The 51,122-nt window shown below is 34.7% G+C and overlaps 2 protein-coding genes across 4 annotated transcripts; one reads left to right on the forward strand and one right to left on the reverse strand.

The window, feature by feature from the left end:
- The first annotated feature begins 360 nt into the window (after positions 1 to 360).
- Positions 361 to 43,098, forward strand: oys (lysophospholipid acyltransferase 6). Of its 3 annotated transcripts, none has more exons than XM_077432183.1 (11): positions 361 to 733; positions 37,889 to 38,034; positions 38,120 to 38,197; positions 38,271 to 38,362; positions 38,433 to 38,543; positions 38,790 to 38,929; positions 39,007 to 39,121; positions 41,775 to 41,962; positions 42,056 to 42,253; positions 42,327 to 42,469; positions 42,703 to 43,098. In XM_077432183.1, the coding sequence occupies exons 1-11, from the start codon at positions 650 to 652 to the stop codon at positions 42,833 to 42,835; spliced, it is 1,428 nt and encodes a 475-aa protein (XP_077288309.1). In that variant the 5' UTR covers positions 361 to 649; the 3' UTR covers positions 42,836 to 43,098. The 3 variants fall into 3 exon arrangements, with proteins under 3 accessions (XP_077288309.1, XP_077288310.1, XP_077288311.1); XM_077432184.1 differs by lacking the exon at positions 361 to 733 and adding an exon at positions 35,332 to 35,435; XM_077432185.1 differs by lacking the exon at positions 361 to 733 and adding an exon at positions 35,377 to 35,499.
- Positions 43,099 to 47,176: 4,078 nt separating this feature from the next.
- On the reverse strand, positions 47,177 to 49,731 carry LOC143912556 (uncharacterized). Its single transcript, XM_077431842.1, has 8 exons — positions 49,703 to 49,731; positions 49,471 to 49,615; positions 49,277 to 49,400; positions 49,071 to 49,212; positions 47,817 to 47,893; positions 47,602 to 47,743; positions 47,359 to 47,540; positions 47,177 to 47,289 (listed from the first exon to the last, which is right to left on the reverse strand). Exons 1-8 carry the CDS (start codon positions 49,729 to 49,731, stop codon positions 47,177 to 47,179), a joined length of 954 nt encoding a protein of 317 aa, XP_077287968.1.
- Between the last annotated feature and the right edge of the window lie 1,391 nt (positions 49,732 to 51,122).

Below are 51,122 nucleotides of genomic sequence, written 5' to 3' on the forward strand. Positions count from 1 at the left end.
TCTTTTGTCCCGACTGCAATTTTTTCTTCACTCGGCCCTGCGTGAAACTAATAAAACGTATGCATTTGGCGTAACGGATTTTCCTAATATCAAACCGACTCCAACTACGGCCAAAGATCCACGATTTCACAGCCCTGATATAATTAGTCAAATTGCAAAACGATTTCCTGTTCCTAACGTGTGAGTTGGGTTTAATTTTGAAATCGGAACATGGTCGCGCAAAAGTCAACTAGGACCTGCGGCAGCGAAAAATTCAAAATTCAAATCACAGCAGTCGAGCTCGAGAAAGGAGAGAGCTGGAGTAGGGAAGGGTAGAAATAACGAGCGGGTAGGGTAGGGGGGAGGGGTTGAGCTAACGAGAGCGCACAGACTCCGTTTGTCGTGTGTCGTGTGTCGTGTGTCGTGTCTCGTCGGCAGTCAGTCGGCGGCGCGCTTTCGAAGCCGACGGGCGTCTGTCCGCTGGGCGCTCGTCGTCGCCCTCGCTCTCGCCCTCGCACTCGCACTCGCACTCGCCCTCGCCCTTGCTCTGGCTCTGGCTCTAGCTCTAGCTCTCGCCGTGTCGCCGTGTCGCCTCGCTCGCCCGCCTTCGCTCTTCGCCAATTCGCTGATTCGCCGATTCTCCACCGAACGCATCGGCCATCGCATCGAAATGTCCTACGCCAGCTACGACACGTACGACGGCAGCAAAGCCTTCAAATGGCTCGCCAACGCCACCGGCTTCCCCATAGACCTGGTGAGTCCCGTTCACCTCTACTCTACCCCACTCCACCCTTCTCCTCTCCCAATATCCTTGCCACATCTCCACTCTCCACTCGTCTCATCTCGGGAGATCCCGCCCCACCCCGTCCACCCCCACCCCACCTGTCTTTGTTTTGTACGAACGTCCGCGCCTGGACGGGTCCATTCCCGTGACGTCATTCCTTTCATTCATTCACCTTGCGACCGAATCGACGCACGCTCCACACATCCACTCCACGTTTACATGTGCAATTCAAATTTGAACCGAAAAAGAAAAAACAATTGATGTATTTTTATTATGTACGTGTTTGAATGGCGCGTGCGGCCGAACCCGGAAAGCAACAGTTTGTTCATTCACCCAAATGGATCGTCGCTCGTTTGTTTATTTACACTTGTGTGTGTATAGCGCGAAACGTTCCGGCCATAACTGTATTTATTTTTACCATGTAAGAAGATGTGCGACTCGATTTGTTTACATTTTACGTTGGCTTCCGTGTGTGTGTATTTTTGTTCGTAATTGTTTCGTACGAATTGCTCTAGGTGTTTATACACGTTTGAAACTTCCAAATCATACGCTGTTGATTCTTATGCGATCTACTAAAAAGGAAACTGGCCTAGTTGTGTCGTGGACCATATTAGCGTGTGTTTCGTATCGACATTGAAAATGCATAGTCTTTTTATTTATTCTCTTTGAAAAGTTCATGTTGATATGAAATTCACTTTGTGTATTTTGGCCTACTTTTTTATATTACAGCTCCGATCTGTGTAACTATTTCGGTTATTTTTAGACTCCGATTATACAATTGTCGGAATTTTAATGTTCAAAAACAAAACATATAGGGCGAAAACACACTGAGTGGTATGGGACGTCATGTGTCCTTGGCTTCCCACTGTGACCGTAAACAGTGGATGCTCGTTGAGGACGACCAGACCAATGCATGCAGGTAGATGGGACATGCCACACTCGTCAACTTGTTTGTCGCACACATTTCCATACATTTTTTCGTGTCGCGCAACAAGTCGGCCGACAAAGTTGCACGATGCGGCCCGGCCCAAACCGAATTCGGGTGTACTTGCACCTGCAGAATGCATATCCATATGCAATCGACTAGTTTCTTCTACATTTCTTCAAATATGGGATTCACCGTTATCGATCACTGTCAAGCAAGGATAAAATATCACCGAAAACACTCCAGGGGGTGATTTTTGGGACTGTATACCATGTTTAGAGGTGCTGCTTTTTTTCGCATGTTTAAAGGAGTCTAACAAAAACACATACCGCCTGTGTGTTTTGGCCCATATTCATATGTACATGGATCTATGAACATTCAAGGAAAAAACAGTAATTGACTTGGTCTATGATCGTATACAATTGGGTACCCTAAATGTTACTCTCGTTAATTGTCTTGTAATTTAAGCCGTACAGCAGGAATTTTTATTATTGCATGGTTTTAAGTTGGCAACACTCGTTACTCACACAACACTAAACTCGGTCGCTAAATCCTTAGTGTACCACTTTATATTTTAAGTCTGTGGTATTAATAAATAAAAGCTTTTAAAAGATAAAGCCAACCATTTTACTTTGTCACATTATTGGCCTTTAATTGTCATTTGCACATATACACATATTTATGATTAAAAAAATCTCAATGCAAAACATAAGGTTCAAGAATTCTAAAAATGCATCTTTATTTGCAAACAAAAAAAATGAACATTTATTCAAATCCAATTATTAAATTGTCAATACATTGAACAATGTTTTGATTTTTTTCCCCTTTGTCTATGAAATCAAATTAACGCTATTTTTATATGAAGATTCGACAGTACAAAAATATAGCATATAAAATTCAATCGAATTATTCAAAAAAGTGGTTCAAAATAATAATTAAAAAAAAATGGTCGTTGGTTTTTTATCGAATCTAATTATGTCACATTAATTTTTATGTGTTCAAAAAGATTTTTATCAAAATATCTTTCTACCACTTTTACATAACAATGCTATTTACATACCTCCTTTATTTTAAAATCCGTTTCTACGAATACTTATTTACAAATTATTTTAAGACGTTTTCTTAAATGTGTTTCAACACGACCTGATTTTATTTTTTATAATACAACCATTAATTGTATTAACAATTGAAGTGCATAGTGCAATTAACATACAATATTTACTCGCTTTATCATAGTTTTTGTATTATCAGATTATATGTATGCATGATTGTTTCAAAACTACAATAAATTCAAACAACAAAAATATCTATACGTTATGAAAATCTGCGCAAAAATTAATTTCATACTTAACATATTAAAAATACTTATACACATATGTATTAACTGATTTAAATCCTATGTCTAACGTTGGATTGTACGATCGTTATCCGAATCAAGATAGCTTTTTTATGTCGAAAAATGATATAATAATAATAATATTTTTTGTATTTTATTCATGATAATAATCGGCATTATTATTATGCTTTGGCGTGTATCATGTTTATTTTTGTTATTGTGATCATCGCTTTTCATTCATGGTTTTTCTTGGAAATTTTTTTCCCCACTCACCGGTACAGTACATCCGAATGGAATTTCTGACGCGCAAATTGTGCATTCGACCGTAAGCTATTTTTAATTGCGTGTGTGTGTGTGTAATTTTTATTCCGATTTAGGTTAGACGAAATGTGTGTTTATGTGTGCATACTGACTAAGTCAATCGTGAAAATATGTTCATATTGCGATAAGTGGGTATACTTAACGCTTATCAGGTATATTACTACCGTTGCTTAAAAAATACGCATTTGGCGCGTTTTTGTAATACTCGAAAGCGAGTTATTTATTGCCTGTTTTCCTATTGCGTTTTAATGTGTTTTGAGTAATTGCTGATAATCTGTTTTGTAATAATGTTTAAAAGTATGGATGATGAATGTTTTATATATGAATATGTATATAAACTGATGAATTGATGCTTTTGATTTCTTACTTCAATATTTGGGTCATATATGTAGCTCAATATAAACTTGAACGTAATTTGACTTCGCTTTGATGCGTTTTACGTATTTGTTAAGAATCGGCTTTGTTTTAAAATTTTAACAGTATAGAAGATTAATCTTTTCTACGTATAAGTTGAAATTGTTGCTTGTGTTTCTGGCTTAAATATTTGGATCATATACATACATTGCTCAATATAACTTTTGACGTAATTTAACTTCGCTTTAATATGTTTTACGTATTTGTTAAGAATCGGTTTTGTATTAAATTCTGTATTGTATTAAATTGTATTACTTTCACCTACAAAACCATTTAAATAAAATTTTAAGCCACAGAACATCGAAAGCTGAAGCTGAAAGCTTTCGACAAACATGCATACATACATATGTATGTATGTATGTCCATTTCGTATAAAAATTTCGCACATTCACCGTTTGCGTATAGCTACATTGACATTGGCTAACAACACAATTTTTTATTTAAAATTACATTTCTTATCGTAACGTTTCGTTATGTAAACTCAATTGAGCGTATCACTGTTGTGACTTTAGCGCTAATTATTAAACAATTATAATAATAATATGCTATTATCATCTATAATATTATTAATAATGAAATGGGATCATCTTCAACACGTGACATGAGTACATATATTATATATGTACACAAATGTCATGTTTACCCATGATTCATCAGGCGATGATCGGCTTCGAATCTAAAATGACGGTCAGGTCCATAAAATTTGATTATTTTCGTGCGTGGAAACGATGCGTTTCTCGATCTCGAGATAGATCACAACAAAAAGCGGTAACGGGTGGTTAGTTCACTTCTTTCGAACGACTAGATGTATCGTCTATGCAAAAACTGGTCACGTATTCGTGACACTAAAATGAGTTCTCGTTCAATATTGTAATCACTATAACGGTTCTTACATTTAAATTAATAATATTTTTAATAATGTGGTATGGGATGATGATGCATTTACATCTATTTACAACCGGTGCCAGTGGAAAGGATTCGTTTAAAATCTTGACGGTATGTTAAACGTATTCGCGTTGATTACATTTCATTCATACTTATGTAGTAACCGGTAGTAGCACGTATTCGTGCACTCGATAAAAAGTCGGTCGACAGACTGCGCATGCGCATCGAACGATCAATCTGATAAAATAAACATTTTATATATTACTTCTGTTGTGTCCTTGTGTGGTTTTGGAAAGGAATTGACATTGATGAACCACACAAGAGGATATTGTCGCTAACAACCTTGCGGTCAATTATATTTAGTAGTTTTATGCTCTTTATTCAATGTGTTATTTATCGCTGTTCTTGTCCATTGCCCCCTTATCCAACCCTCTGCGCTTCCCCTTCATTCTATCCCCGCGCGCTCCCCCGGCCACCGGTGTACAAATGAGTCTTCTGCATTCTTATGTACATATATCCGTCCACGTACAGATGAGCTATGCTCTAATTCTGCTACTGGTATTGTTTCGGAAAATTTCAGGTCTACTAAAAACCGGTTATTCGGTGTCATTTAAAATTACCGGTAGTTTTACGCTTTCTATCCTTCTATACTAGATCCTTTTTTTAGCCAATACTTGAACAATGGTTTAATTACGTTTTCTGTCTTTTTCTTCTTTGAAATGAAACAAATGCGGAATCTCCAATAAATTTGCATTCAATATTTTCATGAAAGATCCACGTTTTACGTATATTTTTGTGTTATTGTGTCTCTTTTATGTTATAAAACACATTTTGATAATTATTTGGGACGCATCTTGTGAGGTTTATTTTCATATTTCGATTATCCGTGTGCGTCGGCTTATCCGTGTATTTTTACTTTTTTTTTTTACTGTTTTCGACAACTTTTTATTTTTAATTTGTTTCGTATTTAGAACGAATTATAATTATAAGTGGCTTTTAATATTCAACTATTTTTTATGAAAATATTTTACAATGTTATCGCAAAATTAATCTCAAAGGTCGTTTATTTTATGATAGTAATAAATGTGCCTTCTGTTTAATTGATTAGCGGAATACATTTTGTGTACGTACATATATTGTGAAATTAGGGTGACCATCTGCAATTTTTGCGGTAGCAGAGCTACGCGTATGTATGTATAGTTGGGTTTTGAAAGTCGTTTACTCTCCAAAGGTCGCCAGTCAAACAATAATTAGAAGCATTAAGAATGTTTGCCAAATATAAATATTTTTTTTTAAATATATGTAATAATTTGTATTAAATATATAAATTTGTTACAAAGACGTTTTATGAATCAAATAAATAAGTTGGAATTTAACACTAATCGGAAGTTCAGTTACTAGTTAGCAATTCTAAATATGTATACATTTTTATTATTTTTATTTTTGTACAAATATGGTAACTCAACAGATGTTGACTCAACTCGAAAAACGCAAATCGTTAATTTCCGTCAATATTTAACGAAGTGAATGTACTAGAATCGTGAACGAAATCAATCCTCGGAAATTGCAGATTTAAATCTGCAAAAAATAAGATATTCATGTATAAGCTGTCGAATACCAGTGGTTGGCCACTTGCTCCGATAATTGTATATGAATATGTACTAATAATTAGGTGCACGCATTCGTGCACTCGATAAAAATTGAGTTGTCAGACTGCGCATGGGCATTGTAGGTGTGACCATCATCAGTGTGACAAAATAAGCATTTTAAATTTTAATAAACAAATAGTCGTCGCTGTAAACGCCCCTTTGCATTGTGCAACTTCTTTATCATCCGTTGCACGCAACAATTAGCAACAACAATGTCACATATTGTTGTAGTTCATGGTCATATGACAATGTACACGTCGAGTACATAAATATGTATGTAAACATAAATTTACGCGTGTATGATTCATAGGCGCTTCCGTATGCGCATGCGCTTATTTATAGTAATATAATACATATTTATGGATTTATTTTTCTTGTGTCTCCTGTATGACATGTCTCACAAATGTGTATGTAAATTTTCGTTGTAGCAGGAAGTTTCCATGCAAATAGCGCTATCGTCCGCTGGATTAAGTTTGATTGTGATGCGTTTGTTTATTTCTCTAATTTTGAAGCTCGGGAGGATGTCGTCAAGGTGTTATTTTATTTGGTTTGGTGTTTGGATCGTTCGTTGTTTGTACGTGCTGAAGGTAACAATATAAATGCGGTAAATCAACCGGATTCGTAAAGAAAAAAAATGGTACAGTGTCGGTCATTGGATTTTGATTTTGTAGTCTTCTGGAGACTTTACTTCCTGGCACCCTTTTGAGGGGATATGAATAGAACAAGGAAAGTATTTTTTCGAATTTTGATTCGAATCAACGATGTTCATATTAATATTAGCTAATATAGAGAAATTCGAATAAATTTTATAACCTTTCCGGCAATCATTATCTATTACTACATTTTTTATATTTTTATTTATTACAATTTTACCATAGTTATATTACGTATTTACTCCAGAGAGTCATTAATAGAGGTAGGATAGCCAAGGGGCCACTCATTGTTCCATCGTTGTAAATCCTTTGTAAAAAAGGTTCGGCAAACCTTTAACAATGCATTTACAACATTTGAACAATACGCGGCACCTTCTGGGTCCGGGCTTTAGTCATTACCAGACTTAGGCGGCCAGGATGCTTTGAACCCACAAAAAATGGTTCACTATCAAGTCTGGTCATTTCGAGAGATCGGCGTGGTCGGTTTTTTTTTCGCAAAAAAAAATTGTTCACTATTGTCAAACTTTTTTTGCTCTCTTTCGAACGTTAATGAAGAGGTCTATTCTATATGGTGGCATCCTCGCTGCCTATGTTTGTTAATGTTGCGTAGGGGTGGGTGGAGGATATAAAATGTAAAGCCAAAGTCGCTTCACAGCATTTATTAACTAATTAAGGAGGTCCTCGTGCAACCAGCCCTCGTTCCCATGCCAAGTGTACTTTTAAAGGACAGGTTGCTCACTGTAGCATCCTCGATCCGTTTGTCACGTACGGTCTCACGGTCAGGAACCCACAGTCTCTCGCTTTCATTGATTGCACTTAACCGGCGGCGTACGTTACAGTAATTACTACCAAGCAATGAAAAATAAATGAATAACATATAATAATAAGAAAGAAACAAAAATAAAAACAATAATTTAATAAAAACAATAAATAATCTCAAATTCAACAATCCCTCAACCAGATCAGCAGATTTTAGATTTAACAAATCCAAGTTAATAGCAATGCCTTTTGATATAGGTGATGAAACCATCATATTGGTACGTGCCACAAGAGAAGAGAACAAACTGCTGCATCTAATGTATCCGAGTTGGCAGGAACATTGAAGTTCAATTCTGAAAGAATTTGACGATTGCTCATCAAACCAGCCAGCTATTTGTCGAAAATTTTACCCAGATATAGACACAAAGTTTCGGGAGAATTTAACCCGGTTCTCCCAGTAGGAAGGCATTAGGATAGAGAGGCCGTAAATTGTCATATACATAAGTATATCTGAGAAACCTCATTCATACCAAGCTTACATATAAAAATATAGAAAATCAATGGCGTTAGGTCACCCTACTTATACCTACACGTCTTTCAAATTTTGCGACTCGTTTGGATTCATATCCTTTTTTTGGGATTGTATATTTCTCTTTACAGCGCTGAAAAACTTCGTAGACAATTTGTGTAGCATAGTTTATTTTCGACACGCTGCTTTATATAAAAATGGTCTCTTTTTATTATATGCTTGTCTCAGTTTTCGATTTATTGTGTTTTGTTATTAAACTTGTAGCTTATACGTTTTGAAATGTGTACATATATTATAATGCATTTAGTTTGTGAAAAAATCTATAATATGACTGGTACTGTACATTGAGCCCTTTTTAATTAGGCAATTTATATGTACTTACAGCTCGGAATTACTTTTTAATTTATTTATATGCGCATTATAGAATGCTTAAGTACACTGCGATTTGTATTATTATATTTATATAATGGTCAATTTCATGAAAAGAGCACTAGGAGAATTTTTTGTTTATTATATACGTAGGTCAGTTTCACAAGTGGGTCTAATTTGTAGCACCGTAACATAATTCGGGACACTATATAAAATTTAAACACCAATAGTTTACGTTAATTTTATTATTAGCTCTTTTTTAAATTCTTATTTATTTATATGTGCTCGTGTGAATGCAAAGCCGAGTCTGATGAAAAATCGCTTTTATACTGTATAACGAATTTGATTAATAGGGATATCAACAGACAGTATATATGTATGTATGTATTCTCAACACGCAATATTTTCAACATATACAATCGTTAATAATGATTTATTTAATCATTTTTCGGTTATTGTGTGTATATAAATATTTCAACCGCTATTGAAACTGCCGAGTGTGCTCACGTTTCGAACGATTTTATTTGTCTGAATTTTAAATTGTTGCCACGCACCGCCACTGCCTGAAGAACTGATACTGCTTGCATGTATGTACGTAATTCTACTAGTGTTATCAACAGGTGGAGATAAGTGCTAGGTTTAATACATTTCAGTTTAATCGGCTAGTCGTAACTTTCAGTGGCTTAGTCCGGAAACTGTCGATCAAGGCGGTACTGCCGCTTTACTATATGTATGTACATATATATACATATGTATGTAAACAGGGCTGTGGAGTCGGAGTCGTGCCAAAAAAACACGACTCCGACTACCACTTGTAGTATAGTATAAGTACGCTGATTTATTAACTTTTAATTTAACTTGTTTTTCTTTCAATGATTTGTAGTAATTTTTTAGCTGTCAAAACCTGATCTAAAGTTAAAAATTATGTATTTTAAAAGGGAAATAACATTGAAACCGCATATATTATGCTTTTGAGCAGAGTGGTAACGCGTTCGAGTCCCACTAGAGTCTCGCTGCTGACCAGACCTTGGTTTGTGACTCCAGGTCGATCGTTTCCTACCAGTTTGCCAATTTTTATGATTTTCATTGAAACGGTTCTTGTACAATTTGCATTTCCTTCCTATCTCTCTTGGTAATCTCAAGTTTTTCAGCGTTTTGATGTTCGCCAATTTGATTATAATTGTATATAAGCGACCTGTAAAGGCGAGTGTTCATGTTCCATGAAGGAAAAAACATTGCTATAATTCCCGTTACTCTTTACTTCCTAAGGCAAAGGATTACTACCGAGATTATTACTAAAATTTTCTTGAACATTTTTTTTTTCGTAAAATTTCCTTCACAAGACAATAATAGAAGCTGCAGAAGATGACTTATTTCTTCTTTCTATCTTTTTGAATTCAAAAAGGCAACTGAGAGCCTCTGATGAGAATGGCTTTTAAAATACTACGTTGTTTTATATGTACATAGATCTAGTACTTTTTCCTTTCTCCTTTGAAGCATAAGCAAACAAAATCACAGTTATCGATAGTTTAATTTCAAATATTCCACATTGCATTTCCAAATAGAACTAAAATGGACTAATAAACCATATCAAAGGGTGTGGTCAGCACGCACACACACATACAAACACATGCGGTCAAAACAACCAGATCAAAATTACACAGAAATATCGGCGATATTTTCAGCTTGCGTCAAACGAGAAGAAGCATTATTAATAAGAATCGAATACGGCTTCGTTAGATTCACTCAATTCGAGTCAATAATAAATAGATCGTCATTAATCTAATACACAATAATCGCACGATAGAATGCGATGTTTCTGAACACCGAAATATAATATGGCCACAAACGCTCCAAAGGGCCAGGTTTCGAAATTTGATGGCCCGTTTTGTGGGTCAAACCAGAACAACAAAAAGAAACACGAGCCCCCCCCCCCCCGCCCTTTTTATAAGGCGAGACCGGAAATTAGAATGCCACATTCATATGTATACACAGTTCTCTCCTAAGAGTAATGACCGGTATTCGGCGGACGAATGCGTCGAAACGGGATCCTTTTGTCAATTTCTATTGTTAACCTTTTTTTTGCTCTTTCATCATCATAATTTACAGCCATTCGCCATCCACTGCTGGATGAAGGCCTCTCCAACACACTTCCACTCGTCTCTGTTTTGCGCAACACTCATCCATCTCATTCCGCACATTTTCCTAATTTCGTTCACCCATCTTCCTTGCGGTCTTCCTTTTACTCTTTTGCCTTCTCTCGGGTACCATTCAAGCACTTCTTTTGTCCACCTTTCGTCCATCCTCCTAGCTACGTGACCCGCCCATTGCCATTTCAATCTCTTCACTCTATCCACTATGTCCACTACCCTTGTCATATTTCTCACCCACGTGTTCCGCTTTCTGTCTTTCCTCGTTATGTCAAGCATACAGCGTTCCATACTTCTTTGAGTGCATTGGATTTTATTTAGCATCTTGGCGTTCAGTGTCCAAGTTTCACATCCATACGTCATCACTGGCAAAACGCATTGATCAAAGATCCTTTTCTTCAGGCAGAGTGGCATTTTTGATTTAAAAACAGCATTCATCCGTCCAAATGCACTCCATCCTAATTTCATACGTCTCTTTATCTCTTCATTTTTACTACCAGACATGTCAATTATTTGACCTAAATATAAATAATTATTTACTACTTCTACTGGTTCATCTAAGGGGATGCTATCAGGCATGCAATAACTATTGAACATTCGTTTAGTCTTATCTACGTTAATTTTTAATCCTACTTTTCTACTTTCCCTGTCCAGCTGTGTTAGTCTGATCAGTAGGTTAGCTGAATCACGAGCTACTAAAACTATATCGTCTGCGAACCGAAGGTGACTCAAAAAGCGACCATTGATGCTTACTCCGGCTGTATACCAATCCAAGTTCCTGAAAACTCCCTCAAGCACCGCATTGAATAACTTGGGCGAGATTGTATCTCCTTGTCATACTCCTTTTCCTATGCTAAATCTATCTGTACCTGAAAAAATTTTAACCGAAGCTGTGGCATTCTTATATATTGCAGCTAACAGTCCCACATAGGGTTCCGGCACTCCCTGTGTTTGTAGAGCGTTAAGTACTGCATTATGACTAACAGTATCGAAGGCTTTCTCATAATCGACGAAACCTAGGGACAATGGCCGTTGATATTCGTTGGCGCGCTCGATTAGTTCGCCAACTACTTGGAGGTGGTCCATTGTGCTGAAATTTGCCCTAAACCCTGCCTGCTCTATAGGTTGATTCTCGTCGAGGATATTCTTCAGCCTTTCTGTAATAACCTTCGTGAAGAGCTTGTAGACCGCTGAAAGTAAACTAATGGGTCGGTAGTTCTTGATATCGCTTTTGTCGCCTTTTTTGTGTATTAAAATGATAGTTGCGTTATTCCATCCTTCTGGTATAGCTTGGTTCTGGATGCATTTGCTGAAAAGCCTAGCTAAGATATTAATTAGGGGGGGGGGCCGCCACATTTTAGTAAGTCAATGGGAATATTATCTTCCCCTGGGGTTTTACCGTTCTTTGCAGTTTTTAGCGCGGCCTCTACTTCGCTAGGCAATACTGCAGGAACCCTTTGGCCGTGTATCGATTCCGGAGCGGGAAATTGACCGTTGTTGTTCTCGTAAAGTTTTGCATAGAACGTATAAACTCTGTCTATGATCTCTTCTCTATTCCTAATTATTACTCCGCTCTCTGATCTGATAGCGATCATTTGGTTTTTGCCTAAGAAAAGATCTTGTTTGCACTTTTTCAGGCTACGGTTATTCTTAATGGTATTTTCTATTAGCTTGCTGTTAAAATCCCTGACATCCCTGACTATTCTCTTCTTAATTTCCTTATTTACTAGATTGTATTCTTGCTTATTATTATCCCTATCTAACTTCCTTTTATGCTTAATTAGCTTTAGAGAGCCAAAAATCGAGAAAAGGATCCCATTTTTTTCTGTGCTGGCGCACTTCCGCGCCGCTCTCTAGTAATGATAACAACTAACCCAAACATATACCTGTGTGTATATATTTAGGTTAATTGTTGAGGTTGGGCGGATGCTGAACAGTCTGGATGTCTATATACGTACTTCATCATCATCATCTACAGCCATTCACCATCCACTGTTGGATGAAGGCCTCTCCAACACGCTTTTACTCGTCTCTGTTTTGCGCAACTCAATTTTTCTAATTTCGTCTACCCATCTTCTCGGGTACCATTCTAGAACTTCTTTTGTCTATCTTTCGTCCAATCTTCTATCCACGTGGGCCGCCCGTTGCCATTTCAATCTCCACTATACCCACTACTCGTGTCATACTTCTCACTTACGTATTCAATGTCCAAGTTTCACATCCATACATCATCACTAGCAAAACACATTGATCGAAGATCTTTTTCTTTTTACTTCCGGACATGTCTATTATTTGACCTAAGTAGAAATAATTATTTACTACTTCTACTATTTTATTATCTAATAAAATACTATCAGGCATGCAATAACTATTGAACATTACTTTGGTCTTATCTAGGTTAATTTTTAATCCTTCCTTCCTAATACGTACTTAAAGTGGCTTAATGTAGCGATTTGTCTGCAGACAAATCGGCAGACGAGTCTAGATAAATCAACAGATCTTCACCATCATCCGACAAGTAAGACTTATTTATACAATACATACAAGCGATATAATCGGGTGATATTAATCTGCAGTCGATTTTTGTGAAGTGTCGCTTCCGTTGGCATTTTTGAAAATGAATGGAAAATTTGGAAGGTGCATCCGCTGTAGGAGTACACTTAAAACGCACATGCCGTCCCATATATTCCACCTCGATCAATAGCATTTCGTACTTGAAAGGTTTTTTTGTCTGTACGAAATGCTATTGGTCGAGAGGCTGTGTAAGGAACAGCATTTATGTACGTTTTTCATAAGAGTCTTAGCTGACCAACTATAATAAACAAATACAAATTGTTATATTTATATACAGAATTAATGCAATACGATTTGTACTTGCATGCAAATATGATGTCATTTGCTAGAAACATCATTCAGTTGCACTGGTCAGATTCTATTTATGGCAGATTATATTAATTTATTTTTTATTAATGGTTGTGGTTAAAACAATAGGGTTGGGTAGTTAAAAAATACTAAAAATCTATTGTAAATTAAAAATCATCATTTTTGGAGGAGAAACTCAAGGACCGCCCCGGCCCGGGCGGCGAAAGCCTTAGCTACGTCACTGACTGACACATATATATACACCAGCAGTCACATAAAACGGAACGCTTGTGAATTTTGCGACATACGTGTTCGTTCTAATCATCACTTCGTTATTTGTAACTTTATCTTAGTTATTTCTTCTGCATATTGGTAAAAAAAACGCAATTCTTTTAAACTATGTACAAAATACAGTTATCTTGTATATATGCAAATAAAACAGACTTAGGTACAAAAAACCCGTAATATACCTGCTAAGGGTACGCCTTTGTTCATTGTGCGTCAAGTGCTTTCAAACATTGAAAAGATCATGCTCAGCTGAGACCTTTTGCTGTATGATTGTTCTAAGGGTAATTAGGGGTTTAATAGTTTTTATTTTATAAAATTGATGGATTTAATATTTAATTTTGAATTTTTAAATTAACAATATCGATTCTTCAGAAATTGGTGGCTGCAGGGATATTTCCACCGAAAAAAAACTTTGATTGCTGCGTATTTGAAAGCGAAGAAGGTTTCCATGCGAAAAATTGCCAGAAAAGAGTGTTTCGGTAAACACAGTTTCGAGAATTTCGAAAAAAATAGAAAAGAATCTCTCCAAAACAACTAGCCGTTAGAATAATTGTGGTAGAAATAAGGAAACTACCCCAAGGACTGACCCCAAAATTATTTCTCAAGCAATGGAATACTGCATGAATCTGATCAAGCTTTAAAATTGAGATTCGAAGATAAAGATATCGAGATATCGGCGTCGACAGTCGGAGATAACGGAGTCGGTGCTCCAACGCAAGCTCAAATACAGTCGGAGTCGTGATATTTTAGTAAAAAGTAGATAGTCGTAGAAATTTTCGTATTTTTATACCTACAATCTTTTTGTGGTAATTATTTGCATTTAAAATATATAGTATTGTATTCGTCTTTTTCCGTTTTATTAACTCTTCGTTTAGTATCATATTTGTCGTAAAATACCCATAGGAAGCCGTTTCATGCATTTTTTGGTAGAAGATTCGAAAATAATTATATTAATAATTATTAATATGTTTTCGCTTACCCTATTAATACTAAATTATCCCATTCCGGTTGGACTAAGAGAGATCTGGCTGGAGACAAATCTCCAACCACGACTAGCTCAAAAGTTGCGTCTTCGGAGATTGTCGGTTGTGCAAGTGTCGGGTGAAATTTTGCGTTAATTTGAGTGAAATGGAGAGTTTTAGGTGACTTTCGTTTATTTTTTATGGTTGCATAGAGTGGCGCACATCAAAAACGGGGGCAACGTGTCCATTCGCGTGTCCGAAACAGTGATTTCACTCTCGGCGTAGTTCCGGTGGATGATCAGGGGAGATTGCGTTATTTTGGGATGATGCAAATTGCGATCTAATTCGGTTAAGAATGTGTTAAATTTTGCGTTCGCACGTTTGATGGTTCTTTGTTATTGTATCAATCACTCTAATGGGTGTGTTTGTTAGTTTTTTTTTGTTGTGCGCTTAGTGCCAACGTGTATGAGTGAAAGTGTACATTCTCTTTGATATACACGCAGGGTCAGAACTCTCTTTTGTAAAACGAATAGATTAAAATATGCATATATATGTATATATATATATATATATATATATATATATATATATATATATATATGTAACGCATATGGAAGTGCATTCCGCTTCCTCCCCAATACTACCACAAGTTTTTCCTATATTTATTAATATGTACATATAAAAGATCGTATATGTTATGTTATTTGTATATGTTACATTAAGATCGTCAAATCTCAAAACAGTATACATTAACAAGTAAGTGTGTGCACTAGCTTTGGTTTTTATCTAAAGCTTACGACGCCGGATTCCGCAGATACTTTTACTAGACAAAGTATACACTGAAGGTAAAATTCATGCACGTGCTGCTGTGCACCAGTAAATCTGCTAACGAATGACATTTGAGTGGTTTGACAGCTGACCAAAGTTGACGTTGCTCTTTCAATGAATTTTACGTTCAAGAATATAACTGATTGTGTTCAAATAACTAATTTATTGTTGAATTGATACGGAATACACAATAATTAACAAGGTTAAATCCAACAATTATAATTACGTACATCCGTATCACCTACGATTTTAAGTCAGGTTACATTTTATTTTGTTCATTAATAATATGGTCTTCGATATAGGGCGTAAACATACAGCGATGCCCGTGGCACGTGGTTTTTTTTTTTAGATATTTTTAAACGTGCGAAAAAAATGGTTCCATATTCATGGAACGCCCAGCACGCCCCGCCCAAAAATGACCCTGTGGAGTGTTTTCGGTAAAATTGTATCCTTGTATTTATCCTTGCTTTTGACAGTGATCGATAACGGTGTATCCCATATTTGAAGAAATGTAGGATACCACCCACAGCGGGGAGCCATGCACACGACGTGCCGTTCTTTCCTGGGTGATTTCGCCCATAATGTCGCATTCTTTCAGTTTTTTGTTTAATCCGTCAAAGGCGGACTATATACTTGTAACGAATGTCAACATGTTATTCCTTGTCGTAAAAATTTACTGCGTATGGATAGCTAGTGTATGAATTTACTAGTAATCGTGTTAATTAATTCTTCCGTTTGTACCGTTGATGATTTTGATGATGCATACACCTACTACTCAGTTTGTACTGATTCAAGCTCTTACTGATACATATATAATAAAGTTATTAAGCGTTTTCATTTATATTATTGTTAAGAGAAAGCAAAGTGGCTCTGGCACTGATGACATATAGTTAATTTCTATAAGGTATTGAATAAGTGTGGACATTTCATCTTGAATGTTTGAGCAAGCAATGAAAATTGAAAGCGAACTTTGAAAACAAAGAAACGAGCAAGTGGAGACAGCTGTTTTGGATAGTCCGACAACTTGCGTTTGGCCTCTAATGATTCGATGCGCATTCTGTATTTGTGTGTCGTTCTCTGCTCGATGCAGGGAGGGTTATATGAACATTTGATAATTACGCCTGTGAATGTTGAATATAATCTATTTTTCTACATTCACAACTTAAAAGTTAACACTTTTGTAGTGCGTTTCCAACAGTTTCATTAAAATTTGTCAGTAGGGATGTATCGACAGGGGAGTCTCTACAATTTGGGCTGCCGTAGCGGTTCCTCAAATACCATCTACCTACTTGTCTGTGATGACTAAGGTGACCATTTTACATATTTTTAAGTTATGTGACAAAACCGGGACATTTTTTTTCAAAGGAATATTTCCAAATACTTGAATTATTAAAAACTTTAATGAACATTAGAAAATCATTTACAAACCTTTATGAAAATGAAAAATCGATTTCAATATTCATAATTATAATAAAAAGGCCCAATCCAAGGATTTTGCCAAGACAGATACCCAAAAAACCGAATGGTCATTTAAATGTTGAAGTACATAATAAATATAAGAATATGTATAATTTAAAGTGCTCATCTCAGCACGCCCACTTAATGAAACATACATAGAAGAGCCTTGTAAAAAGTACACAATTCAATCAATAATATGAGTCACACCACAGATCATTCTGAAATTCTAAACCACACTGTATCCATTATAACCACAAATACATATGTATACCCAAAAGATACCAGTAACCATTAGTACGTCGTTGCTTTGAAGTGCAAACCGGTTTTATCCAAAAGTGCACAACATCAGCTCAAAGGGACATTTATGCGGATTGCCGACTGCCAAACTTCCGTTTTGCACTTCCGGCCTTGTCTCGTACTCACTTTATGTATGTCGAACAAACACACACACGACTATTTGTGTACACGTGCCGTCATCCACGATGACGCAATATCGGATCACTGATGTGTGCTATACTAGTTGCTGACGATGAGATGTATCGTACGACAATTAACCTTGATCGTACCAATTGAATCGAATTGGGAAAATTTGCATGCTGAGATGGAGTGTGTCTGCACAGGTGGTGTGATTTGATTCCCAAGTTACGGTTTCGGAGTTCTACTGTATATATGTATCATATTTAGTTTGAAATGTGCAATGTTTTCGTTGGCGAAACTAACGCCCACATTGTGGCCGTGGGAAAGTTCGGGAGGGCATTCGTACGAAAAAATATGTATGTATGTTAAGTAGTTGTGTATTTTGAATTGGATTAGGGAGCGTGTACAGTGACGCGACGCGACACGACGCTGTGAGCTTTCGTTGTTGTGAAATAGGAATGAAAGTAGAAGTACCTTTATCGGTATGATGATTTTAATGCTCGTTTTCGACCACGTCATGAAATGTTGGAATGACCACACAAAAATACTTTGTTGGAAATGACGTACACTGGAGAAAACAAAGTCATATGCAATATCTATTTTGTGCAATACTCAACATTCCATGTAGTACAAAGCAGACCTTTTAGCTTGAGAGATTTTATGCGAAGTTCATTTGTGGGTGTAGAAATAGATAGTGTATTTATTGTTTCTGCAGGTCTGCCCCTTGTCCAGAATTATCCAGCTACACGTTAATTTCTGAGAAATATGTTGTAACACTTTCCGCACTGTGATGGCTAGCGAGTCACCAGGACTTGTTTTTTTTTATTTATCTCGTCTCACAGATCGCTCCAGTTTGATGAGTGTTCTATACAGATCAAGAATTGTATATTAATACATAATTATTATATATTTATACATTATACATGACATCTATGGTCAAACATTGCAAAGTTTCATTGAAAACATCGTATATAATACGATCAATAATCATGTATACAATAAGAATTTTTTATCCGATAATCATCCACAGAGACATCTATGGAGAGACATTTTTGCAGTATTTTATATACAACCCGGTGAACCTTGAGACGCTGAATAAGTCAAGATTTGCGAGAGAAATAGGGCAGGGAGAGACAATTTTCAAGGAACCTTTTCACCGGAAATCAGCAAAATTGGCAAACTCTGATAGGAAACGATCGACCTGGAGTCACAAACCAAAGTCTGGCCAACGGCAACCAGTGGGACTCGAACCCGTAACCACACTGTTCAAAGCATTATATGCTAACCTCATCAAAACTCTATGATTCGAATTATGTCATTACGAAATTAAAACTTTAGTACACGTGCCTCACAGATGAGAGATAGGGTGGGGGGGGGGGGGGGGGGGAATTCAGTACGCCGCGCTCAACGGTCAGTGTGAGAATGATACCCGCCTTGGAATGATGGCTCTACTTTGATCGTTATTTTTTTTTCATTTCTTGCATTTTATATTATTCAACGTTTAATACACGATAACATGATTTTTCTAGCTAATTACAATAATTCACCTCGCCGATTGTGGATTATTTTAACTTAAAACATACATTTTTAATTGGATGCTTGGCGTCGAGCACAGTGGCTAGTTGATTTTTTACACGGCTATTTTATGTTTCACTTCGCAAATTATTAAGGCAATATTCCTACATTCTTCTGATCGGTTTGAAACTTTGGCATTTTCGCGATTTGGTTACCGGTAGAAATTTAGATCGATCCTGATAGTTCGATGGTGAAAAATAATCGTAATAAACACGCCTAAGATTGCGAAAATTTTGGAGACCTTGACGTTTAGTGGTCAGTAGTTTTATATCAGTAAGGCAAGTGTTAATAGCCCTAACAGATAGAGCTGAACTTGAGGGAACGCCAACTTTGAAAGATGTGGTTGGCGATTCGAATGTATTTTTGTGGTTTAGTGATATTAGTAATTGCTTGTTTTTTTTTTCGTTGAATTGGGTGACTGATGCAGTAGCTATTTAGATCAAAATCAAAATTTACGTACATATGTATGTATATGATGATAAAATAGTGCTGTAGGCTTCAGTTCGCTTATAATTACAATTATCAGAAGTTCATAAACCATAACCAGTGGCGTGGACTAGTGGTTGGCTAGTCCACGAGTTAACTTTCGAGCAGAGTGGTCACGGGTTTGAGTCCCACTAGAAGGTGGCCAGATCTTGGTTTGTGACTCCAGGTCGATTGTTTCTCATCAGAGTTAGCCAATTTTTCTGATTTTCATTCAAACGGCTCCTGTAAATTATTATCGCCTCTCCAATCTCTCGTGTTAATCTTAAGTTATTCGGCGTCTTGAGGTTCGCCAATTTGATTATAAAGTGCTGCAAAAATTTCTCCATAGATGTCACTGTAGATGTTTGTATGAATTCGCATTGTATAAAATGCTTATGTATATTGATTGATTGTATTGTATCTGTGTAAGTGAACTCGTTGATTTGGAGCTATCTGCAAAGACGAGTGTTCATATTCTGTGAAATAAAAATAAGAATGTAGGTTACCACTGCATGCACACACTGACGCACAAACGCATGCTCATTTATACGTGGACGAAATGAAAATTGAAAAATATTCATTTATATACCATGAGTACATAAGAATGCAGGAGATTTGGCCCTGATCACTGGCAAGAACACACATGTACACATGATCTTTTGTTTGCGGATGTACGGGCGAGCGTGTGGGGATGGAATGAGAGGGAAGTGAGGTGAGGGGGCGATTTGAATTTACCGCAAAGGCTGTGCATCCTGAAACCGCTAACGACAATAGCCTCGAGTGTGGTTCATGTGTATCAATTCGATGCGGTGCAAACGATCGAAAAGCGCCAGACAGACTGAACCACAGATTAATGACACGTGTACCTTATGCGTGCGCACTGCTCGCACTTACACTAAGCGAAATCTACCCGAAGTCCCGACATACCTACCCTGTATACGTTCTGTGCTTTTGATACTTTAGTTCCAAATTTTTCCTTATTAAATTATTAAAAACTCGCCAGAAAGATCCAACTCAATTTTAATAATCACCATTTTAATAATTGCATCTGTGCACATCGAAAAGTTACTCGTCATCTAATGTGCAATTTTTCATTCGTGAAGTCAAGAATTGCGTTTAAAGCAGCCATCCAGTTAATCTGTGGTTCAATCTGTCTGGCGCTTTTCGATCGTTTGCACCAAACCCGTATCAATTCCTTCCTAACACCTCTCGTTGAAATATCAACGGGCACAACACTAGTTAGTAAGAAGTATTATATTTTGATTCACTTTATATATGTACATATGTACGTACGTACACGCAGCCTACTTACTAACCATACAATTATGCTAAGAATAAAGCTCAACATTCTTTGCCTTTGTATGTTGTTGCCGCATATGTGTTTTGTTATTATTATTTTATTTTTGGCTCCATTTATTACTGACAATGTAATGGCTGCATCATATAATGAATGATGTCACGGTTTGAGGTAATAGAATGACGTCACGCGCTTTGATTTTAGGCCTTGTCATAGGTGTCCGTTAACACGTTGCAGTCCTATTCACTGCCGGGGAGTCAAATTGAATTTCTCGACCGTGGCCGATGGTCGTCGATGATTTTGGCATGTTTTCGAGCAAAATTTCAGCACGTCGAAATGACGTTAGCCGGCGAGTGCAGCGGGCATGTATTATTCATTGCGGTGACGTCGTATCAACTGAAACGTTCTGAAAATTCGCCCGACGAGCCAAATGTTTCAGGATTTTCACGTTTCGGTGACGGTGAAATTGAGCGAAAACGATCTTCTGGGTTTATTATTCGGGTCGATTTGCTCCATGTATGTAGAGTGCTACTTTCAGATGATGGCTTCGTAGTCGTTGGTTTCTTTTCTTATGTGGATGCTTTTTTTTTATGGATGTCGCGTGTGAGGAATCTATACTTAGATTTTTCAGTAGAATGGCGTGTTGCGTAACTTGTTCTGTACTCTCTTCTTAAAAAAAATGATTAAATTAGTATGTTGGTATTTTGATGATTGATAATGTTTTGAGAATCTTTGAAAAAGTTTAAAATGGCCTCGTTGCTATTTTATTGCTTTTTATTCTATTGAGAACGGAAAATTAAATACTTTTATTGATACGTGGGTGGTAAATTGTTAGATGGTACTCAATTGATGACTGATCAGTGAATTGGATGACGAACCCATAATTGCATTTCTTGGGAAAGATTATCTATTTTGTAATCGATTTCTACTACATATTTATTTTTGTGTTCATATGTAGATAAGAATAGAAATTAGAGTTTGTATGGATATGAGCATTGATTGAATAATAAAAAAGTGGGCTTGCGAGCATTTTTTTGCATTGCGATAGTTTTTTTTCATTTTAGGTTGATGATTTTGTATATTGCTACATATAAACCGTCACATGTCAGGATGAAACAATGACCTTAGTGCATACAGGCGCATACACACGGAATCGTACGGCACGGCATGCCTAGGTAGACTTCAGCTTTGAATGGGTTTGTTTAATGTCATTGTTAATTAGTAGGATCATGTTTCTCACATATTTTTTCAAATATGGTAATCACTGTTATCGATCACTGTCAATACAAGGAATATATATCATCGAAAACATGGGGGTGAGTTATGGCCTGGCATAGATCAGGCATGCTAGCGTTTTCTTTACATGTGAAATTTAAAAAAAAAAAAATAAGCGTGTCGCATATGAGCCTATTACTCTGAGAATGTTAGTAAATTGTGTCGTACAATGATGACAGATCGCAGACTATGGAAAAGATCCGAGCCATATTATGTATAAAGATTTTGACAACTGTGTAAAATATAAAAGCAACTCATAAAATTTAGTACTACAGTGCAAAAATGCGCTTGGATTTTTTATCCATATATTATGGGTTGGCATAAATAGTTGAACGATCATTTTCATACCCAACATCCACAGTTTTATATCCGAGGTTTAAGCACCTCAATTCCTGGTACTCGGTGTTGGCGAAATTTCAATCTTTGCCCACTTCTCCGTATTCGCTCCCAATGGAGGGGGGTAAAGATCGTGTAATTTTATGGATGTCGACTCTCCCACACCCGAATTCATAGGTTATCGATTACTGTTCCAAGTAATATTGCGACTTGAGCCGGATTAGGAAGTGTTCCCGTTTCTCTCATAAGGCTAACGGTCAAAGTTCACCTAACCCCTCCTGACATTACAAATATGTAGTTCACAAAACTATTTAGATTATTCTCAAAAAAGGCTTAACTGCTCTGAACCGTCTCGTATGACATCTTAATGCCGTTTATCTTCTCAAGTTTCTATTTCGGTACTATTCTCCTGCTCGCATAAATTTTATGCTCGCTTGCATACATGCTCGATGTCCATTTAAATACGCTTTCTATTATAGATTCTTCTTTGTTCTATTTTTCCACTTGTTTGTTTATTCTCTCTTTTCTCTCGTGTTTGTCCTCGTTTGGTATTTTCCGCGCTCGGGAACGTTCAAATTCTTCTTTTGGCTCTTTTCGTATGTCGTTTGGCTTAATCTGTAGAATTTTAACGCACTTTTCAAGTATTCAGATAAATTCTTTGCGATAACATTGTACGACGGTGACTTTTGCTCTTTGGAGTTTCTCAAAATGGAACTGTAGCAATGTGTGTAAAATGAATAATAACCTCGAGTCTTTTTTGTCAGGATATTCGGTAATTACGAAAGTGCCGGAACGTGCATATTTATATTATTAATAAGATCCTGTTAAAACGTGTGGTTGAAAATTTAAATTTTTTTTTGTGGTTTAGTTATTTAACTACAGTGGCGTCTATTAGTTTTTTTTTTCATTGAATTGTATGACTGATGCAGTAATTACATATTAGGTCAAAATCATAATTTACGTATATAATGGTTCTGAATCATTTTATCAGAATTATCAGCAATCGTAAGAATGCAGGAGATCGCAACGTGACCACTGACAAGAAAATATGCTTGTTTATTTGGACGTGGACAACCGGACAAGCCGCAGGGATGGAATGAAAATTGAAAAAAAGTCATTCATATACCGTGATATATAGGGGGAGGGTTATCTTCAAATTATTAAGAGGTGATATTTACAACCCGACTATTTATATTGGAAGAAATTAAGTTATGGGTTCCATCTCGCCTCATTGATTATCAGTTGCGTCCATTGTTCCAAGCAACTAAAGCAAGAACTTACTTTTTTAAAGAAAGTTCTTACTTTTTCACCAATTGCTCGAGTCTTACCTTGCTTGAATTTGGTCAGTACTTACATCGATATTTTCAATATTTCACCAAATAATCTATCCGTATTTTTATTATTGTTTTTTTTTTTTACTTTTAGTTCAATTTAAACTATAAATTTTTTTTTTATAATTTTTCAAATTTTTCATTTTCTATTTTTTATTTACAATTTTTAATGTTTAATTTTATTGCTTTTTTATTATTATTATTTTTTTCTCTTATGTGTATATTTATATAAATATCTTTTATGTATTTTCTGGCCACAGTGTCATATTGGGGTGACCTGTGAAGACACTGGTATACTTGTGTATTAAACAAATAAACAAATATGTATAACATCAAATATGTGAATGTATAAGAATGTAGGAGATTGTGCCGTGACGACTGACAAGAACACACGTATTAATTTTTATGTAGTTAGCCGGGCGAGCGTGCGGGGATGGAATGAGAGTGAAGGGGGTGAGGTGATGGGGCGATACGAATTGAACGCAAGGGCAGCGCATGCTGAAACCGATAGCAACAATAACCTCGGGTGTGTTTCATGTATCAATTATTTTCCAAAACCATTCGTTGAAATATCAACGGGCACAACACTAGTTAGTAAGAATATCAAAAACTTTGTTTTTGAATATGGTAATTAATAAGTAGAGTACGGACCCAAAGCGCGCCGCTCATTGTTCAATTGTTGTAAATGTTTTGTAAAAAAGGTTCGGCAAACTTTTAAAAATGCATTTACAACATTTGAACAATGAACGGCGCGCTCTGGGTCCGGGCTTTATTAATAAGCTTCTCGCTAATCTTATCTTATATGTATATAAAAAACCGAAACGGCGTCTGTAATTCGTTCTGATTGGCTGTCGTCAAAGTCCTTTCTGATTGGGTGGATTGATCAAGGACGTTTGTGATTGGTCGGTCGTTAAATAAGTTTTACTTTATCTGTTTTTTTTCGATTCAAATAATAAATTTAATAAAAAAACAAATGAAGATTTTTTTCATGGTTTTCATTTCATTTCCATTTGCCGAGCGTAGCCGGGTAGCACTACATAGTAGTATAATTTAAAATTACCGATCTTTTTTTTAGCTTACGGTATAACTGCTTTGTCAGTTTTCAGTATACATATGAGTATATGACTGAGCCGTTGTATTTGAAAGTGCCCGATGTGTAATTTTCAGTTCCTAAAACATTATTCCTGTTTGATTTAATTCACTAATTGTTATCAATTATTTTAATTCGATATGTCCAGAATCTCGGAAAAGCAGGATAAATGTATTACAGGCCATCAGTATTTTTAAATATTGATAAACGGAAAACATTATATTAAATGTTTTGCGAAATATTTCTTGAAATCAAGAAAAATTGACTAATGGCATTTTCAAATATAGCGGCTCAATTGATTTATATCGTTACGAGTCCCATGCATCTCCGATTAGCTATAATTCGGCTTTAAAAGATTGTAATACTTGGCAGTCTTATAGCCTCCCGTGTATGTATGTATGTACATTTTCGAGTACACATGTATGTATGTAATTGAATCATTTGATCGAAGTTGATGTTTAAACATTCTTATTTTTACGTACTGTTGTATCAAAATCAGCAGATTAAAAAATTGGGTAACGCACATATGTACGCTGTACATCTATTTATAAGCCACTAAAAATATCTGACATTGCAACTGTCGCTCGAAAAAAAAATCGAAACTGAACTTATAATTTCATAAATACAGCATCGATAGACAGTCGACATAACCAAGCATTCGTTCATATTATACGTAATACTTCACGGAATAAATTAAATAATAGCTGTGCATCAATGTCAAAGTCGCATCACGAACCCGAATCTTCCTAACACATAACATCCGTTTCATAACGTTCAATTTGTGAACGGGACACATCACTTTCACATCATATCGCGATGGTGATAACTTTATTAGGCACAATTGTTAAAGATGTGTATTTTATGTGTGAGATGCCCAGGATGATCTCGTTTGTAAAGGTGGTCTTCCACGTAGATATTTGTATGCAGATAAGTCGCGAGCAATTTGTCTGTTATCTCTATTGTTTAGTAGTGTTTTGCCCATAGATATATAATATACATAGATGCGCCCTTACGGACATTTTTGGTCGGAGATCTTGTCGCCACTTACTGAGGTGTGCGGGGGGTTTAACTAGCGGGGAAGTTGGGAAAAAAGGAAGGAACGCAAAAAACGCTCAGGGTGGAATTGGGCATTATTTTAACTTTTTTTTAATTTCATTTAGAAGAAATGTGCAAAATTGATTACTTTTTATATGTATTATATGTATTCATGTAATAACAGCTTTGACCCATTGGAGATTGCGTCTCCACCTCTTTCCCACCCTTGAAACAGTGGCCATTAAAGATACTACGCTCTAACCAAGGGAACTCAAATTGTCTTTATTTTGAATATGTCATTCTTTAAGAGAAGAAATTAAATGGCTTATAAGACAAACAAATTTAAGTAGCTGCCCGGGAGAATTTCTTCTTTAGGAATGTCATTCACCGAGATTGAAAGTCTCCCAGTCGCGGGAGTTTAGTAGTCTTAATAATATATTAGTATGGCATTATATTATATTAATATACACATTAGTAATAAAATACTATTATACTATACATAAAAGCATATTAAAATAAAACATATCAAATGACTTAATGTATATTATATATCTATGGTTTTGCCCGTTGACTTTTCAAGTTTTGGAATGTAATTGATGAGCAGTAAATAATAGTCAACGCCAAAGTTATTTAATAGAGTTTTTGCGTTTTGTAAATTGTACCAAATTCTCTCACAAGATGGCAGTAATATCTCGGACTACTCATAGCGCCTTTTATACCCGAATATAAAAAAAATTCTTAATATTTTTTCACTTATTTTCTTAATATTTCCAAAAGTCACTTACCATTACTTACCGCCAATCCCTCCAATTAATACATGCTTTGTCATTAAAATTAAAACGTACATAACTACATTGTACTACCTACAAAATATATGTATTTCTGTTCTTATTATGTGTAAAAAGTTTTTGTTTAATCCATTTAACTATTTTGGGGAAAAAAAACCAAAAAAACATAAAGGAGGTATGTAAAAAAGCGGTCCCCGTGACGAGACAGAATGTTAAATGACAGAACACGCAAATATCGGAAGGCAAAGATCGAAAATCGAAAGATCTTAAGTCGAAAGATCAATTAATTAATTAATGTGCGCGCGCAGAAAAGCATGTTCCTCTTTTTCCTGTTGTATCCTGCTCGCGCAAATTAAGTGAGTATGTACGTGAGTATGTTCCGTTTACCATGCACAATTTTTTTTTGATCTTTCGACTTAAGATATTTCGATTTTCGATCTTTGCATTCCGATATTTGCGTTGTCTGTCATTTAACATTCTGTCTCGTCACGTAGACCCGTAAAAAAGAGATCAATATTAAGACACAAAAAGGAAACGCGGCACGTGTTTATTTTTTAGTTTTGCATATGTTTGCTAACCAGCAGCGTGGACTAGTGGTTAGTATATTATGCTTTCGAGCAGAGTGATCACTAGAGGTAGGACCGGAAGCGCGCCGTCTATTGTTCCATTATTGTAAATATTTTGAAAAAAAGGTTCGGCAAACCTTTAACAATGCATTTACAACATGTGAACAATGAACAGCGCGCTCTGGGTCCGCTCTTTTGTGATCAGGGTTCGATTCTTTCTAGTAGCTGTTGGCCAGACCTAGGTTTGTGAGTCCAGTAAATTGTTTCCTATCAGAGTTTGCTATTTTTTCTGATTTTCATTGAAACCATTCCTGTAAAATTGGCATCGCCTTTCCTATCTCTCTTGCTAATCTCAAGTTATTCAGCGCCTAGAGGCTCGCCAATTTCTATAATAAAATACTGCAAAATTATCTCCACAGATGTCACTGTGGATGATGTTTGCATGAATTCGCATTGTATACAATACTATTGATTGTATTATTGAATTGTATCTGAATTAGTATACGCGTCGATTTGGAGTGAACTGTTAAGACGAGTGTACATGTTCGATTGAAATAAAATAAATAAAAAAATGCTGGTACACCAAATATGTACCGTCGCGTCCCTCGTAATCCTCATCCCTGGAATGTTTTCGGTGATATTTTATCATAGTATAGTCATGTTTGACAGTGATCTCCATATTTGTTGAAATGTAGGGTAATAAGATCATACAAATGGATGATGACATGAAGATACGCCTATCACAGCTAGAGTCCATGAACGCGTCCCGTGGCGCACTTAGAGTGCGCTATATCCATTAGGAGTGGTACCATTTTCGTTCAACAATTTTTTATCATTATCCATTAAGAAATTTCAGTTCTATAGATTTATCGATATTCTTGTTATCAAATCTACTGTAACTCGAATATTGCTATACATAATAATAAGTCAAAACAACGTGAAAAGTTACCAATGTGTTTTGATAACATATGAAAACAGGATTTGTTAATAACTAAATTTAGCCAAATTGTGTGGAATTATCATCATTGCGTTCTAAGGATGCGATGTGTGCTACAAAAGTCATCGCTTTTAGCTCATATTATGTGAAACCGACTGTAATCAACGTATGTATGTATGTACATATATTGCAAACATACTCAATACAAAAGCTGAATTTCGATTTAAGTAAACATTGTACAGCATTCCTTAACGCTATGCTTGTTTTTTTTCAATATTATTTATAGTTTTTGTGTTGATGATGTTATGAGTGTGTTCATTTGCGGAAGAAGGGGCTAAGAGGTCGTAACTTTCCCATGAAAGTGCTCGCGCCATTGAATGAAAAGTGTGTGCATTCAATTCCGCATGGATGCATTTTGAACTTTTTAAAAGTGTCTTAAATGCTGTGGATGGTTGGTGGCTTTTGGTATTATGACGCTGATGGTGATGATGCAAAGTGTGAATTATTGTCGGCTGACCCGTTCGCGTCTTGGATTTAATTGAGCGTTTTCAGGAAGCAATTTTTCGACGGTTGACGCAATCGTTGAGTCATTTGTGATTGTGAAAATTTTTGCGCAACGCTCTTAGATTAAATTGTGCAATGCGCAGCTTTTTGTTTTTAGGTAGTGTGAATGTGTTTTCATATAATTAAATTCAAAACCTATAAATAGTAGTTTTGTAAATGCGATGACATTAATGAAGCTATGTATGTATTTTTTGTATCTGCCTTGAAAATGCTCATTATGAATCAATCTTTGAGAACATTTGACGTTATATACATCTGTACATTTGTAGTTTAGAAAGTATTTTACTGATGAGGTAGCATTTAACCTTTTTTTCCAGATATCGGAAATGTTCATTATCAAGTTCGGTTCACAAATAGAATGGGCACGTTTTGATGATCGTTACTTTTTTTTGCATTATTTCACACAATTAAGAATTAAATGAATATATATACTAATTATAAAACTACTTATTTGAATAATTTATATCGTTTTCGGTAGATATTGTGAAATCACCATGGGAATATTCTACCCAAAACATTTTAATTCATGGCAAAAAGCTTGGCATTTCATTTCATTTTATACATATACATATATATGAACATATAACAAGGCTTAATAGGTGAACCCCAATGTGCCTTCCTGGTCAATTATAAACGGTAAACGGGTTACATACCAAATGTGAATCGCTACCAGGATAACCGCCGCTACGAAAATCGCTCGCGCGGATTCCAGAAAACTGCCAAATATGTCTCAACAAATGCTTTTTTATACTTTAAAGCAGTATTTGGGCAGTTTTCTGTACGGACATTTGCCTGTGCGATGAATTTCGCGCGAGTGGCGGTTATCCTGGTAGCGATTCACATTTGGGATGTAATCACTGAACCATTATAAACATCGATTAACAATTTATAAATCATCATAGAGACGTCTATGGATAAATTTGCCAAACATTTTAGCAGCATTTTATAAATCAGCAAATTCGAGATGCTGAAAACTCAAGTTTTGTAGAAATGAGACAAAGTTGCCAATTTATTGGAACCGTTTCAATGAAATCAAATAAATTGGCAAACTCTTATAGGAAACGATCGATCTAGAGTCACATATACAAGGTATGGCCAGCAGCACTGGCCAGGGATTGAACCTGTGACCACTCAGTGGAAGGCATTATACGCTAATCACTGATCCATGCTGCTGGATATTATCAAATACATACTACTATGTAGCTTTCGCGATTAAAAAGGGCGCCATTCGCCCTTACTATGTACGAAAATTCTTCTTTTAATTGAATTTGAATTTATTTGTTGTTCGTATTAAATGAACAACTAAGAAAAGCCTTGTAAATAAAAACGGACGTATTCAAAAATTGTGAATTTAAAGGGGGGGGGGGGGAGTAGCATGATTTCCCCGGGTGCAAACTACCCTAGCTACGGATTTGCTATTGTGTATTAATAATCTGGTGCTTTGCTATTGTGTACTACTATGTATGGTAAACGGGTTATTCCCCACAAGCAGAATGCCCACACGTGTTTTGCATGTGTGGGCATTCTGTTCCACAGGTTTTATTTTTGTTTTATATCGGTAGCAATACTCGTGTGGACAATCTTCTTGTGAGGAATAATCTGAGAAAAAGGAGAATTATGAATCTTTAAATATAATAGCAGCTGAAGTATTTTAATAGTGCACATTATTGTTGTGTCAAAGCTTCACTGATTGACCACTTGGCCTGCAATCAGTTCGCACATTCGCCTTGACAGATGTTTATCGAGTCATAAATTCTATCGCAAATTGCCATATCGGAATTTTTTGTGTATTTTTATTAATGCAATTGGATGCACTTGGTTAACAAAGCGTATAGAATAACACAACATGTCCTTGCATAGGCGTGAAAATCCATCTAATTTTAACCATAACGTGTCACACTGCTGATGACCGTCCATTAAGCAATCTTCACGGTAATAATATCACGTTGATTGCAAAATTTGTTTGCAACTACATACATATGTATATATGTACATATGTAATAATTCTCGAAATCAAATGAAACCATATATCTTTATTTTGTTTGATAATTTAAAATTCAATATAAATTTAAGTGCATACAAATGTGTGTATTTCATTTGAGAAATTGTTGCATAAAGGTTCATTTACACTAGCACAGCACAAACTGCGCGTAAACAGCAGTACGATTAATATTCTATAGTACATTATATATGGACACATTTATATGTTCCGTAATATGTTCGTGGTGTATCCGTAACAGCGGTAACCGACACGATCTATTCATATTGTACAGCAGGGCATGTCACCAAAACGTATCAAGCAGAACTTGTTTTCGTTGGCCATTGTGGAAATATTCACGCATGACGTGACGTCATAATGCCGAGTGCATTCGTATTTAAAAAAAATGCTTTCATGTGCATGTGAACATTTTCGGAAACGTCACATTGTGACAATATTGACTTGACGATACAACGCAAGCAACAGTGCGCCTTATAGTCGCGCTCTTTAATGGATATGTGAGCCGAATTTCGCTTTGCACTCGTCCAAAACAAGCATGAATGTGCCGAAAACGGGCAGTGCTGTATAGTATGAATAGAAGTAGTCTTTTCCGCGTGGTGCTGTGCCGAGCTGTTCACAATATAAATAGACCTTAAATCAGAAAGTGTTTTGTATCATTGTCAGATTATCAACTTGTTTAGTATACGAGAATTGTTTATGAAATTTTGGAATACATATATTATATTTATTTTGCATATTGTATGTACATATTGGAAGGCCTATCAGGTAAACCCAATGCACTTTTCCTGACCAATTGCAAACATCGATAAACAATTATGTTTTTACAATATCATAGACATCTATGGACAAATTCGATAATACTAAGAGTTCTAGTAATACATACATTTTACAGAGTGGGTAGCATATTTATATCATCAACAAATCCGAGATGCCATAAACTATTAATTTGATAGAGACAGGATGGGTTGCCAATTTTTGTGGAACCGTTTCAACAATGAAATCTGATAGGAAACGACCGACCTGGACTCACATTATTCAAGGTCTGACCAGCAATAACGGGCCAAGGAATGAACCCATGACCCTCCCAATTTAAAGCACAACACTGTGTTTCTGGTTGTATGGAATTATCATTATATGAATTGGTCGATGTTAATTTTACAAATTAGACATACATATGTACATTTTGAAAAGCAGATTGCAATATTTATTCATATTTATGTACGTGCATTAGATAGGTCTCCACTTTGAATGAAAATTTATAGCGCTTGACTTGATTTGCAAGATAAAACACCTTGTAAAAAATAAAATAAACAAGAACCTTGTGTGTCCTCAACGGTGGTCTCGTTTATTACTAATCGATAGCACTTAAGTTCAAATATCCAACGTATAGAGCACAACTATTACTTTTCGCTCTATTTTATATAGCGTTACATAACAATATGAATTTTAATATGAATGTATGAATTTATCTTATTTAAATATAACAAACAATCCCAGCTGTGTTTGTTTATATGAAAAAAATTGTATACAGAAAAAAAACCAATGTCATAAAGATCAACGTTCTCGCCAGCTTACAAAGTTTCTTATATTCAATTTGACACATGTATACATATATATTATGCAATAACTCATATAATAACATACAAAGGTCATCGATAAATACACAATTAAATCAGCATTACTTTTACTGTTGAACTTGACTTATCGCGTGATCCGGTAAACTGAACAGCTTAATTATTATGTAGATCACATTTTTATAAACAATGAAACTTACAAGACATTGTTGTTATTATATATATATATATATATATATATACAGTGGCGGACTGGCCATACAAGCGAACATGCCCGATGGCATGTGGGCCCCACTATCTGTTAGAAAATATGGGCCCTCAGTAAAATTAAATAACTTTTTAACTATTTCACGTGTGTAAAAATTTATAGGATATTGCACTTTGGGACCTAAAGTTTGGGTATTTCAACAAAACAAATTTCTTACGATATACACAAACAACTAATGAACCGATCCTTGCTTTAACAGCCCAAGGATCGGCTAACTTTTTTTATTAGGCTCGAAATGTAAGTTTCAACATTTGCGTGGGCCCTTTTGCTGGGCCCATTTCTAACCTCAATATTATGTATATATCAATACCTATGTAATTACCTACTGAAATAAAAATGGGAGTAAACAAATTTCCGTGAATAATATAAACTGAATTGCTTAAAATAATTTTGATAGGACGATTCATCATCAACCAGCGATTTAAATTTACTTCATACTTTCAAAATAACATTTGATTATACTTCGACGATATAGTAAGATTTAAATACACAATTTTAAACAGTTTCCGAATATAAAATCTATTCGTAATCTAGACACATCCATGTACATATATAGAAATATAGGATAGGGGCCCCCTCCCCAAAATCCCGATTTTCGCATGATAACAAAACTTTATCTATTGTATTACGTACATATGTATGTATGTATGTACATAGATAAAGTGAAAAGACAGTCGGTAGAAATTAAGTTAATTGATAGTTTTTTAGTGACTCAGTTTGATGGTCAATTTTTGTTGACCATGTGAAGATATTTAGAAAAAAAATTTCGCCTGCGGCGCTTTTTTCACTCTTTGCATAATATTTTTTTATAATTATTTTATCAAAAATAAGCTTATTTTTTTCATATTTTATAACTCAATAAGGTGTGTGCAAAGAATATTTTCCATTTTTATTCCGATACAAAAAAGATTTTTTGAAAAAAAATTCAATTTGACCAATCTTTGCCTGCGCCCCCCAAGAAAAAGCTGAAATGAGGTCCCCGATTGTTTTCTACCGAAAGTAAAAGCCGCTTTTATGCCGCATTCTTTTATGATGCATTCTATTTACCTAGGACAAGGGTTAATGAGAAATATACAATGTAATTTATGGATCTATTTTGCTTTTGCCATTTTTCTTGTACTTAAATTTGTTTATTCCCATTTTTGAAAAAAATTTTTTTTACCCTTGATTTTTAGCGTGATGGAAAGAAGAAAATTTTGTTATATGGGGGGGGGGGGAAATTTTTTATACCTGGGTGGGCCCCCTTTGACTCCTGGCATGCACTAATTTCAGTCCACATATATATATATATATATATATATATATATATATATATATATATATATATATATATATATATATATATATATATATATATATATATATATATATATATATATATATATATATATATATATATATATATATATATATATATATATATATATATATATATATATATATATATATATATATATATATATATATATATATATATATATATATATATATATATATATATATATATATATATATATATATATATATATATGTATATGTATATGTATATGCATATATATATATATATATATATATATATATATATATATATATATATATATATATATATATGTGTATATATACCCATAAATATTGATATTTGAAGAATATTTGAATATAAAATTAGATTAATTAAATAAAAAAAACCTAAATAAAAAAAAATAATTTAAAAAAAATAATTTAAGAATAAATTGTAATATCTAGAAATTTTAGACGCTAATCTGTGTGTGTATGTGTGTGTGGGTGTCCTAACGCTAGCCGAACATAATGAATGAATCGATAAAAAGCTTAAGCTTTGTATAATTTCATTCGGAATCGACCCCGCATACCCAAATATCCTCTTATAGGTATACCTGAGTTCAGAGAGTTAGCGATGAAACCAACGTCGAATTTTTAATTGGCCTCTTTTTTAAACATGAATTGAATTTTTTTCCTTCTCGCCATATAAAATACATAATTATAATAATTTTATTTAGCGAGGTTTTGAACCATTTTTTTTTGTTTTCATATTAAACAATTAAATATATATTTTTTAATTAAAATTAATTATATTCTAACGATATTTGAAAAATAAAATTAATTCGAAATAGCAGGCACGAGGTATCGAACCTAGATTCCATAATTCTCGGCGCGGGCGCGCTACCAACTGGGCTATCGTCTTCACAATGGGACTTAAATGCACATCATATATGTAATATCGACTTAAATGCACATCATATAATATATGTATGTATGTAATTTGATATGTATAATAATAATTTAAACGTTACGAGGTCAATGACCGTTTGTTTACAGTCGGAAATTATTACATTTTGTAAACCGAACATAACATCTAAACTTTTGTATGCATTTTGTATGCCGGGTCCGGATTACTTTTTCAGCTCGTAATCGATTATCGGAAATGAAATAGAATAGAAACTTGGTTCCTATTTCCGATACCTGTTTCAGTTTTGCTTCCGATTAATTATTACTATTCGTATTGTAACTTTATTTTAAATAATAACATAACAATTTCTTTCCAAAACCACCCATTGAATTTTCGACATGCATAAAACTAGTATATATATGAACGGAAAGATTAGAGCAATGTTAGAACGTTAGTCATGTAGACTTGCTTATCACTTCCACTTGAGCAGGCCCGTGCGCTTATGCGTCGTTCCGTTATTGGCAAATCGACACGTGCATTCGCAAATATTGGCACGGCGTCAACGGCGTGTGTTTTAACATGGTTGGTTCACCGACGGCGGTTAGCTAGATCCCTCGGTGCATTAACGGAACTCTCTGAGTGTTCGGTATTTAACATTGAACTTAAACTGTCTTGGCGACTCGTCTAGCTGTCGATCAGCCCGATGATTATCATCACCTCTATCGGCGTTATGTTAATAGTTCAGAGCGTTAGTGCTTTGAATGTGAAAAGTATCCCCGCATGTTGCACAATTATGATGCTGGTAGTTGAAGAGTGGCATAACTTGCATTCTTGAATAGTTACATACTTGGTTTCAAACGGTGTTGTTTCATCGTTGATTTTTTTAAATTATTTGTTATGTAATTTAGTATCTTGTGAAAGGTTTTACTGTTGTTTTTTGAAAGGAAGAGAAAGGGAAGAAATTCTAAGCCTTCAAACCAATAGTCGGATGCACTAAAGCTTTGATTACCTATAAAAATTCTTATATTACAGACAGCAAGTGCTCAATCTCATATTAAGTTCTGTCTCATATGTTTTTAATATATACGTTTCGTTCTAACTTTAGTGGAGAGTTTTTCCACTATTTTAGACATGGAAGTATTTAGGTTTGTAAAAAAGATTCAACCCACATAAGTTGTATTTTAACAACTTAGATGTGTAATATAAAGTCAGTAATAACTGCCTGTCTATATGGAGTCGAGATTAGGACATAGAAGGCAGTAGATATAAGAAGAAATGAGTGCCAAACCATAACGTTATAAGTGCCACTTTTTGTCAAATGCATTTTATTCCTGATTTGCTGTGTATATACTGGCCTTTGCCACCTCCTAGGGGTAGAAATTTTAAGCAGAAAGTCGTCACCAGCAGCATAGACTAGTGGTTAGCATATAGTGCTTTCGACCAAAGTGGTCACGGGTTCAAATCCCACCGGTTACTGCTGGCCAGACCTTGGATTTGTGACTCCAGGTCGATCTAACTGATTTTTATTGAAATGGTTCCAACAAATTGGCAACCTTACCCATTTTCTCGCAAATTTTGAGTTTTCAGCATCTTGAATTTTGCTGAATTTTATAAATTTGACCACACATATATCTTTGTGGATGTAAATTGATATTTGTATTTGCCTTGTATAATACTTACAATACTTTGTACAACGTTTGACCATGGATGTCGTATTTAATTTAAAAAATGTATATGGGTGCAAACCTTTAAAATAAATAAATGTAACTAATATGTTAGGTCACGATGGCACATTGGATCAGTCTGTAATAACACTGCGGTATAATAAATAAATAACGTTTTAAGTGCCTTATTAGTTGCACTGTCACTTGAGGTGTAATACTTTAAAACAATTTTGAAATGCCGCCTCTTAGGGTTAGAAACTTGAAGTAGAAAGTCATAACGTTGTAAGTGCCTTATTGCACGGTCACTTGTGCTGTCAGTTTAACTTTAACTGGATTACTATTGCTGAAGAGATGATTAATATCAAAAAGCTGATGATATTTCCAGCTACCATGATTAGGGTAACATCTGAGAGTTGGGAGAAACAACGCTATATATGTAAGTTGTCCATATTATTATCGCACTTAAAACGATTTGTTCTTTTTATTTTTCTAATATTTAAGATTAATTGATTGCTCGTTGAATGATTTATAATACCTCGTAGAAGAATTATAGTTAATTAAAAAATGTTGCAAGAATGAATTTATGCATTATTTATATATTTAAAAAAATTCAAGTCTCCTGAAAATTGAATTTTCTGACACTGGTTTGGCACCCCTCAATAGACGCTTTTGAGATGTGGTGCTGGAGGTGGATGTTGAGAAACCCATGGACCGACATATGTCCACTCTTGAGAAGATCAAGATCAAGGTAAGACTATCTACGATCTGCCTGAGATGCATTCTACGCATAACACGAAGATAAGAAGAGAGTCTGAAAAAGCTAGTTATGATCGGTGGTGTGGAGGGAAGACGAGGAAGAGGCAGATCTCCGACATTGAACTGACCAAATACAAGTGAACAAATGGAAACAGCTTATCGGCATAAAACGAGGCACCCGACTACTTATAATAGACAATAGCAGCTATAATATACTGTCATGGGTTGGATCTTTTATGCAGAACCATATGTATTTGACTGATACTTTTTTTTAATATATTGAATTTCAGAAATTGTATTAAAAAAGTGGCATGTTAGTTAAAATCCTGAAGTTTCTGTATGATTGCAATGTTCTATAGCTCTGATCTTAAACGATTTTAAGTATGCTATTTTATGGTACTATGGTTTACGTTTCACACAAAAATGTGAACCGTCACTTTCGATCCAACGACAATTGCCAATGAATAAGTGTTTCATTTTGGCAGCTATTTCGATCTATTTGAACATCATACAAGTCTCCCTTTGAATCCATTCATACTGTGAACTTGAAATGTGTGTTTTTTCTTCTTCAAATATCAGGTTAAATGACTGTCTTTCTTCTTGCGATTGTTTCAGATCAACTTCCTGATGGCGCAGCTTTTCGCCGTCTTGGTAGCTGGTGCTATGCGAGGACCCCTCAAGCCTTCAGATGCCTCTCCGACGACCCGTCACTCAATATGTCTCGTATTGGGAGTAGCGACTGGTTATTTTTGCTTCGGAACGTGAGTCTGCATTTTATACACATACGGTACATCTCACTATTTATTTTTCAATACACTTACCTAAATGCACTGTTCAATTTTTCAGTAAGGCCATTCATTTGGCGCTGTTGCCGTTGATATGTTTTGTAGTGATAGAATTTGCACCCCAGAAGATCATGGCAAAGTAAATATCATATTGACTATGTATTCAATTTTATATTTCATTATACATTCATGTGTTTTTATTTATTTTTTAGTTCTATTTTGGGCATCGCAATAGGGTACCTCTCTTGTATACATCTGCATCGTCAATTTTATCTTAATGAAAGCTGCAATTTAGATATTACGGGTATGTCGACTCATTGATTGCTTACATTGAAAGTTTGTGATGAATTGGTTGTAAATTGTATTTGTTTCAGGTCCACTTATGGTGATAACACAACGAGTAACCTCATTGGCTTATTGCATTCATGATGGTCGTGTTGCACACGATAATTCAAATACTAAAGAGATCGTCGTCAACGACAGTGGTATGCATGTTATGTATTGATTTGTTAATGTCCACATAGAATTTGTGTAGATACATAGATATAGAGCTAGTTTTTATTTTTGATGAAAGTGCTGTTGGCCTCATATGAGGATCACGCATAGATAGTGCTGCCGCCTAGTGGTTCATTATGTGAAGCAATTTTTATTGAAATGAGAATAGTATTGGGTGGCTGCAGGCCGTTGTCGATAGACTTCCACTCTACTTAATCGATTTGATATTATTGTAGATCACGAAGCACTAGAGAAGGCGCCATCGCTTTTAGAGTTCCTATCGTATTCGCTCTCTTTTCAAACGCTACTTTGCGGTCCGCCGCTACCGTACGTCATCTATATGGATTTCATACACGGCAGACAGACGCAAGATCAAGTAAATTCGATTTGTAATTCAATACTTGAGTATGCCGCTCGTGATCGAGTCCGTGTTCACGTGTGATTTTATTGCAGATTCAGGACGAAGCCAACAGACAACGTGCTGTCGGAATTAAATTTTGTGGGGTTATTATCGTCGCTGTGCTTCATTTAGTGTTATCGGCGCAATATCCCATCAGTGATTTAACAGGTATGTATAATATAAGTTTATAAGTGTTTCTGCAAATAGGATCAAAATAGTATTCGCCATGTGCTAAAAATCCATTCAATGATTCTTGGAAGTTATGCTTATCCAACACTCGTAGGATTCTTTTTGCTTAAGTCTAAATAAGTGTACGATAAGAATCGTTTATGAGGGCAATGACTATAAATTTTTTGGATTTAGTTACAAGTCCGTTTACTTTAAGGTCAAAATACAATACAATGTTGGCCATCAATGTGAGTTGATAATTTAAGTACACACTTAACTGTTTAGTATGTACATGTACATATGTAGAGTAGAACTTCTCTGTTAGCGCGACGATTATCTGGTTGCAGTGGCGTAGCGAGGGTAATTGACGCCCGGGGCAGTCTTTTTTTTTCGCCTTTGTCATCTAAAATTTGCTAAGAAAGAAACAATACTTATTATATGTATATATATTACGGGTCTACGTGACGAGCCAGAATGTTAAATTACAGAAAACACAAATATCGGAAGGCAAAGATCGAAAATCGAAAGATCTTAAGTCGAAAGATCAAAAAAAAGGGTGCATGGTAAACGGTACATACTCACGTACATACTCACTTAATTTGCGCGAGCAGGATACAACAGGAACAAGAGGAACAGGCTTTTCCTCCCGTATTCTGCGCGCGCACATTAATACGGGAGGAAAAGCCTGTTCCTCTTGTTCCTGTTGTATCCTGCTCGCGCAAACTAAGTGAGTATGTACCGTTTACCATGCACCCTTTTTTTTTTGATCTTTCGACTTAAGATCTTTCGATTTTCGATCTTTGCCTTTCGATATTTGCGTTTTCGGTAATTTCACATTCCGGCTCGTCACGGAGACCGATATATTACATATGTTATTTTATGACAAAATGATCTCGATTTGTAAAACTCAAGTATAACTTAAAATATAGTAAATTCGAAGAATTTTTGTATTTTAGTCATTCGTCGTCAGAGAGATGTAATAAAAATAGAGTGGCCCTTACGAATAAATAATTGTTGTCAATTTTACGCGGTACGTCTCTATAAATACGTTTCATCGCACGGAATACAATCGGATCAATTTACTTATGAAAATGTATCCCATGTTGTTTATTGTGTGTTTTACCGATGCTTGCCCATCTTGCGAGTAATATAAACAAACAGAGAAGTTTTTATCGGAAATACGTCGAGCAGCAAGCGTCAAACACGACTGATGCTAAAATTATTTAGATCTGTCCGTGGACAGAATGTCACTTGACAACAATATAACACCTAAAGCCACTTCTATTAATATTACATTTCTGTTCGTAGTGTTTTAAAGCGTTCAGATACAAAATATATGTGTATATAAATCATTGTCTTAAATGCAACTTCCGCTTTCACGGTCTGGCTCAAATCTGGCGCCATGCTATTGCTTTCAATACAAAGACTGCATGTTTGACGGACGGATTACGAAGAACAGTCATAAACTGAATGGCGAATTTTGTCGACGAATTCAAATCCGTCATTCGCTCACATTGTACTTTTCGCGGTGAACCCAAGCTACTAGAAAATTTGACATTTTGATAGTGTGTGGCATAATTTTTATTATATACATATATACCAGGAAGGCCAAACAGGTAAAGCCCAATGCGCCTTCTTGGCCAATTACAAACAATACAGCATTTTTATTACATAAGTCGCTGAATTACGAGACACTGAAAACTCGAAATTAACCTGAATTTTAACTTGTACAAAATTTTATTGTACATTAATCATACTCAAATAGTGATGACATAGTAGGTAGGAAGGTTTTCAGCCAATTTTTATTCGAAGAACCGTTTCAACAATGAGATCAGAAAAATTGGCAAACTCTGATAGGAAACGACCGACCTGGAGCACAAATATCCAAGTCTGACCAGCAGCATTAAAGATATACTCGGAATAAATTCTTTTCAATCGAGTTCAACTCACGGGATCGAACCTGGCGCTTCTCAGTGCTAGGCAAAGACCCAACTACAGAGCCATCTTATCGCCCCCTTTCCCTCCCCCCCCCCAGTTACTGGTTGTATTCAGATATTATTTAACCCTTTGCCCGTGGCAATAAATATAGCGAACAATCCCTGTACGCGGCACCTTTTTAGCGAATTTGGCAATCGAGTTTTCGACCTTAAATACAGATTTTAATATTTACTCAAGTAACCAGATATGTTAATTAACACAAAGTATTATTTTAAACAATAAAATACATAATATATCTATTAGTTTTGGATTAATTGTCAAATAATCATTCTTCATAATTGTATGAAGACGTGACGTCACATAAACGAGGTTTCACTATGGTTCCACAAAAAACTAATTTTTGACTGGTATATATTCATTTTAAGCAAATTGAATAGATAGCATTCAACTCTCAGTAATATGTTCAACCAATTTTGAACCTTAAAACAGTTGAAATAGGCGCATATAAGCCTCAAAATCCCGTGCAAAGTTCAGAAATTCTATGGAAGACAGCCGCGCTACAGACTTGTCGCCTAAAGCTTCCATAGAAGACAGCCGCAGGCAAACGATTAAACACAATCTGACAATCAATTATTGTAAATAGAATGTGACTTTTGCTTTGATATTGTATTGAAATGTATTATATACATATAATGTATTTTTTTATTGTTTTTAGGGAAAGCGCCTCCAAACTGGTCGATCGCTTATTTGTTGTGGTTCTGTTATGCAGCTACATTAGCAGTACGTTGCAAGTATTATTTGGCGTGGTTATTAGCCGACATTGTATGCAATTGCGCTGGAATAGGATATCAGTCGCCTGGAAAATGGGACCGTGTCACCAACGTCAATATCATTGAATTTGAGGTAGAATTTATTCGAATTTATATATACATATGTACGTCTAATTTTCTATCGTGTGATTGTGACTGAAAGTATTGATGTAAAATTTTTGCACAGAGCGCGAGCACGTTCAGAGAAGCCGTCGCCAGCTGGAACATGGGAACGAATTCGTGGCTGCGGATGGTTGTATACAACCGAGTGCGTTCTGCGAAACTTTTGAAGACGTACGCACTGTCTGCGATATGGCACGGATTCTATCCGGGGTATTATTTGACGTTCGGCACCGGTGCACTGTTCACCCTGGCCGCTAGAAAGGTATCGTTTTTGCGTCATATGCGAACCGTAGGATGAAAGAGGGTCGGTGTAACGAGTGTGTGTTTAATTATAGGTGCGCAGATTTGCACAACCGTTTGCGTGGTCGAGTAGTAGGCTGTACAGTGCACTCGCCTTTGCACTTTGTCGAATTTTTATGACATACGCTACCGTGCCATTTGTTTTACTTGATTTTGCACCCAGTATTGCCTTGTACAGGTATGTGTTTTTTTTTTTATTTGATTTTAAATCGATTCAAATTTTGATAGCTTCTATTAATTTTACAGTGACATCTATGAATTTTCTTGAAAAATTTGAATTGATTCATTTCTTTTATTTATTTATTTTTAAATCGCATGGCATATATTGCATTTATTTATTATATATAATATATATATGAATTTATTCGATCTTGTAGTTATTTATGATGTTTTTATGTTGTGTTATTTCAGGCAAGTGTATTTCTCTTTGCATTGGGTAGCGCTGGGTGCTTTGTTGTTGCCGTCGCCTAAGTTGAAAAAAATAACCACCAAGAGTACCAACGGCGAAGCTAATCATGAAAATGGTAAAGTCAAAACTGGCTGAAACAAAAAGTCTGAAGAATATACAAAGATATTTGAGAAACGAAGGCTATATTTTGTACTGAATAAATGATGTTATTTGTAAAAAAAAAAGTATAACGTGCGCGTACTGAACAATTTATAAATTTTGACTGCCAAATTTTTTATGAAACCTTTAAATCGTGTATATAAAAGAGATAGAGAGAGAGAAAGTTTTACTATCTGGAAAATAGTTTGCATTATTTATGTGTGTATTCGAAATTTGAAAATATAGTCGTGAAAGGTCACAAAATATATTGAAAACTATATATTATAAATTTCATTTTCATATATAAAAAAAAATGTATAAAAGTACAAATTTATTTTATTTTTTCTGCATTTTTTGTTCAATATTATTCTCCTATTGATATTTTTTAATACAACAGATGTATATAATACAATTTAAAATGTTTCCACGTTATTTCATTGCATTGATTAATTCAATATTGAAGTTTTTTTCTTATAAACATTGAAATAAGTTTTATTTCATAGTATTATCTTTTTTGTATAGTTATAAATTAAAAATACTTCATTGTACTAATGAAAACAATTTTTTGAATGTGTATTTTTATATTGTATTGAGTCTATGAAGTAAACATCTGTGCTAAATTTTTACTCTACAACTATTGTGTATTTAATATTCATATTAGAAGAGGAATTGAGTATGCGTATTTTCTTTTTGAGCGATTTTATTATTAAAATTATTAATCGGAGATTGATATGTTTATTTCGTGATAGCTGTTTAACATCTTGATTACTAAAAGTATGATATTATGGTATTAACATTTACTAATAATCATATCAATATTGTATTATATTTTATACGAATCATATTGTAACATTATTTTTTGAATATTTCCACTTGTGAACATTCTAGTTTTTTTAATTAACAATTTTTTTAATCTATATACTTTAAAGAGTGTAATAGATAGATGTGTGAATATTATTAGTTACACAATACGTTTAATATAATTAAATTCTAAAGTAATTTTTAATATACAATGTTGGAATTGTTATGATTTTGTTCATTATATTGATTGTTTTTTTATCATATGTATATAAGCGTACGTACAATTAAAATGATAGAATTGTCACGTTGCTACGAAAGAACAATTAATATTTCACCCGGCGCAGACATACGGCCGGTTATGTGTAGAATTTTATAATATTTTTGTGTGTATAAATAATTGAAGAATAATATTATATTTATAATTATTAATATATTATCATCATTATCAACAAAGTATGTCTTCCGTTTTGTGTATGTTAGTGATTGTGATTCTACAACTGTCATAGATTTTGTTTATTATTAGTCTTTATTATATAGATTATATTACGTAGCTTCCTTTTTAAATACTATCATTCCATCAAAAGTCAATCAAGACTTTGCAACTATTGTTTAATCACTGTGAATCTTACGAATTTATAATTACAAATACATTTGTGCATTAAAATTTTCCACGTTTCTAAAAGTTCATATCAATATTTACAAATAAATAAAAGTAACGTTTGTAAAACTGGAAAAATCGACTGAAAGTTAGGTGAAGGTTGTTTCATAATAATAATAATGTTCAAATATCTATATACGAGTATATAAATGTGAATTTGAGCTCGTTTCTTCAACAACTTTTTATATTCCGTGGCGTAACTACGATTAACATCAACTGTAATAGTGGTTTTAGCACTGATCTGATCTATAGATTAGCTATTTGTTCCTTTTTTCGTACTTTTAGATACAAACTGAACGATAAATATCACTTCTGTACAGTTCGACTAATAACGTGTTTAATATTTTTGATAGAAACATATGCGAACTGAATATGTTCAACGTTAAACAATTTAGTACGTCAAATTTATGCATTCGGACAGGCGCTGGTTACGTCACATTCTTATCTTCCTGTCGACCTTAACTAATTGAATCAAATAGTCTAAGCTTTTTATATAAAATCCTATTATATTTATTTTTAAAGTAGACCTAAACGCTTACGATTGCAAAAGACTAATATCTTCGTACACAATTCATGGGATTCAAAAACGTGGAATGATCAAAAATTTGTGTATAAATGTACGGATGGTAATAAATTGTAGTTCATATCAAACTGATGAAATATTCTTTATACATATTATATATATATATAATATAATGGGATGAAATCATATTATAATTGTGTATAAATAAAAACCACACACACACTCACACACACACCCTTGTGTGCTTGTACATAATGTAATAAACGTAATCGTGAATGTATATCCTCAAAATTACATAATTTTTACTGTTTTGTAAAGTGAATGTTGTTTTTTATACCTTAATATTAACACTAAATGTTTGAGATAGAACATATTGATAAGACTGAAAAATTAATATTAGTGACATTGAAAACCCTAAATAGTCTAAAAGGAAAAATAATCATCGTTTAATAATTTAATTTATAGTATGTAGTTTTGGCTCTAATTATTTATATTTATTTCTCGTTTTCAGTTATTATTTTATATCAGTGGCCGATTGTCATCTTTTTGTTTTGAAATTATCATTTGCGCAATAGTTTGTCAAGAAATTGTATCGGAGGGAAACGTGTCATATTAATATAATTAATATAAAATCTTTGTATCGTTCATCAGTATATCAAAGAATAATTTATTATAGGTTGTGGCTATTTGCAGGCACTATATCTGCAAATTATTGGCTATTTGCAGGTACTATATCTGCGAATTATTGGCTATTTGCAGGTACTATATCTGCGACAGGCGCAAAGCCTTCTGCGCATGCTCATGAACTGTCACTGTCAGCGTGTTTACTGTTAAAATGTTGTTTAAACCTCTTAAAATTTAGTTCGAACTCGTAAAGTGACGTAGAGTAAAAAATATAATCCAAATTAGTTAATATTATTAATTGTTAGAAAATTATTATCATATACAACGTATAATACCTACATACAAGTACAAGCCGCGAACTAGCTAAATGATATAAATCTATTATAATAACGTGCGAAATTTTTTTGCCTCATGTATAATGAACGATTGATTAAACATGTCTAGCAAACATTAAATGTAAGAAATTATAATCAGATTATAAGTTCACGCGCATGCGCAGAAGGCTTTGCGCCTGTCGCAGATATAGTGAATGCAAATAGCCACAACCTTTATTATATGGAGAAAAAAAAAAGTGTATATTGTGAAAAAATAATTTTATATACCTCATATAGATGTTGATGAGTTTGAAAGCTTATTTAGTTTGTACGTGTTGAATAAAAATGTTGCTATATAGCTTTATTATCAATGAGAATATTATTTTTCAAAAGAACAATAATTATTGCACATATTATATATGTATGTATAATGGCGCACCGTCGATTGTAACGCGAAAGTTTAGCAAACTAGGAAAGTCTACGTGCGTACAATTGACGGCCGCCATGTTTACGAATTTTTGAGGTTATGTATTGTTTGTAATATTAATTTTTAAGATATTTTAAATCGATGAAATGTTTTATATGGAGTATTAATAATTCATAATTAATGTGGTTGAATAATTTTAATATTGTATTTTTTTTACATTCAATTGTACGATTGACGCACACACTCGAAAGGAATTTTATTTTATATATATATATATATATATATATATATATATATATATATATATATATATATATATATATATATATATATATATATATATATATATATATATATATATATATGTTACGCTCGCACACAACTATTATTGTATTATTGAAAAGCGAAAGCATATTACATATTTGTTCCGATGTGTTAACTTTTTATTGTAGCATTTTGCCAACTTGCATTTAATTGTATGTATTCTTGTACATAATCTTAAAATTTTATTTGCATCGTTGATATTGCAGTTGTGTGTGTGTGCGTTTTTGTTTAAAATAACGATATGATACAATCATAATTGTATTGTAATATATTTATATTCTTACGATATTAACGTTAAATATTTTATAAATATTTTTATCTTGCTAATTTTGCAAAATTGTTCCCAGTGTGATGTTATCGATTTGGAATATGTGTGTGTTAATAATAATAACGATGTTGACTATCGAACAAACTATAGCGACGTCAATCGTAAACCCTGAATTTGAAATTTGCACATGTTTATGATCATCATCATCATCATCATCGGTGGTTTACGCTTGACGTCGTAATACTGCATATTTATATACTAACGAAAAACCTATACAGATCAATAAAAACACCATATGAATGTGTCAAATGTTCATATATCCTTTAAATATTATATTGAAGATGATTAAATGTTTATGTATAATAAATTGAAAATATTTTTCACATTAAAAAGAGACTTTCAATTGCAATTGCTCATCAGGTTATAATTGAGGCGGAATCCTAGTTCTCTCGCCGCGTCCTTGACGAGATCATCACTTCTAAAATGGATGTATAACGGTCCGGGTGGCATCACTAGAAATATTTATACAGATTGTTACTAAAAATCATTAAAATTTGAATTCACATTGGACGTTTCATCACCAGCGACTATTTGAGTGGTCATACTCGAGCCGCACCATTTGGAAGCTCTGGTGCCTTCGCTGGATTGAGCCTCTGGTAAAAGTAGGTAATCTCCGGTGCCCGTTCCTGAAGATATCACCTGGCAGTCGCCGTCGTTCTCTCCGTTTGTCTCGGACTCAATTTGAAACGTAGATGCTGTAAATCTGTAATGTTTGTATGTTTGTGAGATGTGTTCTTAGTTTGAGTTGTGAATGAAATGTCTACCTGATGCCGCAAATGTTCTGTTGTCGTCTGAAACACATTGCATATAGTAAATTGCCTAAGTATGGACCTGTTCCTCGATTGTAGTTGAATGATTCTATTGATCCTGATCGGTCCGGATAATATTGTAGGCATCCGGGTGGTGCTGGAATTTTATTTAATATACATAAATGCTAGTATGAATCCTTTCGATTGGTTTACCATTAGAAAGAATTTACCAATAAGATATTCATCTCTGTCGGCAGTCAGTTTGAAATCCGGAACGGTGTTCAAAATAGCAATCTCTTTAAATTTTCTGTAAAATTAATCGTACTAGTCGAATTAGTTGAATTCTTATCTGATATATAGTAGAACCTCGATTATCCAGATTGTTAAAAACAAACACAAATTTGCTGCTTTGAAATGCTTAACATAAAATTTCGAAAATAAGACGGAGAAATGAGTCAGTTGTCTTCAGAATTCAATACTCAAAGGACGTTGTTTATTTTTAATATTACCAATATTACGAATTAGATATAATCAATACTTTAAAAAGCGGTGTCTTAAGATGTTTTTTGTCAAATAAATAGTGTTGTAATGTCAACCATCTGTTTAATGATTCTTTAAGGTCAGAAGATGGAAGCTTAGAGCGCAAGGTTATGAAAAAGTCGAAGAGTGTATTCTTATGTAGTTCATTCAAAGACGATCGTCTGGATAGTCAATATCTGGTCCATTATTATATGAAAAGTATTCGCGATTTGGCAGCTTCAAAAAGAACAGCTAACTTTGACCAAAAATCTGTAATTGAATTTCTTAACCCTTTGCCAGTGGCAATAAATATAGCGAACAAGCCCTGTACGCGAATTTGGCAATCGAGTTTTCGACCTTAATTACAGATTTTAAAATTTACTCAAGTAACCAGATATGTTAATTAACACAAAGTATTATTTTAAATAATAAAATACATAATATATCTCGTAGTTTTGGATTAATTATCAAATAATAATTCTTCATGCAATTGAGACGTATCGTCGCCATTGTTCAACAGACGTGACGTCACATACACGAGGTTTCAGTATGGTTCAACAAAAAAACTAATTTTTGACTGGTATATATTCATTTTAAGCAAATTGAATAGATGGCATTCAAATCTCGGTAATATATTCAACCAATTTTGAACCTTAAAACAGTTGAAATAGGCGCATATAAGCCTCAAAATCCCGTGCAAAGTTCAGAAATTCTATGGAAGACAGCCGCGCTAGACTTGTCGCCCAAAGCTTCCATAGAAGACGGCCGCGGGCAAACGGTTAATAAAGAATAATTTAATATTGATTTTTACGTTATTATAATATATGTAAATGTAGACAAATAAAAATGATTCATACTGAATGTATACTTCTTTCCCTGTCAATTGTGATTTTTTCGATTATCCGGACTACCTTCATCCCCAATTAGTCCGGATAGTCGAGGTTCTACTGTACACTTAATCTAACCTTGGCATGTTGTAACATTCCAATTGTGTAACTTTCAACCTCCAAGAAGGTTGCTGCAGAGTGGGACGGTTACCTCTGCCGACGATTCTAAACTGCATCTGAAACCCTCGTACGTTTTGCGACGCATTCACTCTAACATAAACTATAAATGTAAATTAATATCAATACGCAATTGAAGTATTTGAAATGAATAGCAAACAGTTTACCATGTTGGTTGACATTTTCTCCGCATAATATTGGCACGTTGTCTCCGGGAAGGTCTCCCGTTATTTCAAACGCATCGTCATGACATTCATATCCCGGACCTGTCGTAGTTGTTGCGTCGATTGTCTGAATTCATATATTGTTTTACATAAAAAAATCTAAGCTGAAATATATTTTATTACATGACATAACTTACAGTCGTAGGCAGTGATAGTGAAAATACTTCAAAATCAATTCTCATTTGGCAAACGTTAAGGTTGTTGATTTCGACAATGTACGAGCATTCGACTCCGCTATCTGGTATTGTAGGATTTGTGAAAGATGCTGTTTTTAAATTTGTCCTTAAATCGCAAGTTGATACTGCAATTACATTGTTTTTGTATTTTGGATATGGAGGAGGATATGTTTTGTATAAAAAATTTCATTACATGAACAACATGTGCCGAATAAGCCGCATAGTCCTACTGCTGTTCCTCCTTGTTTTGAGCAAGATATTCTATTTGTGCATATTCCTTGGACTCCATTTTCTCCAAGGCAAGTTGAACCGGTTGCAAATATTCCTTAAGATAATAGATTTTTGGCTATATGATTATTTCGATGCGGTGCAAACGATCGACAAGCGCCAGACAGACTGAACGACAGATTAACGACACGTGTACCTTATGCGTGCGCACTGCTCGCACTTACACTAAGCGAAATCTACCCGAAGTCCCGACATACCTACTCTGTATACGTTCTGTGCTCCTGATACTTTAGTTCCGAATTTTGCCTTATTAAACTCGTCAGAAAGATCCAACTCAATTTTAATAATTGCATCTGTGCACATAGAAAGGTTACTTGACATCTGATGTGCAATCTATCATTCGTGAAGTCGAGAATTGCGTTTAAAGCAGCCATCCAGTTAATCTGTGGTTCAGTCTGTCTGGCGCTTGTCGATCGTTTGCACCAAACCCGATTATTTCTTTGGTGACAATTTCGCACATGGCGATCTCGCACGCGTCACGAAAATGTCAAACGCGGAATGTATGACACTCGAAAATTCCACCCACTGAGAGTCATGCACGCGAACTATCACGCTAACAAGAATTAGAGTGTCAGATATTCCATATTCGTGATTTTTGTGTCAACTATTGTCGTGTGCGAGATTGCCATGTGCGAAATTGTCCGTTTACCATGATTATTAGACCTGAGAAGGTCATGTCTGCATCTTTTAAATTGGAAGTGTGTTAGTCTACGGTTTAATGTATCACAGTTAATTTTAAGTCTAACATTCATATGATATATCAGATTCATAATGATCTCAGAATGGTATTACATACACAAGAACTTTAAAACTTTAAAATGCATATAAGATCTTCCAAAATTAAATTATTCGATAATGATTGAGTAACATTTAACTAGTGAAGTATCATATATGTTCTCAGATATATATTTGAGTATTAAATAAGATTAGATTTAGTACAAAACTCACCTCTATCGTTTTGTCTGTTTCTGTCGAACAAACCTCCGCTTCTAAAAGCCGTACATTTCAGTAAAAGAAGTGCAAAAATCAAACAAATGTCTAATTGCATTTTTAATCTGAACAGAGACCAGTCCTACGGAACGTTCACTAGGATAATAATTAAAATAAGCGAAAACCTATTTTATATACGTATGTAGGTATTTTAAAACCCTGTAAAGGTAATGTTTTCGCTCGGCAAATATTGTTTCGCAAAATGGATAATCCTTGTTTTCCTTACAGTGTGGATTCTTAAACTTTTCCAATACAAACATCCATTGTACCATATGTAAATGTTGAAGATCATTTTTAATCTGGATTTTTTAAAACGCAATAACATAAATTACGAC

The sequence above is a fragment of the Arctopsyche grandis genome, chromosome 6 (assembly GCF_051622035.1).
Source record: "Arctopsyche grandis isolate Sample6627 chromosome 6, ASM5162203v2, whole genome shotgun sequence".
Lineage (NCBI taxonomy): Eukaryota > Metazoa > Arthropoda > Insecta > Trichoptera > Hydropsychidae > Arctopsyche > Arctopsyche grandis.

What these genes read in the sequence shown, in the direction of transcription:
- LOC143912556 (XM_077431842.1), bottom strand. Translation starts at nt 49,731, where the DNA reads ATGCGGCTTATTCGGCACATGTTGTTCAT. An exon ending in ATTCGGCACATGTTGTTCAT is followed by an intron (nt 49,616 to 49,702) that starts GTAATGAAATTT and finishes TTGCGATTTAAG; the next exon opens with GACAAATTTAAAAACAGCAT. An exon ending in CAGAACATTTGCGGCATCAG is followed by an intron (nt 47,541 to 47,601) that starts GTAGACATTTCA and finishes CAAACATTACAG; the next exon opens with ATTTACAGCATCTACGTTTC.
- oys (XM_077432183.1), top strand. Translation starts at nt 650, where the DNA reads ATGTCCTACGCCAGCTACGACACGTACGACGGCAGCAAAGCCTTCAAA. An exon ending in GGTTATTTTTGCTTCGGAAC is followed by an intron (nt 38,035 to 38,119) that starts GTGAGTCTGCAT and finishes TCAATTTTTCAG; the next exon opens with TAAGGCCATTCATTTGGCGC. An exon ending in TCCCATCAGTGATTTAACAG is followed by an intron (nt 39,122 to 41,774) that starts GTATGTATAATA and finishes TATTGTTTTTAG; the next exon opens with GGAAAGCGCCTCCAAACTGG.